This window comes from Syngnathus leptorhynchus, chromosome 19, assembly GCF_054491065.1.
Source record: "Syngnathus leptorhynchus isolate UIUO chromosome 19, UIUO_Slep, whole genome shotgun sequence".
NCBI lineage: Eukaryota > Metazoa > Chordata > Actinopteri > Syngnathiformes > Syngnathidae > Syngnathus > Syngnathus leptorhynchus.
In genome coordinates, this window is record NC_141213.1 from 4,325,212 (window position 1) to 4,383,091 (window position 57,880).

The 57,880-nt window shown below is 40.7% G+C and overlaps 1 protein-coding gene across 6 annotated transcripts; it reads left to right on the forward strand.

The window, feature by feature from the left end:
* Positions 1-5,943: 5,943 nt before the first annotated feature.
* On the forward strand, positions 5,944-38,012 carry mmp16a (matrix metallopeptidase 16a (membrane-inserted)). Of its 6 annotated transcripts, XM_085938859.1 has the most exons (14): positions 5,951-6,093; positions 6,426-6,554; positions 9,822-9,942; positions 17,001-17,187; positions 17,262-17,370; positions 22,541-22,689; positions 23,186-23,308; positions 25,306-25,610; positions 28,532-28,693; positions 30,625-30,842; positions 32,479-32,617; positions 34,115-34,265; positions 34,344-34,459; positions 36,059-38,012. In XM_085938859.1, exons 5-14 carry the CDS (start codon positions 17,293-17,295, stop codon positions 36,391-36,393), a joined length of 1,776 nt encoding a protein of 591 aa, XP_085794985.1. In that variant the 5' UTR covers positions 5,951-6,093; positions 6,426-6,554; positions 9,822-9,942; positions 17,001-17,187; positions 17,262-17,292; the 3' UTR covers positions 36,394-38,012. The 6 variants fall into 6 exon arrangements, with proteins under 6 accessions (XP_085794986.1, XP_085794988.1, XP_085794985.1 ...); XM_085938856.1 differs by having other exon boundaries at positions 17,001-17,370; XM_085938861.1 differs by lacking the exons at positions 17,001-17,187; positions 17,262-17,370.
* The last annotated feature ends 19,868 nt before the right edge of the window (positions 38,013-57,880 follow it).

Here is a 57,880-nt window from a genome sequence, read left to right on the forward strand (position 1 = left end):
TTGTAACAGACAATCAATACATTTCCCTTGTTAAGGTCAAATTTAAAGATTTCCTTTGGTCCAGAATTTTATTGATACCGATGGATGATGATCACAAAATATTTGTATTTTTAAAACTTTTTATGTCGCTTTTCTTTCGATTACACAATTTAACACATCTTCCCACGCACACCTTATAAAAGAAAGCCCCACCCACTCTATCATAAAATGCCAAACACCCTCCTGGCATTTTGCTTTTGTTTCCACGCGCCATCTGCCACAAAACGATCTCGAAACGGCATCATCTCGTAGATTAACAAAATGTCATCACCTGACTCCCGCTCTTTAGTTTTCCTCTATTGTCGACTGAGAGAGAAAATAGCACCGAATCCATATTTTCTGCTCAACTTTTTCAAAAACGAAATGTAAGCTCAATACAATAAATAACAAAATCGCTGACCCTTATATAAAAAAAGGCCTTTACTTAAATCGGATGTTTATCCTTTTTCCTCGTCGAGTTATGACTCCAATTTATGCGTCTCCAGCATGCGGCAAAAGAAAAAGATGTGGCGTGAAACCAAACACACTTCCAAATGGATTACGTGCGTGTTAGCCGATATAACGCAATAAGTGCTGAGTGAATACTTATATGTAAACACTCCCACAGTATGGAATGAAATACTGCTGTAAGTTCAGCGTGAGCGCCCACTATATATACACAGTTAGTCGGCTCACACATATAAGTGATACTACTTGTAAAAAAAACAATTTCATGTTTCTATATATATATATATGATTGACACTGCCATCACTCCAAGTTGAGCTCAGGCAAACAACTGACAGCTCCGTTGACGTGGAGCACAACCTCATCCATCCCTTGCCCTGGGATGAACTTCCTGTGAATTGCCGGTGTTGTTTCTCACACGGGAAAGTCACAGTTTTGGGTGCTGATATGTCACACTGCATTTAAACTGATGCAACTTCCTCAGAATGGCTTGTTTTTGTTGATTGATGAACTGATATTGACTCATTGTAATTTTTTATAAAAGTTCAAACAGCACTACTTTTTTTCATACTAAATATCCTCTTAATATCTTTTTTTTTTTTTTCCGATGAAATATTCAGTGCCTGTAGATGTAAACACCGTTTTCCGCCCTGCTTCTGACAAAGATTATTGCCCGTCACCCTCTGGCCTATTTTTTTTTTTTAAGCTTTATAGTGACTTTATAGCGACATTAAAAAAGTGAACCCATACCAGAGCTGTGATAGAAGCAGTCAACAGAACGTTACTAGACACAATAATGCTGAAAATTTCCAATAAAAAGCAAAAGATGGACATTTGAGGTTGGAAAGTAAGCACTTGCAAAGCCTCTGTGGGTGTTCTTATGTATTTGTGGATGACTGTTGTTTGCGTGGGTTTGAATTAAACTTCTGGAAGCTGCGTGGATGACATCTTGACAAAACTGACAGCCAGCACATGAAGCAAATCTGACAGCAATTTAATCATGCATCTCATCTTGATTATGGGCTAGGATGCAAACGGCTTGCCGGAATTCCATCTCGGGCTGCTACCATAGATATCAATTCCTCTTCTGTGCCTACTCAATGTGGGAGTGGCTTGTAAGGACATAGAGGGCAAAAGAGAAATCAAACTATTTCTGTTGTGTGTGGGAGTCGCTTGTGGGTTTTTATTTTCATCTTCTCTGACTTATGGCTACGACTCCTCCAAAATGTACAGTAAGCCTAGCAGCTGAGTTTGTTTTGAAAACGAGACGGTCGGTCTCCACGTCGATCGATGTGAGAGCTAACCATCATGACTGGAGTGTGAAATCAGAGGCGGTTTCGTTTTTGGTTCTTGGGTATGAGACTTTCCAGGTGAATTCGGGTCAAAAGCCTTGATTGCGTTTGTCCTAATCATTAAGACAAATTGGAGATTCACTGCAGGCACTTTGGAGATGGACCATCAACCCACCACAGCCTAAAGTGATCCTCTTAATCTTTCCCAGAGGACTTGATGTGATTGAAGTCCTCACTCTGCTAAATACCACAGCTCAGGGCAATTGGGACAAGAAAAAAAAAATGCATTGATTGAAAATTGACACCTGTGCTGTAAAGATCATTTCCAACAAGTAATTTAACTTTCTTAATGTTTAGCATCGCTGCAGTCAACAAAAAATTCAAATCAGGAATCTTAACTACTTCTGCGTTACATCATTTCATTCCATGTGGAGCAAACAGTCAGCCGTCAACTTCAATTATAAAGGTCGACTTCACTTAACAATGTTATAGTCCACTGAAGTATTTCTTTAACCGAGTTAAAGTGATTTTTTTTTTCTTGTTCCTGAACCTCAGCGTATAGCGACATGAAGATGTCACATCCACCTTCAAACACAATTGTGAGCTGTCACCTCTGAGGCGTGAGCGTCGTTTGCTTTTAATACAGTATATCAAGTAGCAATTATTTATTAGCAAAAGGATAAAAGCGCCACACGCTGCTCAATAACCGTGAGTTGTCGACCCCTGCTCTCGTTACAAAAATCCTACAATCTTTTTTTTTTTTCTTCCCCCCTGGCTTATTCCCCGTTGACTTTAACATCAGAGCACAACTCGGCTCTCATTACATCACTAAGATGGTAAATGTGATTGGTTGTGTGTTTCCAGGAATGCTACGCAGACGTGGCCATTAGTTGATGTGTCTTGAGGGAAGCTGGTGGATGGAGAGCATCGACATCATGCCAACAACTGCTGCTGAAAGGAATAAAGGTGAATTTAATTAGAACGTCACTTGCGGGTAGTAACTGACGTCGGCCCGTATCAGTGCTCAAAATTTGTCCGACTGAGTGCGGCTAATGAGAGGTTTGGTTTACAGAGAATCATTTGATTGGAATTAGCCCCGACACAGAAGGCAAGGAGGGGGTGGGGGGTGGGGGGGCTTGGTGTTGAAGTATTCAAAAGCCAAATTTTATTTTAAATAAGAACACTTCAGTTTCTGTATGACAATGGTGTTTGTTAGTCAACAGTGATGCTTCCGTTGCATCTTAAGCTGCAACCTCATTGATCTGCATGCTAACTGTCTGGGGATTGTCCGGCTAATGGAAGCTGGAACATTGGCGGGCTGGGCAGGACCGCAATGTGCATTATGGCGCAGCATTGCAACAATCAATATGCTACAAACAGTACAGGCATGAAATAATCATTTTAATATGCTCGGGTAGCCCTCTAGAAATGAGTTTGTCTGAGCCGGGGGTCAGACTTTTCATCATCGTTGCAGTCGGATGATTGCTCCTACTTCTGGAGCCACGGCTGAAAGTAAAAGTGAGCTTTTGTAAAAACATTTTAGGAGATAGGATTTTTTGAGACTTCAGAAGGTCGGCGAAAGAAAACAAAAAATGTAAAAAATCTTTACAAACCCCCAAAATTCTGCAGAAAACGCTGATAAGTATGAAGTATATGTTGGAAAAAAAAAAAACCTGGAAAAAAATATATATATCCAAAAGTGAATTATCTGGCCCTTAAAGGGGCCAAGCATATTTTTGAGGTGGCCAGTGCCCCCACTACCCCCCCTCTAGTTCCGCCAGTGGGAGTCAACAGTTCACTTTGTGTACTATATGGAAATATATACAAACCATGAACTTAATAGATTGCTTTCCCCAAAAACTCTACATCCCCTTTCACCGTATTAAAAGTTCAGGCGGTCGAGTTGGGGATTAACAGAGATTTAGTGAAAGCAAAGACTATTAAGAAAAAAAAAAAAAAAAAAACCATCAGCGATGTGATGCCGCTGATAAACACAACAGACAGACCGTATGGTAGCAAAGCAGCTTTAAGTGTCCGCGGGGATGTATTAAAAACATTATGTTCCTCAGATGTTGACAATATTTGTTGGAAACTATTGGACGGAAGTCAAGCGCTCCAAACAAATAACACCATTTGACAAGATAGCCAACAACATCTAATGGCGTTGCCCTGTTGCTCTTGACAAAAAAGCAAGCAAGTGTCGTGTTTAATTGTGCTTTTCTTCTCAATAACACTATCAGTATCCCGTGCTCATTATTAGGTTATTGCTTTTTTATTGCTATCCTAATTTGGCTGCGGGCTTGTTTATGCAAGCCACATTATCCCCCTACAGATACGCATGTATTATTACCAGCTACAGTAATCTAATCAATATTAATTACAGCTGAATTAACGATTCACAAAGCTCCTCATCATTAATCGAACCAAACGCCGTGCCTTACATCACCAATTCACAGTGTGCAAGCTATTTTCGCATGTTTAAATTAACCCTTGAGTGACATTTGCTTTTGTAGCTTTAAAGTCCATTTGGAGCTGACCTTTTAGATGACTCACGAGCGTCCTCCTCAGCTCTCCGAGTGGTGAGTCAGCTTGACAATTACTCCAAATGACATCCTGTCAATTGGGAGAGAGGCGGAGAATAAACCGCTTTTATTGAGGAGGGGAAGTATTCTGGGTGTACATTCACGCTCCTGTCTTGCTTTTACTTTACTTTGATGTCATTCGATATGTACCTAATACCATGGCTAGTACATCCCCAGGATATTAGTCATTTTTTCCTCAAATGTGAAATGACCTTTAAAATAATTACAAATTAGAATAGCAAGATGGAATAATAACAAGCATAGAACACAGATACTGTACCTTGACAACGTGTGAGGTCAGTGTGATTCTACGTGTGCCAGCTTTAATGCATCTTATTAAGGTAAATGAGCGGGTGGCGGAGTCCTTGCGTCATCCCGCTCAACGCAAGTGTTTTTGATATCTGAGCAAGGTTGATGTGCTGAAAGGTCAAACTTGTTGCGGTGTCGCTATGATATTTGCCAGCCAGATCACCTTCAACTCGATTCCATCTCACAAGGACTCACATATAATTGGGAGGTGTCGAAATGCTACAAAATGCCAAGAGGACAAATTATTTTGTTTTTCTGAACAAAAATATAGGATGATTTTGGTGCTACAAAGTGTTTATATTGTTTCTTAGTGGTATGTTATCGAATCAAACTGTTATCATCCTTCTTTGGCTGTATTTTATGCCTCGAATTTAATTTGTACATCACGGCGCAACAAAACTGGCCAATCAAAGAATGTCGAGACAGGAGGGGCATAGCTTTAATATGGTGGAAAAACACGTCAACAAGAGGTGTTTTGGAAATACTGTGACTCACTTGACCTTTAAGCTCCCCATTAGTCTCATGCACTACTTGTATGTGATGTACTGTAACCGGTGGCTGTGATATCATCTTTGCTGTAGCCAGACAGTGACGAGATGCACAAAGACATGCTGGGAGCAATATCAAGAAAGATTATATTGAAGAACTGACCTGATCATCAATTTCTTTGATCAGAAAATGTCTGCAACCTGAGATGGATTACTCACAATGCCCGTCACAGGCGGTGTTAGTCACCATAAGAAGACGACATCCCTCAAGCATAAATAAATAAATAAATAAATAAATAAATCATATTATTCAATATTATTAATAATATAAATATTAATTAAAATAAAAAAAAAATAATAAAAAAAAAAATATATATATATAAGTATATATTTTATTTTTATTGAAAACAATATTCAAAGATATTCAAATTCTCCACCAAACTATATTGCAAAAGAAGTCCTCAGCACTTGGACTCTTGTTTTAGCACATCGAACATCCCATGCCACATTCTCCACAGACATGCATATTTAATATGGAAGCATACGGTTGTCATCGGAGGAGGTCAACGCTTGAGGCGAAGCTGAGGCTCCTTCCTGTGGGCTATGCATCTGCCCTCCACTCTTTGGATGTTGGGATTGACATTAAGTACTCAAGGATAATATCAGAGGTGAGGTCGTTTTTGTTTAGTATGCCCTCTACTGTCCAGGTGTGGTTACTGCACTTAGAGGTGTTCATTCCTTCTTTGCATTCCTCATCAGATGCAAGACTCAAGTCAGGTGTGTGTAGTGTGTGTGTGTTTGTGGAGATACGAGGGGGAGCGTGGAAGCAACCCCCTCTGGATACAATTTTGAAAGCGACATTTCAAAGTATTATTTTTGCATTGTATAGTTTGTCAACAATCCATACCCAGCTCCTGAGCTTCTCTTCTGAACTCCTAGTAAGTATACATCAAGCAAACACCATCGTTGCACATGACGGAACTGAAACAAGGTCTTTGATGACGATTTACTTTGAAATCAGTACATACTTCACAATCGAAGAGCACCATCCTTTCACTTCAGCGGACCGTCCGTTATACAGTGTATTGTCATTAGTCGGACTTTTCTGCATTACTGAATAAAAAGCCCAAATAAAGAAAACAATTGTAAAGCTTTCCAAACTGCATCTTAAGCTGTGCCAGTTCAATCGAATTATGCCTTAACTGATTGTGCAAGCTCACAAACCATTCATCCTTGTTTATGGTGGTGCGCTTTTGCTTTTTTTGTTTAGTCATGGCAGATTGTTTGCAGTGTGGCAGTTGTGGATGAGGCTGATCTTCCTAATGCACCTTCCTCTGCAGAGGATATAAATTAGTCTGAACTATAGAGCTGATCTACCGGTGCCAACCTCATCTGCAAAGTGAGTGGTGTGAGGCGGTATGGGGAAGGAAGATGCAATGTCAGGCTGCTCTCTCTTAGTTTTCCCACAAGGACAGACTTATGGCATAACTTTAACCACTTTTACCACAAGCAGCTTACTGCATTTAGTACTCAAATGTGGTATCAACGAACCCGTGATATTTCTTGACTTTCGTTTCCAGCTGTATCAATTTTATCAAACTAATTTAATATATATGAACCACAGAATAAATAAATGGGGCTAAAGAAGGAGCCCTGGGGAACACCGCAAGAAGAAACCTTATTAAACTTGACAACCAGGGACTAAGTGACAGAGATAAACCTAGAAGTTCTTTCAGGGTTTATAATTTGATCTACCAACTCATTGCCAAACAAGTCTTTTATGTCTTATTACCAGAATCAGGAGTAGTCACTTCCCAACATTAGCTTTAGCTTTTTAATTCCCGTATCGATCTGCACGAACTCCAGTTGTAAATGATCTGTCTCATCAATTTAAAGGTGTTATTTCATCTAAAGTTAAAGGAAAATATATCACAACAAAAAGTATGGGACACCTTTGATTAAGTTCAATAACAGATAAGTGAATGTGAAGTGCTAATCAAAATGGTTTCTTTAGGAAAATAAGTCAAGTCGTGTGAGCCTGCTTAGACCGGCAGCGTGCATCCTCTCATGAATTAAAAAGTGTCCTTGGAGATCTCCCTCCTTTTGGAAAGCTTGTTTCAGCAATCTTTTCCTCCCGTGCGTTGCGCCACTGCCTGCTCACTTCTGCTGCAGACACACTTACGATAATGAATAGCTGCAACGGGCTGGGGTTCTTTACTGCAGCCCGGAAAATGGCCACGCTTCCACAAAGCAAAAAAATAAAATAAAAAATGCAGCAGCATCTGGTTAGGCACTTCAAATCACCACACTGAAGTTTCCCTAAAATTTGATTGATTGATTTTAATCCCTCACTTGTATACATTTCAGTAAAATAATCCCACTAATACAACAAGATCCTAAATGGGCTAAGCAACTTTTATGAACAATGTTGTGTTGTTCCTGGAGAGTGGGAGCAATCTGCTGCTTCATTATTTATTGAAATGCTATTATACATGGCCTGCATTGTTTTTGTTGTTATATTTAGCCGTGAAATGCATTGTGTGGTGAATTAGGCCAATAGGGCAAAGCACAATGAATTTTACATAATGGTTCAAGTGTAGGCATATATTGAGATTTTTTTTGTACATCTTTTGGCACTCTTGCATTTTTTTTTTTGGTGAGCATCACTGTTGTGTCCCCACTGACCTACTTGTCTCCACGGATACAGGTCAGGCAATGTCACACTCCCGCGTTGCCACACACCTTCACCCTCGCACCGCATAAACACATAAATCCGTATCGAGCGAGCTGGTTCTCCAGACACAAAACACGCAGACTGTAAGCATTCTGGTCATTACGTACGCTAACACGTATGGGGTCATGTCACACTTTGGCAACCTTTCACTGGCTCCAAATGCAAATACACTGTGCAAAAAAGGCCAGATGGAAACACAGCGTGGGCTGTTGGCCTTTCATGCACTCCCGAGACTTGATTTTTCACCATTCCTCCTCCTTCACCGAGCCGATTTTCCTCCTTTTTAAAAATTCTCCATCTTATGACCTTCTTATGAGCTGGTCTCGGGATATCGTTGTATATTTTGCCAACAATACGCAACAATCTTACACTATTTATGCTTAGAAATGCCTTTTTTTTTTTTTTTATGGCAAGGAAAAGTCTGATTCGGACCTCAAATGCGAGATTTTCAACCCTTATGTGTTGTCGGTGCTGTAAATATTGATTGGAGGTTAAAGTCAATTAGAATAATAGAGCTAATAAAAATGCAGCTCTGTCTGTTCCTGCCTTTGCTGTTCAGCTTCTTCCATAAAGACGGGTCGAGAGAAAGCTTCTAAGCAGCCCAGAGTGTGATTTAAAGAGATGCAGTCTCCGACGTAAATAAGCCCTAAATACATCTTACGGAGCAAAATGCGCATTGTACACTACCCATCAGCATCCGAGCGAGGGGGAATCGCTTGCCAATGCCCCGGAGGTGAACTTAAAGGGAAAATGTAGAAAACATTAGAGGAGGAAACTGGAGGAATTGACTGACTGGAAAACATCAGATTTTAATCAAGGAGATAAAGAAAGCTTGAATGCCCACAGCTTCTGTGGTGAGAAGTACTTTTTTAAAAAGAATTTAACCAGTTGGACTCTCCTTTAACCTTCGCGAGGGTGAATTGTCGATGCTTCTGCACTTGAGCTTGTGTGAAATTGTTAGTTGACTCATTAATTGTGCAATGTGAGTGCTCTTAAGAGGTTCCGTTGTCATTTTTCTTTAGCTAGTACAAGACTCCAATTCCAAATGTCATGAGAATATTTTAGAATGCAAAGCAAGAGCACTGTCAGAGAGACGGAGAACACGGAGGCTTTTAAATGTTACAGAAGGAATGCGAATTCCCATTTCATTCCGTCAACGCTACCCATTTTCTCATTCGACACGTTCCAAGAGATGGGAATATCTCGTGCAGCCGCTCAGGCAGGCTTGATCAATACGACCTTTCAATCAGCAGAGTGGGCTAAGTGCTACGTGGAATATGCTAACGTCTGGAAGCTGCATCTGGCACGGAATCTAAATTGACCACATATAAATCACTATGATTCTCTTGGCAATAACTGATTTTTTTTTTTTTTTATGTTTTCAAGAAAAACAGCTGGTTAAGTTGTTAGAGCCCATCTCAGCTAAGGTTGTAAAAATAAAATCATTCTGCTCTTCCATGCCAGTGGAGACCTCTATGCCCTCTTCACTTCTTTCCATACCGCCTCCTTCCCTCCATCGAGTTGGACTCTTAAGTACCTTTAAATACTTTGTGTGCATGCATGTGTGTGCTTAAATTGAAAAGATTTGACCTCTATGTGTTATCTCGGGTGGGGGTGTGTTGAGAATTGGATCAGGTATTTTGAGGAGAAAAAGGCTGAGCAATACTTTTGCAGAAATTGCTTCCAGCTTTGAAAAGAGGAAATACCATAGGAGGGGCAATCCTCAGCATCTATGTTCAACAACATTTTGACTGTTCGTGTCTGGACATTTTAAGTTGAAACACATGCTCAAAGAGGCCTTGTCATGATGTTTGGATTTCACGGTATCAGTTTAATTTAATTTAATTTTAGTTGTTTGTCTCCGAAAGATTTAGGCCTACTTTCCCAGCCACTTGACTTGCATTTGATTCATCCTTTGCTTTTGCTCTCCAGAGATTCATTCATCAGTGATCTCAAAACATGCTCACTTGGTTGCTGACTACCACAGCAGATGGATCAAAGAAGAATCTGGAAAGAACACATTCAAGCTGGTGGAGAGGCTAGATGTTTTTTGGTGAGTCATTTATTTTAGTTTCACCAAATGTTCAAGCTGAATAACACTCACCCGCATTCATTCCATACATATATGCCTTTTATTTCGGTCTAAAATAGAGAGGGCACTTAAATTCTTAATGATTGGCACTTGAAATGAATTGCCAATTCAACGTTGATCACAGTTTGAAACGACTTCTCAACCCCTGAAATGTATTTCAAAAAGCTTTATGCTCCACTTGATGTGCTTCAAGGTTGTCCCTGCCAAGGGTTGTTGCTAGGATGCAGTGTATAATGCTATCAAGTGACATTTAAATGGATCTATAGGTTAATATCACTGACATGTCCTCTTGTCCACATTCCCAAAGGAGCACAGAATAGATGATACTCTTCAGAGTCTCATTCAGCCAATCACTCACGTCATAGAAAAAGAAGGTAGCGATGCCCTTCCGTGTCACGATTAACCTCGTCCGTCCGCAAGTGACAAATGTTTTTGATTGGGCCGGTCGGATTTTGGCTTGATGAGTCTTGTCATTGATCGCTGAAGACTGTGGTGATGATGAAGCCTTATTACGATGTGGGCGGATGAACAAAGCATTCTCATTGTATTTATGACAACATGATCGATAGGAAGATATTGAAAGCCTAGATTTTGCTGACTAAGGACGATGGCTTAGTTTTATGATGTAAACAATTTGCTTTGTACTCATAGGAGATAAAAAATGCAAAAAAAAAAGGAGAAATTCAACAAATTGTCCAAACTGCAACAATTATTAATACTGATGAATATTGCATATGTTTTCCTTACATGGATGGATAAATATAATAATGATTCCTGGAAAAAAAAAAATCTGAAAAGTCAAAAACCTTTCTTGCCCATTGAAGAACTTTGTGCTGACTCATCAGTGTGAATCGATCTAAAAAAAGTCTCACCTGACCTCCCTCTGAGACACATCGTAGCATTTCCAGCCAGGACCACGCTTGGTGAACCAGAGTCTATACTCAATTACTTTCTCCAATAAGAGGACTGTGACCCTAGTGGAAAATATACAGTACTACAGGGCAAGGGTAGTAGAGCAAGATTTGATTTCTTAACCGCTGTTTATGTAATAAGACCATGCAGGGATGTAAGAAAGCCTAAAGGGAGAAGTTAAATTATTGAACTGCAACCAGTTGTTTTATGATCATATTTGTCGGAAGACTCTCTCAATATTTTGTATAATGTTGTTGCTGTGGGCGAGCTGTTTATTGGTTGATAAATTTTCATGTGGAGCTTGCATTTCTTTCTTTTTTTTTTTTTTTTTTTTTGCTCAAGCCTAACTATAACCACCCCCCGCCAATAGCACAGGGTTTACGGTTGAGTGGCTCAAAGACATTTCTTAAATCTTTTTGCTCTTTCAAAAACTTGCCGTCTCCCTCAGGTTATCTCGCTCTCTCTGGGGTGTGTAGTTCATCTGCTGAATTTAAGACAGACAAGATAAGCAATAAAGGTCGTTTCTTTGACACTTGTCCTCCAGGAGCTTCAAAAAGTACATCAAGTGGACTTTGCAGACAGCAAATCAAATACAGGCTGCTTCCCAAAAGTTTACTTTCAAGAGAATAAAAAAAAAAAAAAAGACTGGCTCTGGGCTGTGTACTTATCACAGTCAAATTCAAGGGGAAAATATGTGTACCCATCTGTAGGTTATTATTATTATTATTATTATTATTATTTTTATTATAACATGCAGTGAAGAGTTATTATTTCCCAGCATTGTTAGTCAACATAAATAACTTATTTCATGTTCCTGTTTTACATGATATAAATCCATTCCAAGTTTGACTTTTTTTTTTATTTTTTTTTTTACTTGAACATTGGAATCCAGTTATTTAAAGTTTTGGGGAATTCTAAACTAAGATGACTTCATTTTCATTGTCCTCCAAATGACCGCTGATTGCAGGCATTAAAATAGGACATAATTCACACTCAGTACTTTTGCGTGCGTGTGCGCCTGTTGAAATTTCAATGGGGACACGTCAAAAAGCCAGGTGCTTTGCCAGAGGCCAATAATGAATGGCTTCCCAAATTTCCTTCTTGGTGAGCATTTTACACGAGCTGCCGCTGCTGCTTGTCTGACACGACACGTTGTTACTTCTTGACAAAAGTATGCTATTAAAATACCCCCTTGAGCTATTATTTTATTTGGGGATGTTGAGGATTTTTTTTTTTTAATTATCATATGCAAAATTAAATGAGAAATGAGATTGTGCAGCCTCAACCAGGAGGAATATGTTTTGAGACTGATACGTAATTCAATTCAAGCATCTCTCTTTCTCCCCGCAGGATTCCTTTTCCTTCAAATCTCTTTTCGCATTTTAGCGATGATGAACTGTATTCAATCTTTGCACTGAGTGGCTTCTTTACACCTGAGAGTTTTTTTTTTATTGATTTCCTGAGTCAGGGATAAAAAAAAAAAAAGACAAAACAAAAACAAACTGGGATTCATAGCTGAAGCATCTTTCACTCCATTTGGATGCCAATTATGAGTCGAGAGGAGAAAAGAGGCCAGGTATGCCATATGACCACTGCCCCCCCCACCACCACCACCCCTCCCCAATTGTCAGCTGTGCAACAGATACAGATTGCGGTGGGAGAGCTTTGCGTGTGAGTAACACTGAAGGCAGAGGTCCAAATGAGCCCACTCAGAGAACACAACAGAGACAGAAAATGACACACAGCCAAGTAGGCCAATCATACCACAAAAACAAGAGGTCAACCTGAAAGTCTGTCCAGAAGCAGTTCACTAGATTCTTTCTTTCATTTCTCCACGTCTTCATTTCCCTAAAACTTGTTTTCTTCTTACAGCTATGCAGCAATGCTTTGATGGTAGACCACCAAATTGTGATTCGTCTCAGGCTAGGCCCATCTTCTAGAAGTTCCCGTATCATGATTGCGCCATTCACATCTGTCTTCAGCTCACAATAGCTATGCAGACTAGTCGTAAATGACCCAATCACCGCATCGCACCTGTCAGTCCAAACGGAGCAGATGATCTCCCTGGATGGTTATTAGCCTTTGATTACTCCTCGATGTGATTGCCCATCGCCGTCTTATCAAGTCCCATGGATAGCAATCTCATATTGGGCCGAATTGCCCATTGATGGCGGCCATTTAGCGCAGCACCTTTCCTAGATTCATTACCAATCAAAACGGGAGCAATTAAGAATTGCGTGCTTTCTAAAATGGATTCTCATTCCTTGCTGGTTCTATCAATAACAGTACGAACGTCGGGCATCCACTCGTGTTTATCTCATTTGTTTGTTTGTGCTCAGGCTTTGAATCTTTTCTGACACACCTCAGATGTTGATTTCTTCACTGTCTGGACAACCTCTAGCTTCCAAATATTCAATTTATAGATAATGACATTTTGCAAAAATATCTTGGGCTGTCTGCCGGAGACAGGACTGACCTTTCAAATGAATACATCTTCTTGGACGCTTGATAGATTTATTTGTCGTGCAGAATGCCAACGGCGGTGCTTCCGTGGCTTTTCTGATTGGCTGAGAGCTGTTCATCTGGGCCGGCTCGTCAACCTTCCAGGGATATTGCCTGACGTGCACTCGATAGAACCCAAAGAGACCGATGAAAGATTGCTTTCCCACCTGCTCTCAACAATCATCAGTGAATCCGCAAAGTGTTGTTGGTTATACTTTGAAAGTTTATTACGTACAGGAATGGGAAAAAAAACTGTCAGTAAAGTTGGATTTTTTTTATTTATTTTTTTATACAGCTGCAATATTTGGTGAATATGGTGCAAAACAGGGGAAAAAAATATGAGTACAGTATGACTGCCCTCCCATGTGTTATTTATAGCATAGTTAGTGTCAACTGTATCGAGGTATTGTAGTAAAAAAAAAAAAACGCATTCCATACACACACGGGGAAAGGGCTGTTTGCCAAGTGATTAATAATTTAGCAGTGAGGGTCAAACAATATCAGACCCCTCCTCTTAAATGTCAACGTATTAGGAGGGTGGTTTCGACCTCACCATTGCAGCAGAAAAGAAGCTGAATGCGATGGGAACGATGAGCAATTCACTTATCGGCTGACTCTGAGCAATTATGATTGATTATAACTCCCGCGAGCCATTCATGCAGCAGACCCCTCTGTGGACAAAATTGGTTCTTGGCTGTGGGCGGATGTTCCTGTCACACAGGAACACTTGAAAGCTTCCCCCCCCACCCCCCTGTGCTATAATGTCAGGTTACTCTACTTGAGTTTTAGTCTTTTTTTTTTCAAAGTGACTTGTGAAACTTGACTTGGAAAAAAATAAGAGTGAACATCTTTGAGATTTATAGACTGTAAAGCTGTGAAAGATTGGCTGTTTTTTTTTTTTTTTTTCTTCTACTCTTTTCATTCTTCAACAAAGACTACCCAAAATTGCCCCTGTGCTGTGTGTGCAAAGAAAAGGAGTGTGAAACAAACAGCAGGCTGTTATTTTCAGGCTGCTTTGTTCAATGCGACACGGGGTGTCTTGAACCCGTGCTGAGTGCAAAGACCTTTTAAGGCTTGGAAAGCATTGTGGAAAAAAAATTATAAAAATTGAGCTGCTCACTTGCAGGTTATTATTTTCTTTGATATCAACATTGCTTGCACAAATGGCCCATTTATTTCAAAATCTGCTTTGTAGAATGTTTTTTTTTTGTTTTAATGAGTGCCAGGCAATCCAGACATCAGCTGCTGCTTTGACCTCGACTCACATGACAAACCGTCTTGTCGTGAGTACAGTGTGTACGCTTCTTCATCCTTTTTTTTTTTTTTTTTTTTGCAGAGATTGCATTCGGTTGCATCATCGCTTATTTTTCTTTCTTGCTACATAAATAAATCCTCCAATTTGAGGATTAGAACATTCAGTCTGTCTGAGAAAGGCATCAAATTGGGTCATGGGACCCGAAATGAATGCTCTTTAGGTAATTCGGTGCTGATAGCCGAAATAGGGACTACTGAACGTCGTCGTTGGAATACAGTGAATACAATTATAGCAATATTGTTAGGGATGGAACGCCGTCATTGCCTTGGCGCTGAGCATCCCCGCCTCGTTTGTCCAATTGAGCTCATTAGCACTGTTATGGCATCAGTTCTACCCCCCCCTCCCCTCGCAAGTTTAACAAACAAACTGTTGGCCGACTGAGAAGTGTGAGTGTTCACCAACAGTGCCAAATGACCTAATTTGCAATTTTTGCCACTGTTTTCACTCGCAAAGCTTTTAGGGTGGTGACTCTGAAATACTTTTTTGCGGTTGTCTCTCGACCTCATTTGCCATCATCCCACATCACAAGGCTTCAACAGAAGAATTATTCCGTAATAAAAGATTAAAAATGGCTCAGCCATTATGTCACCTTCATAAATCATAAGATTTCTACACGGTAAGATTTTTACCTTATTTAGGATTCCGAAATGTCTTCAGAAAAAAAAAAGTCTTTGCAGAAGAGTGGAAACTGTTCTGGGCTCGGTGTGATGGGATAAATTAGACAAATGAAAATATAGTTTTCTTGGTAAATATATGGTGTCTGTTGGCAGTTCTGCTGCTCATGAAGTTATTTTTACACCAAAATTGCTCACTTCTTGAAACAAACGCAACCGCAGTCGAATGACAGGGACACTGGCGTCATGGCTACGTTTAAGAAAACATCATAAAAAAGTCTTGGCAGGAATTGCGATTGTCTTCCCGTACCATTCACGAGAGAGATTCTCTTTACTATTCAAAATGAAATAGATGTCGCTTGAATTAAACAGCAATTTCGTTCTTGTACTTATAACATGGCCTGATGGTTCCTAGCAAAACTTCAAGAAGCATTGGGAGCTAAACTCTGATTTAACATTATATTGACAAATAGAAGTGTTTATCAGCAGTTCCAAAATGAATCATTAGCATCTCTTCCGTCTCCTTCTGTCTTTTTTTTTATTTTTTATTTTTTTTTTTATAAATTGATTCCTCTATGTGAAGTACCAAACGGAAGACAGAGTTTGTTTTTAATACTGCCAGGAGATCCAGAAGGTCTGACTGGGAGCAGATGCAGCAGTTATGAGACAGAGTCGCGTTTGGAGAGGCTTTGAGAATCTTGGCAAAGCTCCGTGCTGGTGGGTGGACCAGTTGGAACGGGCCAGAACCTTTCCAAAAGGGTATTGAAAATTATTGAGTGTGAGAGGAAATCATTATAAGGAGTGGATGTGAGACAGTTTGGGAGTAGAATGAGAAAATACAAGTCAGCCAACTAATTCTGGAAGGAAAGGCCACATATGACCAAATAAAGGGAGTACTTGTAAAACATTAACACCATTGATTGTTTGGGCTCTGAACAAGGCCAAAGGTCATGTGTTCTACTTTTACTTTGGTCCAGAACCGCCACTACTAATCTTATTATTTTTTTAAATCATATGGGGTGGTTAGAATCTCTTGAGTTTGGAAGAGTTGCTGGAATTAAAAGGAGCGTTTAGTGCCCTCTCGTGGCCATCAAGGGGATCACAATAAAAATGACAAGAATCAAAACAGGACATAAGGCGCACAAATAAACACGCACTTTTCAATGAAAGCATAGTGAACATGCTTATTTTCAGATCGCTCCAAATACTATACAAACAAAGAAAATATGATTTCCTTTCCCACTAAAAGAGAACATGCACCCAAAAGCTGGAGTACTGAACAAAAGCTATTGTGTGCTTGTGGTAAAGTGCTGACAAAGTAAGATAAATTCCTCATGTCTCAGTGAACAGAGCACGTTACCCGTGACAAAACAACCTCATACGCACCAACTGACACGCTTGCTGTCAGGGATGTTTATTTTTATTTATTTATTATTATTATTTTTTGGGATGAGGGGGGGGGGGGGGGTGCTCCTGTCTGCTGGATGCGCGCATGCGCACCGAGTGGGAAGCTGCAATTGAAAACGAGCAGCTATGCCGCGCCAGGCAGAAAAGACTCTGGAGGTTTGCAACAACAACCGACGCACCGGAGGACAGATCCGGAGGGGGGGGGGACGGTGGCATCGGGGAGGCAAGGCTTGCAATCGTTAACATCTTCTCGCCCTACTGACCTCCAGGTTTAGGGAACCTCCTCCTCCTGCAGAGCGCAATTGTGGGGCTGTTGACAGAACTCGCTGGCTGAGTCTCTTCCGCCGCCGCCGCTGCTGCTGCTGCTTCTTTCCTCCCTCCCCCGATACATCAACAATGTTGCTGCTAGACGTCTGAGGATTTATGACGCCCGCCTCCGGGTTGTTTGTACCGACTGTGAGTCAAACTTGAACTGAGACAATAAGCGGACAAGCAGCGGCGCTCACTATGGTTTTATTGGCGGTGCGCAGCAGCAGCAAGAGATGTCTCCATCGCTGCTGTATGGGGACGATATGCCTTCAGTTGTTGCTGTGGATTTTATGTGCCGTGAACGGAGAGGAGCAGCCGTTCAGCGTGGAGGTAACAAGCGATGGATGTCCATCCATGCATCCATCCATCCATCATCTAAAAGCCGCTCACGATTCCGAATGACAACAGCACCGTCGTTATTCTACTCGTGGTCCAAAAAAAACCTGCAACTTTTCTTGCATTTTCAACACACGCTTCATTGTGTTTCTTGCAACAATGGGCTCTTTGTGCAATAGATCACCTCGTTTCACCCACTTGTAAGATGAGAAATTCACCACTGAACATGATCTTACTGTTTTGTACATAAAAGCTCTGTTAAATGCATTCATGATAGGTAAATAATGTGGAGAATATAATGATACAAATTGGTATTAAACTCACAAATCCGCGTCAATAGTAAAAAAAAATGCTTTAAATAAGAAATGCATAATATTTAATAGAACTGGACAAATAATACTCACTCGGGACTTTGAGCAGCATAGCGATGACATCAGAGGAACCTAATTGTATGCTTACTAAGTGCTATCATCTTCCACTGATCTCTCAAGAACTGTTGCCTTCCTGTCCGCTATTTCAAATAATAAAGGGGTGAAAAAAAAAAAAAAAACATTTTTAAATTCACAAGTGTTGGCTGCACGCGGTGTACTAATGATTTGTATGTCTGCCTTTTAAAATAATCTAATAGTTTTTTTGTTTTTTTTTCAAGTTCATTTCGAGCCAGTAGTTATTTCCTCCTTGGAGTAGTGAACATGTCCCCCTGCACACACATAGGAAAAAAAAAAAAAATCAATCTATGTACAAATCAGTCCTGACATGCATTCACACGGACGTTTTGGCATGTCCACTGACGCTCATTTAAGTAGTGCATCAACACGTCAGCATGATTTGCAAGTTTGGCATGCCACAGTCTTCTCGGCTGAGAGGCTGACGTTCGATTTAGTCCAGATGCTGCAGGTTATCAACTTAAGCACTCGTAATGCAAAATTAGCAGGACGTCAGTACCCTTTATGAACAAGTAAAAAATTTGAAACCAAGCTGCAATATATGATTCTGCTTTTCTCTCCCATAAGATTTAAACAACATCAAAAAAAATAACGTGACTATTGTTTATATCTGAGCAATTCTTTCATTTCTATTTGCAGTTGTGATCCTATTCATTGGTTGTTGATCATTTGATTGATTGAAACTATTACTTGGTTGTTTCGGCAATTTTCAACACATTGTAGTCTTAAAAAAAATCATGATGTCAGCCGTAAGAATCGGAATGACATCCGCATCCTGCAGGCAGCATTCTTCTGCTCAGCGTGACACCGGCATGAAGAAAGAAATGAAAAAGAACCCTTTGATCATTTTTTAATTTGATTTGTTGATTTTTTTATTTTTTTTCCGTTGCGGATCGAGATTGCTGCACTGTTGAGTGATTTTGCGTGCTCGGTAGTTCTGATCGTTGGAAATTTTGGGAGTGAATTTTGAGGTGAGATATGATCTACCTCCAGCAATGACAGGTATTAATTTATAGTGGGTAGGAGTGCAAATAACAAATCTGGGTTGATGTGGAAGCTATGAGCTGAACTTGCTCAATAATTGCTGCTCTATTCGAAAGACTTACTGTTCTGCTTGGCTGACTTCCTGGATTTGACTTCATGGTCAAATTGGCTGCCTTGCATTTGCCCTCCAGTAATATTCTTCCTTTCTTTCTCACTTTAATTTGGATTTTCTACAGAAGGTACAGCCTGTTACTGCTAAGTCATTCATTTTTGTTTCATCCTATCCTGAATAGTTATGAGGTGTCAGATTTAGGTCTTAACTGATTTGATTTTTGTCTTGTGTATGAGAGCAGATTTGATTGCCAGCTGTTTTGTCGGTCACGTATGGCTCACCTAGAGACATATATGACACGTGTTGACCTTAATGATTCATAGCATCAGTCTGACACACAGATAAGCCCCGCCCCCTCTCTCCAGCTGTTGTGTTTGTATTCTATATTTGACGCTCACCCTTTACTAAATATTTAGACACGCATGCAAAATGCGAGATGATGCCTTCAGGGTGTCTGGTATGTAAAGTAGCTGATTGTAACTGATTATTTCGAATGCCACAATGTTTGGGTGTTTGAAAAGTGCATACTCCACACTTGCCTATTGCAGAGATTAAAAAAAAAAAAAAAATCAGTCATGGCTGTAACTTGTTTGAGTTTAAAAAGAAGAATACACTCTCGCTCCCAAAAGGGACCAAGCCCTGATCGGTATGTTGGATCAGACTCTGACATTTGTGGATGAAATTTTTCTGACATTTTGTCCTAATGGGGCCACTGAGGTAAGCATGACATGCATTAAGTATTGCGTGTGTGTGTGTGTGTATTGGGTCAGTAGAAGGTGAATATGAACTGTTTTACATTTTTGCAAGTGTCCCATCACAAATTTTGAAGTCCCGTTGTCTCTTTAAGAAAGGATAGAGCAGTTTGATTGTGTGTTTACGTGTGGGTTTGCGGTCACTGGTGTGGGCAGGAAGGCTGTGGTTTCCTTGACAACCCTGGCACACTTTACCAGTGGTTGTTGGTGTGATGAATAATTTAGAGTGGTCCGATTTGGCACGCTTTGCTAGTGGGCCCGGGTTATGTTCCAACAGTTTACCTGTGCTAAGTTCCCGCTTACCTCCAAGTATTCGTACTTGCCAATAAATCCACAAAAAAACAGGTACGAACAGGACCTTCATAGTTCAAATGACAAAAAGATCAAATATGCAGGATTTTATTTTTAAAAGCACACATCACTCGCCGTCCCCGTGACCTGAGGGAGCAGACCGATGTCGGAAGCGGCAACATCAACAGTCACCACATGCTCGCAACGTGTTGCTATGCCAGCCGGGCTCCCTGACATACACCTCATCCATAATGGAGTAATTCCATCCCCTTACACGATGGCCTTTTGATGACACCCATCGTCGTAATTAGGCCACCTTCTGCTTGTCAGGTGCGGTCTGAGTTTGAGACGGAGAGTCGGTCCCGGGGTTCACATCGACTCAGCGTCTTTGTCAAACTCCTGAAAGGGACGTCGGATCCCAGCTTCTTGTCAGTACAGTACTTTGCCCTTCTTTTCAACTCTCATATTTCCCCCGCTGGTGTTGACGTTTTTGGCAGCAGATGAACATTTTGTTGGTTTTTTTTTTTTTACTCTGTTCAATCGGATACAGGTTGTTTTTTTTTGTTAGTGCTGAGATCGCAGTGTTTTCTGTCTGCCTGCGTTTTTTCTTCTTTATTGTGTAACAGTTGAGAAGAAACAAAAAAAATACAGAGAAGTGACTGGATTGTATTTCTCAGTGTAGTGGAGACAAGTCTCGAGAATCCAGAAATAGGCTTGGATGCAATTCAAACATTTTAGGTTTAGCCAGTAATCTTAATGAATGAGTAGAAGGGAAATTCTAACCTCATGACTGCAAAGAAGTATGAATCACGAGAAGGCTGATTAGCTGAGATTCAATTGTGGTTTTGGTCACTTTGATAGAAAGTTATTAAGAATTTTGCACAAAAACAGTTGGCAAACTATAATACAAAGTTCAAATAGTTGTCCGGAGTTTAAAACGACCTTTGATTGGCACGACACTTAGAATGAAGTTGTTTTCGAGTGGTGTGAAATAGAAGCACATTTTCTTGAAAGGTGTTACATAAATTGCTCATTAACGTCATTACACGAGCTAAACGCATTCCGACCTACTGCCAGAATTTCCATTGTCGAGCTGCAACCGACTTCTCCTCAAATCGCCACGGAGAGTCAATCGATGCAAGATAATAAATATAATAATAATAATAACAATAAATAATTAAAGAATGTACTCAACAAAGTAATGAAGGAGACGGATGGCAATGAAGGCTGAAAGAAACAGAGCAACCTTGGAGTTGACGTTTGATTATTATTGAAAGTGTGTCAAGTACTTTACAGTCCACGTAAAGCAATTTTAAAGGTCAACTTTTGGATTATTCCATGAGTACTTGCTAGACTTTGACCCAATGTGGGACAGATTTGAACAGATGAATGTTTTTATTAATTATTTAAAAACAGCCTTGTGTGGTTTGTTTCATTTTTTTTTTTTTGTTTGATCGGATGTGCCTAGCTTTCTTTTTTTTTTTCCCCCTCTTGAGATATCACTGTGGCAGTCAGGGGATAAAAGGGGAACGCCAAACATGGCTGTGATTTTCAAAGAGGAGATGCCAAGGAAGAACAGATAATTACAGGACAAGAAAGGAGAAAGTACGCATTAGAAGTCAAATGAATACCAGCAGAAAGTAGAGGAGTGATTTTTTTTTACAAAACGAGATGTGAGAGCACTGGAAACAATTTTGTTTATTCTTTCAAGACATGCTGTCTAGATGCTGACATCTCTTGAAACCCCCAAAAAATGATGAAGCTCCTTTTGATGTCACACTACTTCAGATTTGAACTTCTAATTTGGTGAATGGAATCAGTTGACGTGAGAGTAGGCTAATGTTACTGTTTCTCCAGTCATGAACTTCCATGTTTGACCTTCACTGGCTGCTACTCCAAACTATAAACAGTGTAACGATATTCTCCTGTCGAATCGTACTGGTGTTTTGCCAAAGAGCTTTAGCAGCGTGAAGGCTAATTGAGGGAATTTGCTGCCAGGCAGTTTATTAGACATTTGATTCCCAGTCTCAATTGGCGTGTTTATGTTTCTACACACTTCCAATGCGTTACAATCTATTGCTTTTTTTATTTTTTATGACCGGGGTTTTATTTGTGTCACAAAATGCAGACGTCGGACGTTGCGTTTATTGTTTTGCTGATGAGGAATACAGAACGTCTGGGACTAGCCAAATCCCTTAAAGGTCTTGCGTGGGAAAGCCCGACCGAGCGACCGACCCCCTTTTTCCTCCCTCCCGAGATTTGAGGTGATTCCCTTTGGCAGGATTTTATAGGGACACTGAGAGCTCTATTATGGCAATTTCTTTTCCTGACAAGCCAAACAACACGATAAAAGATTGCATTCTGCTCAGTAAACCCAACATAAATTCGATTTTTCTTTTTTTTTTTTTTTACCTCCTGCCACTTTCCATTTTATCATTTCTTTCAAAAGAGCCAACTTCTGTGCTTTTCTTTTCATTTATAACAATGGGATGAAGGATTTTTATTTGATTTCCAATGTCCATGATGTGTAATGTCTCCCATTTGGTCTCCTTCCCTAATTTGTGTTTCTTTGTTCTTAGACGTGGCTCCAAAGGTATGGCTACCTCCCTCCTGCAGACCCCAGAATGTCAGTGCTACGTTCGGCCCGAGTCATGCAGTCCGCTATCGCTGCCATGCAGCGTCGTTACGGCCTCAATGTTACAGGAACTCTGGACAGCAACACCATAGAGTGAGTAACACAACGGGCAATGTGGTCCAAACAAAACGAGTGAATCCAAGTGATGCTCGTTACGTGAAGAACTCTTCTTTTGTAAGTTGTCATCGATCCTCGACACTCTGCGAGGTGACTTTTTACCTGCGCGTAACTCAAACGCTGTTCGCTGACATTTGTCCCCGGCGACACCCAAATGCCATCCGTGCTACAAATGGCAATGAGCTGAATTTACCCACTGAACTGTAACGCCGTAATGTGTCCGCCGGCCGAGTGACTGCCATCTAACCACTGGACTGAAACAGGGTGAAATGTGATCAGCTAACAGTGTGCCTGTTTTTTCTATTTCCCTTCCTTTGCTTCTCGCTATGCAGCGGTAACACACTGAGGTGAGCTCCATCAGATCATGTGGACTGGAAAAGTGTGCCAGTTGAGAGACGTGCATGTTGCGTTCAGCCTTCAAAATATTTTTTTGCATGGTCTTAATAGGTTTTATTGTTGTGTCCTCCTGCAGGTGGATGAAGAAGCCCAGATGTGGCGTTCCTGACCAGATAGCGGGTGTATCAAAATTCAGCGTCAGGAAACGGCGGTACGCCCTAACGGGACAAAAGTGGCAACATAAACATATCACGTACAGGTGAGTGACATTCTTGCCTCTAGCAGAAAAAAATGAAAAATAATATCTGGTTTGTAGACGGTAATATGTCTGTAACAACAAAGACGCACGAAGGTCATCAGAAGTTCAATGTTGCTTTAAGCTGAGATTTACTTTGCTTTTACGAGCCCACAATTTGTAAAATCTCTTTTATCTGTCTTTGGCTTTATGTTTTATGGGACAAGCCTTAATGGTTGCTTTTTGTCTACTTTGAGGATAAACGCATGGCGAATATTGAATTAGACATGCAGCTGTTTTGGGATATCGTTCGGGGGCAGAACTGCGAGAAAAACAAAAAAATATGCAAATGGTGAACCCTTTGGATTTTTTGGGGGGCATTTCTACATAAATTGGTCATGAAAATGAGAAAAATATATGCTTTTAGATGTCTTTTTATTAAAAATAAATAAATAAATGAATAGAATATATAAATTGTCTGAAAATAAAAATATATAAATCGTGAGGCTCAGTCAAAGCATGTGATAAACCCAAGTAAAGAAAACCAGCAGCAGACAGCGACGAGCTACAAGAAGAAGAGGAAGCCCCCCGAGTGCAAAGTTGAGGGATAGATTATGTAATAGGATCGAAGGATTTCCAGAGTGTATTTGCTCTTGCGCGCATATTCGTAAGGGCTCTATATGGCGGTGTGCGAGGCTTAGGCAGCTTTGCCTCGGGCTGTCAAACTGCTGCAGCCAAAGTCGTGAATGCGGTAAAATTCCATTTCGTCTTCCACCTTCGGCAGTGACAAAACGCTTTGCCGCCACCGAGCAGTGCAGTCCGGAATGGCTCCGACGAGATATGAAGCTCGGAAGATCTCAAATGTTAAATATTCAGCACAAAAGTTCAGAACGAACTTAGACGGTTCAATAAAAACACACACAAAAAAAAAAAAACATACCCAACTGGGCTGCTTGGTACAAACAGTACTCTAATAGCTAAAATGCTAAAACATACACTTTACGAGGATCTAAAAATCGACAGCAATACTTTTTTAATTGTTTCATAGAAGCTGAAATAAAAAACCCAATTTCGATGGAAAAACACTGAATAAAAAGAGTTGATCAATCAATTTTTACTCTTCATTTAGTTAAATGGCACCCCAAAATGGAAAAACACATTTCTGCAAGTGGATTTTTAATGTCCTCCCCGCTGTCTCAATCTGCTACCGCTCGGTTTGATTCCAGCTACGGTCACACTCAACCCCCCCCCCCCTTTAAAATATCCATCTTTCGCTTTCAAACTCGTTAAATAATCATTAAAAAACAAAGCTGGGTTTTGAAAAGGCATAATTAATGCATGGCCGCCCCGTGTGTCTGTGCTGGTTTCCACGTCGGCGTATACAGTATGTGCTGTTGGGAGGCCCTAATTAGCTTTGGCATCCCCACTGTTTCCCCCACATGCAAGTACTATTATAGCTCACGAGATGCATCCAGAGTAATTATCACCTCGCAACATGGAGTTAAATATTTGATATAGCCTTAGAAGGGGTCAAATTCTTTCAATCGTCAATTAGCAAGACGCTTGTGCTTCGGACTCATTAAAAAAAAAAACAATCGCCATTCGAGGTCGTGTTCAGCTACAACAGCAGGCAGACGTCTTCTCATAAGCTGTTGGCAACCAAACCAGAGTGAAACCAAATTTTTAATACCGTGACGATTATTTTCAGAGCGTAGAAAGCCGTGAGAGCTTTTCCCCCCCCTCCGTGACTAACCAGACTTGGGCTTTCAGAAGGCAGTGGGCTGTTGATAAGCCTTAATTAGAAAGTAGATTTGTGAGCTAGAAAATTGTCCAATCCTCTCCATACCTGCAACAAATCAGAGCTGGCATTGTGGACCCGGCTCAAAAAATCGCTCCGTGTACTTCTGCCTAAGTAAAGCCTCAGTTGGCAGAATCGTATTTTTAACTTCTGGTACCTTGCGAACTTGGTTTATTTCACAACAGTAATAAAGTCTTCCATTTTGTGTGTCGTATCCGTACAGCATAAAGAACGTGACCCCCAAAGTCGGCGCCGAGGAGACCCACGATGCCATCCGGCGAGCTTTTGACGTTTGGCAAAACGTGACACCGCTACGCTTCGAAGCCGTGCCGTACAGTGAACTGGAGCGAACCAAAAAAGACGTGGACATCACAATTATCTTTGCCTCAGGTTTCCATGGTGATAGCTCACCATTTGACGGCGAGGGCGGCTTCCTAGCCCACGCCTATTTCCCAGGGCCAGGAATTGGCGGAGATACGCACTTTGACTCGGATGAGCCGTGGACGCTGGGCAACCCCAACCATGACGGTAAGCACGGCAAAAGTATTGCTCGGGTCAAAGGTCACCGTCTTAAACGAAACATGTACGATACAGTACCCTAAACTCGACCTTGGCGTATTTCAGTGGCGCTGATAAATATCTGTCCGGTAAGCCGCCAGTCTGTCATAGCTAATCCCTCGCACCGTTGAGGGGAAAGGACCATTTGGCGCTTTGGTTGTTGGCACCGGGGCGGACTGTGGATGTTATTGTTGTTATTGTTTTGGATGATGAGGCCACCAGTGAGCACTGGAGAATTAATCCTCGATCTGCTGGGAGATAAACGCACGCAAGCATGCGATTTAAGTACGCTCGTATTGTGGCTGTTCCATCTTGTAAATTTGCACGTGATGTTTTGTCTGAACCTTTTTTTTTTTTTACCCGGCAACACAGACACATGTGAGTGGTTGAGTGGATCACACTCTTGAGTATCGGGGTGTCATTTGTAAAGATGTATTTTTTTTTTTTTTTTTCTTTCAAATCTGTTGATTTTGATCAACTTGAAAAGATTTTCAATCATTTGATGACTGCTTAAGGGAGTAAAAAAAAGATATAAATATATAGTTCTGTTATTGTGTGCCAAGTGAGCTTATCCAAACGTATCATCGTAACGTATTAATATCCAAACGTATCTGATGACAAACATCACTTTGAAGGCGAGTTTTGCAATCAAACGCACGCTTGGGAGCGAAATAAAGTCACGGAAGGAAGCAGAGACGTCAGCACGTGTTTCTGCCCACCAGGCTGCCACTAGAAATAGACAGCCACCTACTGACAGCAGCAACATCAACTTCCACATGGGCGCTGGGGCTCGCTTCCGCCTACACACATGCACACACACACACACAAACACACACACGCATGCACACCTCGATAAAGGGTCCCTTCCCGCTGATATGCCCTTATAAGATTCTCCTCAGCATCTTAATTGAAAATGACGTGTATTAGCATCTGTCTTTTCATTTTCCCGGCCGGTGTAAGCCGAGTTTTCACGAGCAATATTCTAGTTTTGGGTTTTCCAAGGACACCTGTTTTTTGTGTGCCCGCGTGCGAACCCCCTCGCTTGGAAATGTATTATTAATGATGAATGATCACAATAAAAAATGTACACCAATCCCCCTGTCTTGCTCACAGGTGCTGCGCTGAGATAAACATGACAAGAATAAAGGATGTCCTTTCCTTGGCAGCATTAATTATATGCTCGCTGCTGGTTTATTTACCTCCAGTCCGCAGGAGCTGCTGATACTCGAATCCTTGGCAATATTCCAAAGTCTGAATTTCACTCCGTTGCAATTTCTGTAAATAAATAATTACGCCACAGCAGAGTACACGTTAGGTTGAGTTAGCTTCTCCAAAATACAGTATTGCGTAGTAAATTCAATGACAAAACATATATATTGTATTTTTGTGGTCCGATACAATATTGGAGAAAAAAAAAATGGCTTCAGCGTACTTGGAGACAGAAAACAACATCGAAATGCAATTACCTCCCTTTGGTGTGCAGTTTGTTGCGTGGCACACGTTTCCAAGAGCATTTCTACAAGCAAATTGTCAGTGGTGAAGTCTCTTAGGGGAATTGTTGAAGCGTAACACTGCAAAACAATTTAGGCCAACCCAGAAAAGTACCACCACCAAAAAAAAAAAAAAACGCAAGCGAGAGAACAACTTTAGTCTTTGCGTTCGTATAAACATTCCCTCAAACTATTTTAGTGACGTGATAACATCAAAGACAATTTTATTCGTATATTTCTACAAGATCTATCAGATCTTGTTCCAGGACAGTCGAAACTCCAGAATTTGGACGGACAGCATCGTCCCCCCCCCAACTGATTTGTGTGCCTGTGTCTGTTTATCTTGTTCATGTTTATGTCAGGGAGCTTGTATTCCCACGTCAGATAGGCCGCGACATGTATAGGGAGCTTGTAAATTACGGAGAAAGAGCAAGCAGACGACTCTGGCTCCTGTTTACCGTAACCACTGGGAGAGAAGATGATCAATGTAAATGTGAAATGTCTTTTTTTAACTTCAACCCTCTAAAACGTAGGTGTCAAACCCAAGGCCCGGGGGCCAGAAGACAAATTACAAATTGTCTTTACTTTTTTAACAATAGAGAAATCGCTAGCAACTTTTTACCCCTTTACAAAATGATGCTTGAGCTTTGAATATTTGTAAATAGTAAATAACTTCCCACATTTGCTATTTATTTTTTTTGTCCACCTTGTTTTATTCCTTGTCACCTTTTTTTCTTTCCACCTTGCACACAATTCTTGGTCCATTTCACATCTGTCTTGTATCCTCACCATTGGCGAGGCTGTAACCAAGTCGCCTTGGCTTTTTGTTTATGGACCCCCCAAGTACAGCATGACTTAGGTCGACAAGTGAAATAAAGTGGCAACCTCAAATGCTCCCGGGAGGCCAAAGAGTTGGACAATTACAGTTCATCTTCATTCATTCGTATCATGTGGAAATCATTTGACCTCTTCGCTTGCAAAATATATTTACAACAACGCGCTGTTCTCTCTTGTAGTTTAATACTACAATGTTTCAAAACGAAACCTGGCTACACTCAATTTAATAGTTACGCTTTTCTTGACAACAAAAACGATCACACGCTCACATCTGAGAAATTTTTAGTCCGTGTGACGTAAATGAAGGGGATTTAGCGGGAGTCCAGAAGGGGGGGGGGGGGGCTGGTAATTTCACAGAGTGAATTGAACTGCCGACCACAGAGTGTTCCAGAGTCAAAAGTTCACAACCGCTTTGGTTAACCGCAACTGCACGCTAATTACAACGTATGTCTCCCGTTTCTGTGTAGCGTGTGGACCTTATTGCGTAATCCCCTCAATTCCCAGCATATATTGTAAATTGGCCATGCCGGAGTGCCACAGCTAATTTCTCCATCCAACTTTCAGGTAATGATTTATTCCTGGTGGCGGTCCACGAACTGGGCCACGCACTCGGGCTGGAACACTCCAACGACCCAACGGCCATCATGGCTCCTTTTTACCAATACATGGACACTGAGAACTTCAAACTCCCGATGGACGATCTGCTGGGCATCCAGAAGATTTATGGTGAGCCATTTTTTCTGGGATTTTAAAACAGCTTTCTTAGATGACTGTTTTGATCATCTTGTCCTCAGTTTTACATGTGACGCAACTTGGTGGGAAGTTGTCCCTTATAGCTGTCGAGACTGTAAACCAGTTACACTCCACCGAGATGACAGCGGGCTGTCGCACGAATGGCTGCACACATTCCTTCACACACACGCTCGCACACACACACAAGAAGCGGCCATCTGTTTACATGACTAGGGTACGTACCTTTGGGAGTGACAGACCTGGGCAAGGGATCAAATCTCTCCTCATCCCTCTTGTGTTTTACTCCTCTCCCTCCACCTCTCGCTTGTACTCGGAGTTGAAGGGCAGGACAAGTGGCAGCAGTTCCTCTCACGGAAATCCTTCACTGTACCCCGTCCCCCCCCCCCCCCCCCCCTCCGGCTATTGCCCCTCCCTCTCTTATTGTTGAATCCAAATAAGGTCAGTGGTGCGACCTTCAGTGTTTATATCAATGGGAAGTTGAGGCTGAGAAGGAAAAATTGTCATGTTGGACCTACAGGATGAAGATGATGTCATTAGGCAGCAAACGTATCAAGACTTCCAGTGTAATTAAGACTTAAGCGTTTTTGTCACACAGCATTGAGATTACATATTGTGGCCTCTGGCTTGCTACTTTTTTTTCAACCTTCTACATACCAACTGAAAAAAAAAAACCTTGTTGAAGAAATGTCAGCGCTCTCAACTGCCAACCACCATATTTATGTTTTAGCCAACACAAATACGTTGTCCGTAACGTGTCTCGGAGTCACGTCTGATTTAATTTGTAAAAACGAGTCCTTCGGGCTTCTTGGACACTAATAGGCTTTCTGTTTATTTTTGTTTGACTTGCCATGAGCGACTTATATTCATTCATTTGTTACTCCGGCTAAACAGTTCCGTCTTATCTTGATGGCAACCAAATACACCTCGAGACTTTGCTTTTTTGGCGTACGCTGCTCGGACTGATAACGTTTCGGTGGAAACAAAACAGACTCGGTCGGCTTCAGTGTATACGTAACGGAATTAATCATCACACAAGTGGAAATGAAATTTTGGGGCGTGTTTGTCGTGATACAATTATACAGTTGCGCAAGAATTCTATATCGTGTTTATTTTCTCTTGTCATGGTACGGAGATGTTGCCAGTTTATGTCCCCCCCCCGAGTGTCCAGCTGACTGTGATCTCCCCGCATGCTTACATAACTGCTTTGCCTCGTCTAATCTGGGATGTATTTCACAGGATTTAATTCAGTCAGTGAAAGGAATCCCGCTCATGTAAAACCCCGAGCATCCGTTATGTGGACTGGAAGATGTCTAGCGCTCCCGTTAATCCACTGATCGGCCTGCCATTCGATTAGTTTGATGTATGCACGGTGTCGATGGTCTCCTTCCCTTAAACAATTGCTCTTTTGGTTCCTTCATCTGCAATCATCATTAGAATCATTGGGTCTGTTTTCAATTCACTGCAATGTCTTCCATATGAAAAATATAAAATATTCCTGCAGCTTGTGAAGCCAGCCATATCTTCTTTTTTCACATTCACAGGGAATGTTATCTCTGCACCATCATGTGTTCAATTATTTATACTTGCAACCCACTCACGGTCCTCCTTTCTACCTCTCTCTTTGTACTCGTTGGATTCATCTTCTTCAGTCTGCTTTCATGTTAGTCATGAATATTAAGCGTTGGTGAGAGAGATGTGTACACCGGTTGTTTTACTGTTACGTTCAGGTTCAACGGCATCTCTTTTTAAGATTGAAAAATACATTAAGGGAAGTGGTTAACTCATTCTCTGCCAGCTCAGTTCAAAAGAATCTTGGACGTCTTTTGCCGTCAATGGCAGTGAATGTTTTTTTTTTTCCTCGCGTGGCTCATTTTTTTTTGTGGTGACATTCTGATTTTATCTAGGGCCTCCTGACAAGCTCCCGCAGCCCACCAAGCCTTTGCCAACGGTGCCCCCTGCTCGCTCCCACCCGCCTTCAGATCCACGCAAACCAGACCGGCAGACCAGACCTCCGAGGTTGCCACCCGGTGACAGACCGTCGCATCCCAATTCTAAACCTAACATCTGTGATGGATGTTTCAACACCTTGGCCATACTAAGAAGAGAGATGTTTGTCTTTAAGGTAAACAAAAGACAATGTTTCGAGCCATTAGATGGAACATCCGACCATTTTTTTTTGTACCACAACTCAAGCTTGACTCTCACAAACGTGGCTTTTAAGAGAAAACTACACGCGTGCCTCAATGAATCTTTATACTTGGTGGAAGCTTGTGAGCACAAGACCACAGCACCATGCAGTGAGGAACATAAACCTTGGGGCAAGACACAAAGCAGCCTTGTGTTGTGCACACACAGGATAAAGAGTGCTACTCATGCTTTATATGTGACCTTTTTTTTTTTTTGGGAGGGGGGTTATAAATAGTATTAATTGGTTAAGTACTAAGAGTTTTGTGGAGTTAAGGGGAAGAGAAGACTTTGTTTGCCATTTCCCTTCTCACCCATTGCATTTTACGGCCAAAGATAATAAATCTGTTTTTAAACTTCGCAGTATATTATGGATGAAAGCAGCAGTTTTTTTATTTCAACACCTACACTATGTTCATGGTTCATTAAAGTATTTCAAAGTAAACAAGTAGTTCTAGTTATTCAGGCATATAGCACAAAATGATAACTTGAGGAATTCACATTTAAGTATTTATACTATTTAAAGAATTCAGTCAACATTTATTTTATCCACTCACAAAGCTCGATCGGCCTTGGGGGAAATGACTTCAACCGTATATTACATTTAAGTGAATTCCCTACATCTACTTACTGTGCATAGAAAATACCATTTAACATTTTTTTGGTCAATAATATGCTGCATTTTGTTCTCCGCCTGTTTTATAAACTAGCTAAACGACAAAGCGAGGAGAGATGTCGTGCTTGTTACAGTTGATCATTTTTTTCCCATATCTAGTGCACACACGTCAATAACGTTTATTTGCAAACGCTGTTCAATTAAATTTCAATTGTTCTCAATGTTCTTTTGATTTCAACTTTTATTTCTTCAAATTAGTTGATGAAATGGTTTTTGAGCTTTCATGACTAAGCCTCCTTTTCCTAGCGGGAGTATAAGATGTTAGGGTGGGGAAAATCACATTTTCTCTCATATTAAGTCCAGAGAATTCAAAAAGGTCCAATTTCAGACTTACATGTGTTTTCAATTACCTTTGCGTTCTTTATATGAAAGGAAATGTGAAGCAGTTGGCATCTAGGGCAGCTGTGGCTTTTAAGTGACCGAGGCAAAGGAATCAGAGAAGGAAGTGAGAAGTTTGGGCAGAGTGAACAAGGTTAAAAGCAAAGAAAGAGGAGAAGTGTCCAGCAGAGTCCCAGCAAAACAATTGGATTAGAAAGTGAGAAAAGTGAGAGTAGCGGAGAGACGCTTTGTTTAATCAGCTATTGATGTAGCCTTCATTTGCTGTGTGTGTGTGTGTATGTGTGTGTCTCCAAATCTTTTGTGTCCTGAATGTATAATGAGAAGACGTGCTGGACTTTTTTCTAGCATGGTGTGGGAGTCCAAATGGCTTTCCCAGCTGGGTCTCCCCTGGCTCAGATTTTGGCATCACATTTCATCCTTCATCAAATAGACACACCTTCCATTCCAATGGGAAAGCTGAGATTCTGAGAATACTCACCATATTGCACGTGACTAAATGAAAGAGCTTGAAAATACTTCATAATAAAAATAATTCGTGGCCATTTTTTTTGTCTTTTAGGATCATTGGTTTTGGCGAGTACGGGATAACACGGTCATGCCCGGGTACCCGATGCTCATCAGTGTTTTCTGGAGGGGTCTGCCACCCAAAATTGATGCGGTCTATGAGAATAGTGAGGGCAGATTTGTTTTCTTCAAAGGTAAGCCTGTTTTTTTTAATTTTATTTTTAACGACCGCCACTAGTTTTAGTGGGCTTGATGGTCTGATACAAAACAACAACGAGAGACTCGTGTCTTCTTTGCTCTTTGTTATCACTGAGGGAACTCCCTTGATCTTATTTCACTGTAAATCTGAAAACGATGAATGTTTTGCTCACTTGGTCGGGAAATCCAAGGTAATCCTCAAGCTTTGACTTTTAATAATGTTGATAGTGAGCTTAGTGCTAGGGGTATTAATGTTTCTCTTTAAATCTTCATCTTTAGTCCAAATAAATATAGTCTTGGAAATGACGGCAAATGTTTCTTTGTTTTTTTCTTCTTTTTTTTCTCACTATCAATATGCATGAAGCCTAGGTAGGGCAATGAAAGCAGGCTGGCAAACAAACTACAAATCTTCGTTCAACCTCATTTCTATTTTCAAAAGCCAACAATTCCTGGAAACGCACACTACTTGCGCCAAAAAGCTTCTGTGCCTTTTCTCCACCCTGCTATCTTCTCAGACTAGCTAACAACAGAATTGTTGCATTTATACTAGTGTATGCTTCTACCCTCAATCAGAAGAAAATGTTATAAAATTAATATTTTATATAGACTTTAAATGCAGATAGCTCATAATACTAAATAATTTTACTTTGTTGACAGAACATCTCTTGTGTGTTACTTTAGAAAAAAATAATCCAACTTTGAGGTAGGTAGTGAATTTAATCCCAGGGTGTGGTGTTTTCTTTTTTTTATTATTATTATTTGTGTCAGGGCCAGAGGAAGTGTGACATGGATTGAGTGGGTCTTTGTCAGGGAAAGAGGTTAAATGAATTTCCTCTCTAAAAAAGAAGCCATCGCTGGTCTGTGTGTGTGTGTGTAACAAATCCCATTTACTCTTTTGGGATTCTAATCATTGCGGCGATGATAATATTGCAATACAAATTCTTCCAACCACCCCCACTTCCTCCCCTTCCTCCTGGAATGACTTGAAACGCACTTCCTGGGGTCACACTGTCAGGAGTGTGCAGTTTCACCTAATTACTCCCCAGGAAGGAGAGTTCACTACACAGACAAATTTGGGGAGTGGACTTAGAAGAAGGACAATAAAACAAACCCAACAAAACACTTAATATATATTTTATTAAGGAACTTTTCAGATTATATTATGTTATGTTATGTTATGTTATGTTATGTTATGTTATCGCTATTGAAACTCTTGAACACATCTGGGCGTTTCATTTTTACCGCCTCCACTATTCCCACAGTATCTCAAAGCAAGGGCAGAACTTGTCACTTTGCGCCTTGTCCTATTTTAAATGAGGGAAACATCGAATACACAAGGCAACAGGTTTACCGCTTGGTATTTACGCCAAAGCTCGCGCTCGCCGTCCTTGTAAATTTGCCCTTCTCACTCGACGTGTATCGCACCCGCAGGGTCACCCGCGCTCTTGCTTGTCCTTCTTTCTCAATGTTTCTATTTTCTTTTTACTTTGCAGGGAAGCAATTCTGGGTGTTTAAGGACACGGTGTTGCAGGCCGGATACCCTAAGGACATCAGTCAGTACGGTCACGGCATGCCGGCTCAGAGCATCGAGACGGCCGTGTGGTGGCAAGATGTGGCCAAGACTTACTTCTTTAAAGGAGACAGGTAACAATGGATAAAGGAAATGGAATTGTGATTTTTTTTTTTTTTTTTTTTTAATCTTCATCTTTTGCTTGTGTTCAGGTACTGGCGCTACAATGAGGAAATGAGAACCATGGACCCCGGCTATCCTAAACCCATCACCGTGTGGAGAGGTGTGCCCGAATCGCCACAGGGAGCCTTTGTCGATAAAGTCAACGGTACGATTTGTCCTTGCTGATACTCTAATTTGGCAGCAGTTGGATGTAGTGTTCGTTTGCCAGCTTGTATTGATTTCATCTGGTTGGCTATACGGGGGGGGGGTAAATCAGGGTTGCATTCATTTGCCCCCATCTTTTTCATTTTGCGTCGGCATGTGAATTAAATGGTGATTATATTGGAATATGAATATAGGTCATCCTGCTCAAGAAATATTTTGGTGCAAATTCATTTGGAAGCCAAAACCACCACTGGGATTTTCCGGTTTCAGCCCGATGGCCCGAATCAAGAACTTTCAAAGTGTTCACCCGTCGAGCCGCTCGATTGTTTGCAGACGAGAAAATCTTTCCGCGTTGAGCATATCCTGCGAGTTGGACCCGGGCCCGGATTTGGCAGCACCTTGGTTGGAAAAAGCAGGGCAGGTGGTACCGAACGCTCGGGCCATCTGTCCCTGTGGGTCGGCAGCCAAATTCATAGCCTGATATTTATGCCGCTGAGGCCGGGAGGAACGTGAGCGGGAAGGGTGGGCGGCGTGGCTGATTGGCTCCCGCATTCGTCGCATGCGCGTTCACTTTTCAAGCAGATACAGGTCGGGGTGTGTCACGTGTCGCCGAGATCGACCCAGATAAATTGACATCATTGAGTACACACGTCTACGTGGGTGAGAGCAGGTTTCATTTTGGGTCAAATAATCCACAGTAGCACCTCTCATCCCACCCCCATTTTAATATTGATCTACCCATATTAGTTTGTTCTATAAAAAGCCGTTGTGACAATTATGAACTAGGAACACATTCGCATAGGAAAATACTTTTCTTTGGGAGGAACAATGTCCCCCGTCCACCATTTTTAAGAAAGTCCAATCTGGTTCACTCTATTTACATTTAGAGTATTTGTCCTCATTTTCCCTGAAAACAGCAGGCATGAATAATAAATAGCGAGCCAAGCTGTCACATGCAAGGTAAGCGGCCAGTTTTACATGACGTGGATATTTTTAGGGACGTCCTGGAGTCAACCTTAAAACTCCCTTCAAATGAATTCTAGGTGTCAAAAACAAGGTTTAGACCAACCTTGATATCATAAAATTGATTTAATTCATATATGGATGTGTATGTTTGCATTGTCAGCAGGACAGGCAGAACTTTCATTTTATCTTCACTCAACATTTGCATTGCTGTCTTCACAAATAATGGGGACACGTGGTTCAGAGTGAATTCTTCCTCCAGGGGGTTGGAATCAAAAATGAACACTGACTCGTTGTGACTTTCTAGTTTGCGTGACACCAGTACAATTGGCCACTCATTCTCATGGAAAAAAAAAATTGGGTTTGGAGAACAACTAGAGCAGCTTGTTTCTAGATGACGTGCGATATTAGCTTTGTGGTTTGACTCACGTGTGTGTTTTGAATGAGATTTGTGTTTTTAATTCATCTCCTGTGACAATAATACTTGAAATTGTTTTATTTATTTATTATTTGTGACACGGGCCACAAGCGACAGACAATTCTGAGCTTCAATTCAAGTTCAGCCTTGAATACTTTTACCATTCCCCCCCAAAAAAAGATGGCCACAACACGTTTATTGCTAATCCCGTCCCTTCAGGTTTCACATATTTCTACAAGGGGAAGGAGTACTGGAAGTTCAACAACCAGTTCCTCAGAGTGGAACCGGGCTACCCGCGTTCCATCCTCAAGGACTTCATGGGTTGCGATTTGATGTCGGCCGACCCGGGTCGCCCTCCCGCCGGCGACGGTAACACGGACGTGATCATCGAGCTGGACAACGAGGCCAACACGGTGAAGGCGGTCGCCATCGTCATCCCGTGCGTGCTGGCCCTGTGCCTGCTGGTGCTGGTCTACACCGTGGTGCAGTTCAAGAGGAAAGGTACGCCGCGCCACATACTTTACTGCAAACGCTCCATGCAGGAATGGGTTTGAAAGCCGATGAGGACAAAAAGCGGACCTGAAGGATGAACGTTTGAAGCCACATCCTCTTTTGTTGGCGATTAGAACCACAAAAGGCCCGACAATCGGCCTCCTAACACTCAAGGCATGACCTCGGGACAAGAGGATTGCTGAATCAGCCTTTTTTTTTTTTCCACTGACAAGGGGAGCAGAGGGACACTTTGCGAGGAACGTGTCCCCTAAAATGACAATTAGACAGTTAGAAGAAAAAAAAAAAACTTGAGGTCCGTTTTCTTTTGTATCTTTTGCCAGACTGCTCTTAATCCGAATCAGGGGAAGAACTTTGAACGGGACATACTCTTCCCACGGGCAAGTCATCGTCATCTGTCATATCAGGTGTTTGGACAAAAAAAAAACAAAAAAAAAATCTATGACCCCATCACCCTAAAAAATAATGACACTTTTTTTTTCCTCCACTTTTTTCATTTTAATTTTCCAACTTCGTTGAGCTTTTTAAGGAGGTTGTCCGTGTTCCCTTTAAAATATTCTTGCGGAAGAGACCAAATGAAACCAAATAGAATCTCTCCAAAGAGGAGCGCTTTTTTTTTTTTTTTCCTTCAAATGTCATCATTTGATCCGTCCTCTGGATCCATGCAGCGTGGGAGCTCTGACTGTTGTGGCAGTCTGTTTGAAGACACAGGGCCCAAAACATTCTGCAATATTTTAACTCGCCTTAATTATTCTTAACATTTCTTGTGCTTGCTTTTACATTTGTGTTGTTGGTTTTTTTCTATACTGCTATTTCTTTGTTTTATTTGTATGAGAAGCAGCTTTCAAAGCTTCTCGTCATTTGGTATTTCTGGATTTTATTACAGGAGCCAGAATGCTCAGCACTGGCTTGCAGAGCTCCTCTGGATAAAAGAGTCGGTTTATATTGGGAGTAATGTTATTATAATTTGGATGTTCCTGGAGTAAAGCCACTATTTTGTGTTTGTTGCTGTTAAAGTTTTATCATTTCCCTGTGGCGGATTTCTGGTAACTTGAACATCTTTGGAATTGTTGGTTAAGTATTTGTTTTTATTATTATAATTATTTTTTATTTAGACAAGAGTGCACATCCAAATGTCATTCAGTGTTTCTTGCAAATAGATTTTTTTTGGGGAAGTCCTGTCTACTGCCTTTTTTTTTTTTTTTTTGCAAGGTCTCACACATCCCAAAATGCTGTCTTCTTTCAATCTGAGGACCCAAAAAGTCAAGATCAGTGCCTGTGTCAGCATGCATGCAAGCTCTTACAACCACACATGTGCTCAACGTGGCTTTCTTTTCCTTAAAAGCTAGGAGGCCTTTTTTTTTTTTTAAACTGATGTTTGTATTGCCCAACTCCCACCTTAAAGGTACTGGTAAATCTAAAAACCAACATCCAAAAGGATCAAATAGGTACATTTGGGAAAATACTGGGCAATCTATCCAAGTTGGTCAACTTTTTAATGTCCTCTCTGAATGTCTATTTCCATGATCGCAGTCTTCTTTTCTGGTTGATGCAAATGGAACATCTCACTTTTTTTTCCTTTTTTTTGTGTGTTAGACTTCAGGACAGTAAAGAAAAAAAATATCCTGACAGAATGAATAAATTGCTCAATCCATGATTAAAAGCTGCCTTGAAACTCTTCATTCTTTTTTCACACTATGTATAAATTTATGTGGTCGTTGATTTTATTTTTATTTTTTTTATATTACAGGTTATATTCCATTGACAATAATTAAATATAATTTTCAATAGGTTTTTGAATCTAATCTTTATATGGCAGGAACTATCAAGTCAACATTTTTATTTTTTTATTTCAAGAATATTTTTTTCAGCAGTTGTCGGTTAGTCAATGTAAATGTGTGTGTTTTGCACGTAAGGCGCAATTCAAGAGCAGCTGCTTGCTCTGACTCACTCGTATTGGCTCGGCATGTTATTCTATGGTGCTATTTTGGTCAGACCTCCTCCTTCTCCTTTACTCTTCTTCCTGCCGCCGCCATTGGCTTAGAAAGTGAGCGATTCCAACAGGAACTGAAGGAATACATTTTCATTTAAGTCCGACGGACGCCCTCCTTAGGTTAAGGACCATTTATCCTCGCGGTGGTTATTATTAGCGCCGCTCAATGCGGCACCTCTGAGAGTCTGCTTGAAGGTTAGCTGAGGTCAAGCTGTTGCCGTGGCCTGGAAGAAAAAAAGAAAAAAAAAACATGGAGGGATGAATGATTGTGCACTCTTGTCAGTTGCTGGATCATCATTTTTCACCAATAACGCCATCAGGTCAACTGATGTGCTTTTTTTTTTTCCAGCAAGTGTGACTTGGGCAAATCCAATACCCAAATTTCCTAAAATAGTTTTCTCCGCTTTGAAAAATTGTCCCAACAGTCATTCTTAAGAATCCACAGGTCCGTTTAATATTCCTAACAGCATACTTGTGTGACACCCGACCATGTCACCTTTCGTGTCATTCCTCCATCATAGCTTGAAAAAGATTACGCTCTATTTTTTTTCCCCCCCCTTCCTTTGTGTAGAGAAATGAGCTAGTTATTGTCACTTTATGGAGTGTGACGGATGAAAGCCGTTTTCCTATCTGGCCAAGTTACATCCATTGGCTAAGAGACTTTCTCCTCATCGCACATAATAGAGCGCATTCAATCCGCCATAAAGTACCTTTGAAAAGACCGAAGAATGAAACACTGCATTTTCCGTGTAGAATAAAACGGAATGAACAAATAAATGAAGCCTCAACGCGCTACCACTGATCGTTTTGTACAATGAGCTGTGAGAATCGAACATGCGAGCGAACGTGTGTCCAATTCAGTTCCAAATTGTTTTTCAGCAGCACCTTCTTGCTTTAAAATCGATGTAAAAAAAATATAGCAAGGGCATCTGGTACATTCCAGACACATTTTGCTTGAGTTGAAAGTATTTCAGCGTTAATCGTTTTTTTTTTTCTCAACCCCCCCGATTCCTCCAATTGTTGACACTTTGTTTAGCCTTCCTGCCATGTTTTGACTGAAAGCTTTCTGGTTTCATTTCTGCGGCTGTCTCCAACAGAGCTTGTTCTATGTCTTTTGTTCACGCCATGCGAGGTCTGGAAGTGATGAATCCAGACAGAACGTAACAGCAGTTTAATGCAAAACAGACCCAAATGAATTCAATTAAAAAGTTCTTCAAAGCGTGCTAGCTGCTGGCAAACATGTTTTGACAATCTCCAATCAGGCTGATGGAGTTGAAGGTGGAAGGATTTATTATAGTTTGAGACTGAATGAAAATAAAAAGCTGAGCTCCAAAAGAATATCACGGCAATTCTTTTCACTATTTCTTGGAAACACTTTTATGAAATGTCAAATTAAACTCGTAACCTTCACATAAAGCATTTTTGTTTTAAGATAATGGATCTATTAGTTTCATTGTGGATTTTTTTTTCTTTCTTTCCGAAAAGCAGTGTTGATGAATCATTTAAAGCATTTATTTTCTTTCACAATTTAATGAAAGCAGGTTTTTCAAATTATTATTTTGCTCTCCAAACACAAACACCCATTAAACCACGTCGGCGACTTATCACATTATTATCAGAAACTCATTTATTTTCTCTCTCAGGTTGTGCGGCATAGAACAATATCATCTATTCTCCCGTGTGTGATATGTGAAAGTGCTTTTTGTGGCAATCTTTCGGTTGAAATACTGGGAGGCGCCCCACAAAGGTAAATAGCATACTCTTTTCAGAAGTGTAAAAATGTGGTGGCTCAGCGGTTAATGGTGAGAAAAGAACGCGGCTGACTGACTGCAGCCGCCGCAAAATTATCCTAAGCGCCCCGGTGGGCCTTTTTTTTTTTTCTTTTTTTCTTTAAATGGTCAAAAGTTCATTTTTTTGTCAGGGTTGGACTGAGACAAACATCCCTCTTGAGGCTTCTACTATGGTGTCATATTTTTCAGTTCAAGGTGAAGGAAAACTAAAGAAGTTGGATGGTAATTATGAACTTCTGCTGACTTCTGAACCATATGTTATGTTTTGAATCCATGTGAAACTTTGTTTTCCACCCTGTCTAGCTCGATATGTGTTCTAGGATTGACCGGTCTAGGGTCTATAAGCAAACCCAATGTGCACATTCCACGAGCTCATTTCCATCTAGACAAGATAAAGGAGAAGATGGAAGGAAGGAAGTAATGATCCACAGTGTGCAGGTAAAATTAGTTCCATTCATCATGTCATTGATTGGTACAATGGAGAAGAACCTTTCTTTGTTTCCGCACTAGATATGGCAAAAATATGCTTAATAAGTTTCTTGTTGTCCAAAAGTGCACCCCCTCCCCTTCCATTTTATTTAAACAAATTAAATGTACTCATTATTATTGAGCTATCAATATGATATGAGTCAATATAATGGAACAAATTGACTATGAATCAAGTGTAGGACTGTGTCTATTTTATATACGTCTAATCTTAGCGCTGAAGCTGTTGATCCTTCACAAAGGTAGATATGTATATCTCAGAGCGTGGGAACATCAGAAGACCCAGAATTTTTTCTTTTTTCTTCCCTGGTCTTTTTCACAGCTTCCTGTCCCAGTGATAACGCTTTATCAGCACAAGCCATAGGAGGCTATTTATTTTATTTTTTTATGTTGAGCCAGACTTTTTGTGTGTGTTGAAGGACCCCGGTAACAAATCTGCTATATCAACACAGCTCAGACCAAATACTTTCTTTTTTTTTTTTTTCTGTCAGTGATGATTTTCTCAAGAAGTGTGCAATTTAATCGGCGGCTCTCCGGCTGCTGTGCTGTCTCTAGTGGACTTTTTTTTTTTTGCTTTTATAGTCAACATGATAATTCTTATCCTGAGCTCTGGGGAATTGTACACAGCCACAATAACTGAGAATATTAGTGGAGAAGAGATGTCTTGCATCCTCAGAATAACAACTAGAAATTCACTTGGGTGATATTCTGGCTTGTTATCTGTACTATAGCAAGGACATATACACAAATCTACACAGTTCAGCATGTTAGCTTAGTTTTGCTTAAGGTCAAGTCTTAATAGTCAATTAAATATTTACCACCATTTTAATGACATCATTAAAAAGAGTTTCCATGATTTTCTTTGTCATTTGTGTCAAATTGTTTGTGTTTATTTCATGTTTCTTTGTTACTTTGAACTTTATTTTATGGACTTTCTGGGTTGATTATTTTGGGATTCATCCATGATGTTTTTATTATTTATTTTTTTTTAGACTCCTGCATTCCCAACTTGCCTCCCTGCATCTTTTTGAATTTGTGACATTTTCTCCAGATGTTGCACCTTCCCTAAAGTTCTCCGGACAGAGAGGTATATAACACATTTTCAAAAAGCACCATATTTGATAGAAATATGAATGATCTTTTTGATAGCTAGATAAATATACCAGGATGCAGTATTGCAGTTTTCCGCTCTTTTGAGACGATTTCAGCATTCACACGCAATTTCTACTCGTTCCTTATTGCTGCTATCCAACCAAAACATGTCACTGTCAGAAACAAACGTTGGCAGGTTTGAGTCACAGAATATGGAAATGACAGAAAGTGCAGGAGGGGCTGTTTTAACGCAGATGACAGCGGGCCCCGTGAGACCATCCACTCTGAGAGCGAGTGAAGGCTCCATGAAGTCGTCAACTTGATGTAAATGGCTTTTTACACGCCGTAGCCTTGTAAAGCAAAGAGCGCGTTCTGTGCAATCATAAAGACCACAACTATATGGGCAATGGAGTGTATATCCACAAGTCTTCTCGCAGGATGTGCATTCGGTGGCCTGAATCGCCTCAACTCGTCTCTCGTTGTTACGTATACATGCTTTAATGATATCTGAGACTATAAAACAGGTGAGCTATTAATAGGATGCCATATCCATTTATTGAAATTCAATGCAAACACGCAGCAGCCTTAACAGGCAGTCTATATTTATTGGATGTTGCGGTGTTAGCGGTGAGTCGCTGTGATTCTCTGACAGTTACTTAGCGAGGCCCCTGTGGGCTCGTGCCTTTTTTTTTTTTTTATCCTTAGAAAAGTCATTATAGAAGTGGATTATACACGACAGCAGAATCTCATTCCCAAATGGCTCAGAAAGTGAAGGTTGAAACATTGGGATTAAAAACACCCCCGGCTAAAGCCCAGTTTAAAAACCAAAGATACATTTGGACTTCTTTTGAAAATGCCCTGTTTTGTTTGTCTCTCAGACTCGCTGTTATCAATAAAGACGCATCTGCATTCATTTGCCTTGGATTTAAGCCAATCTCCAATACAGTTGTAATCGTCGTCATAATCATTCATTAATGCCGACGTTGACGGAATTATTAGCCTTCTAAATTCACTCCATGACTGTCTAGTGAATATATTACATTGTTCTCTCTTTGTTTTGGCCTCAGCTTTTTCTAATCGCAATTGTGTTGTCCTGTGTGGCAAGTAATGAAAGTGTCTGTGTCCAAAGCGGCCCATTCTTTCTCATGAAAACGCAAAAAAAAAAAAAAAAATTCCCTCACTCTCTCCATCAAACTCTCCTTCATATAAAAGAGGCTAATTAAAATTTCACCACTTCTAACACTTAGTACAGGTGTTATCGCTGACAAATCTATGCATTGCGTCAAAAGCAATTATAGGCTTTTGTTCCCCAGTCAGTTTAATTAGCAAAGTGACGACGGTGGAAGCGGGAAGACGGCGTCATTTTTTACATCAAACTCCAATTGTCTTTGCCAATGTTGTATTTATGTCCCAAATGCCTTTTTTTTCCCCTGATGTCAGCAACTTTCCAGTGCATTCCGAATAGATTTTAAAAAATAAATAATATTTGTCACTATTTTGCTGTGGGTCCCCGAAAGCTGTGTGTCCTATGTGGGTGGCAACATCTATTTTAGTCCCTGTGCTAATGTTCTTGGAGCACTCCTGTTAAATGATGCAACCTGTCTTGAAAAAATGAAAAGTGCATATTCAACGCTATGAAATTCATCTTGCGCTAAAACGCTTTCCTGAAATAGAAATGAATACTCAGCCAGCACATTATTGCAATCAAACCATTTGAATCAGATGCGCTATTCAATCTATTTATGATTTCAATCCAGGCTCCAATCATTCCTCCTACATTCCACCAACATGCTTCTGAAGTTATGCATATGTAAATAAACGGCAGATTTTTATTAGTCAGTTCAAGTTCATTGATTTAATTTAATTCAATTCATTGTTGATGCTGTTAGTGAATTGTTTTCCTTCTTGTTGTGTGGCGTACTGAATGTCGTCTGTGTATAAACAGAACTATGTTGACAAAACGTGTCACTCACAGCGACCTGCTTTGACCCCTTTCGTTCTAAATAATGCGTTTTCAACCCAGACCGATAGAATGAATGTCCTACTCGCATTCAATCGTGTGAACAATGCAGAGCAGACTATAAAGCTCAAGAAAGATAGATGATGCACATACAGTATGTGCGTTGACAGACAGCTGGCAGAATTCCCATGAGGTGACAGATTTCCTTTCCTGCTGTTCCAGAAAATCTCACCCATGAGGTCAACAACAATCTAAATTTCAATTAAATCGGAAACTGTGGCTGATGGAGACCGAATGAATCTTGATGGATCTTTGTCTGCGGGTTCGGGGCTCAGTGAGGAAAAAAAAAAAGCATTCGGGCAATTATTTCATTATCATAAATCCCTCCGACTGCCAGCCAGGGTCGTCGCTCTGGCCGAGATTAGTCGCAAACGCAATTATTATAACAATTAGAAAGCAGACAGCGAGCAGTGTGGCCTGCGGGAGGATGAAAAAAATGTGAATGTCAACTTAAAGAGGGTTATTAAAATGCTGAAGGTGAAGAGAAGATTGAGATTGTTCTTAGGTGCTTCCATTTTTTTTTTCCCACCCAATTTTTTTTTTTTCCCCATCTGGTCCTAATATGATCTACTATTAGTGATGATCATAAAAATGGAGTGATTTGATACCTCCATGGAGATAGACCTACTTATGAAAAATTAAAAGTGGAGTATCTACTTTGATCCAAACTATGTCATGCAAATCGCAGTACGGTTTTGTGCGTGATCTCACGGAAATCCCCGGCAATTAACTTGGGCAACATACGCACGCTTTGACGCGCCCCCATTAATGCTTTACTTCCCATTTAGTGACACAGTTAAGAAGCTATTAGAGGAAGAGCTGCGAGATCCACTAAAGGCTTTTCAGGGACGACATAATTGCACATGTGAAGAGGTCATTCCCGCTAATTGACGCTAGCATGCAAGTGGATCCCAGTCGACACTTTCTCTGCTGGTACCCTTTCTCTAGTTGCTATTATATCAGTGTGAGACGATGAAGACCATTTGTCTCTCAGCGAGGGAGGACATTGGATGACTTTCCCCCCCGATGTGTTTCCAGCATGTAGAATGATAACCGTTATCATAAACATCTAAGCATGGAAGATTTGGTACATCGGATGAGCTAATAGGATTCCTGGCATTCTTTCATTTGTATTTTTTTTTCTCCTGCATAATTTTTGAAGATACAAGATCTTTCAAGCCATATATAATAGAGACAGTGTAAATATTTGCCTGGATCTTTGATATTGTTAGTGATTCTAGAGGCTCCTCCTCTCAAGTTCTCCTGTTGCATTTTAATTAGCAGTCAAACTCTGAAGCAGCCAGCGTCAGGAAATAATCAGTCGAAGGCTGATGCGGCAGGTCGGCAAGCAATCAACTGCTGACTTCCTGGCTGTCTGACAGAATTGACCTTCAGCGGAAGATCTCATTAGTAGAGTTTAGACGTGTGTTGTTGATTGAATAGTGGAGAACAATTTGGAGTGTTGGAAAATAATCAACTGCTTACTTTGGGTTTTGCTTGGCAACTATTGCTTAGAATAACATTTTTTTTCTCGTCCTTTGTGTCTCATAATGAATTGCCAAAATAGTTTGCTTTCTTTATTGTAGTCCAAAATTGTCAAAAATGTAGACTCATTCCAGCATATAAACCATGCCTTCTCCTCCTTTTTTTTTTCTTTTTTCTTAATGTTGCCATCAACCCACATTGAGGCCATTGCCCGGTCTCATCACGCAAAGTGCCGGCGGCTGCAACTGAATGCATCTCTGAGTTTGCACTGCAAGCCAGGAGACGGGCCGGAGGACACATCTGCCATGACACTAATGCACTGACTCAGTGCTCAGAGCTTAACACTGCAGCCAGGACCAAACCCAGAGGGGTTCTGACACTTAGACTTCAGGGATCCATTTTCCCAGCAATCACCTCAACATCCTCGCTACATCGGTCTTCCCCTAAAATAACATTTCTTGATGTCATCGATAATGGCATTTTTTGTTATACATGCGACATATTATGGAAACATACTGTCACTTGAGGGATTATGGGGGGGGGGGGGGAAGCTATTAGAGACTACTGCGAATGTCATCCTAATAATGATGTATGACTAAGTGGCAGGTTGAAGATGTCCTTGTCTTTGTGTGAGGGTGTCAACTGCCCCCCTGAGTCGAATGGCGATAACACCTTTAATGGCTCAATCTCCATCATGTGCACAAGTGTGTGTGTGTGTGTGTGTGTGTGTGTGTGTGTGTGTGTGTGTGTGTGTGTGTGTGTGTGTGTGTGTGTGTGTGTGTGTGTGTGTGTGTGTGTTTGTGCCAAAATGTACCAGTGTAGTACTTGTCAATACGTATGCTTCAACTTGTTCATCTCATTATTTCCACATTTGATGTCAAGGCCAATTATAACACCTCTTCTGTTTTACCTCTTTCAGCTTTTATTGTCCAAAAGCTACATGGAAAGAATGATGTCATCAAATGATGTAGCAAGTTCAAAGGTAAGGAAATATCTGTATTATAGAAAGTGAAGCTTCATAATGTATTGAATTATGAATTGTATATATATACACAATATAATGTATACAATATAAACATACAATATAAATAGAATTCTTATTTTTTTGGTTCAGTGGCCTCAATGCCCATCTCGCCGTGTTGTAAAATGAAGCCATCAAGGTACACATCATTATCATCTAATTCTAGTTTAACAGGATTACCAGTAATTGCACACGTAGCATCTCTGAGTTTATATTACATGAAATGTCATTTCGATTCGATTAAGATGAGTTTATATTTGATGATGTGCAAATCAGAGCGGGCCCGTGCAAGGTTAAATTAAATAACGCACGATAGTTGTTGTGACTTGTTAAGTATATTAGCTCTAATACAATGCATATTAAAATTGTGTCGGATAAATTTTTTTTAAAAAAAACAGCGGTGGGGATTTACTCTGAAAGTTGACATATTGATATTCAAATGATGTTTGCCTCTTAAATCTCTGAATTATGATAAAGATTCTGGATTTGTGTGCGGGGCTGGAGTTAACATCTAATGGCCATTTCTGTAATACAGTATTAAACTATTTATGATAACTATTTTCTAAAACATTAATGCCCATAATGCATTAAGTTCCGAATCCAGGCCACCATTAACTCCAGCCCATAATGAATCATTGGTTGCAGACTGGTGGGGAACAAGGGAACTCTGTGAAATGTGAGCAAAAGTCAATGGAACAGAATGAGTCCTATCGATCTCTGTTGAAATACACGCTGGGAGTGCAAACATGGCCAGTCAAAGTGACCCCATTTAACTAGAATGTGTAGAGGCCTATTTATTGAATGTTCTCTTTCCACGCACAAGCTTAAAAGAGCTTGGTTATTTTTGATTTCAATGCCATCATCTGTAAATAGCATTGGAATGCGAGAAGGAAAGAAAACAAATGTTAACATTATGCGTTATTACATATCACACAATGACAAATTGAGTTTTGTCGTGCTTGGGTCGTTTTGTTTTCACTCTATATTGATGTCATTGCAATTCTAGTGTGTTTACCCAGACATTTATTTTCACTGGACATTTCATTAGCTTTTTTACCGAGGCGTGCTTTTGTCTCAGCCGACTAAATTACAAATAAAAATATCATGTCATCACTTCTTTCCAAATAGATCAAGACGGCTGTCAAGCAGATTTCCTAGAAGGAAAAAAAAAAAAATAGATTGGACTGTATGTCCGAGCATAACACAGGTGTCTGCGATATGATGGTTCCTTTGTTTCTCTGGTTCCTCGCCCTGCCTTTGAGTCACGCTCGGCTATCTTGGGTGACAAAGCCCGCTGTTGCAATCTGAAGCGGCAGATCTGGTTACCTGAGGGGCCTCCCCTGAGCACACACTTGAACAGAGGTGGGAAGGTGGTCACATCTCAGACGTCTGGGAAGAATTGTGGTTTTTACTTTACTTTGGATACAATCGCTATCGAGCTTGTTCAAATAAAGAATGTCTTTGCTTCAGTAAGTCATAAAAAATGGATTAGCAAAGAAAATCGGGTGAGCTGAGGTGAACGCTACAGTTGGTTGAAGCTGAAGGAACGGCCTTGCTGAAGACTATAATGGCCGGAAATCAGCAGGTGTCCTCACTGCTCTGTCATTAATAAACAATGATGAGGTGATTCATGGGTGCAATTGAACTCAGGCTGGAATCAAGGTTTATGGAAGGGAGGGGGAACTCTGACCAACATTTGTAGCCATAGTGACCATCTCAGCACACTTTGCTGTTATTTAAGTAGCATGTCGCTTATTCATCTTCCCGTAGGTCTGCATAGAAAGCTAAATGTGGTAACCATATGCTTGATCCGGCTTCTGCCAGCCATCTTGTTCCCACCTCATCTCCCGTTTCCTCTTTTGCATTTATTCTGATTAAACCCACATTGCGCTCTCTTAACGTCGTCGAGTATGCGCCATCTGTGCGAGACCGAGCCACCGGAGGGTCATCAGAAGATCCAGACAAGATCCATTAAAAAAAATATATGTTTCAGAAGAATTGGCCTTCAAGCAAGCATGTAAGGAAAGGATTGAGCTGAACATAGTTGAGTGCTTTGCCACCATAACACCAGCTGGTGTGCATTTCATAGCTCATTTGTTCTTGAGGTGGGTCTCCATTCCCGGAGCATCATTTGGAATACACGGGAACCAAGTCAAAATTGGTTTCGCTAAAAGAGACGTAAGAGAATTTTGCATGAAAAGGAAGATTGATGTAAGTATATCGAGAAAGGCCCCGTCTGGATCTCATTGCTCATGTCGTGGACAGAATGGGAGGCATCTCCTGGACATGTATGTAATGTTGTGGAACAAACTCCTTGGAGGTACGGAGTAGCAGCCCGTTTCATCTGCTCAATCTTGCAGTCAAATGCTGACAAGCAGATGGATGAGGCAGCCATGGGCTTCGAGTAAACAATGGAAGTTGATAAGTCCAAGTCAAAGATAAGGAATAAGCTAACACCTTTTGGAGAAGAAGAAAGAAAAAAAAAAAAAGAGCCTTCCATCTGTGTTCAAAAAGCCTCACAAAAAAAAAAATCTGAGCTGCCTTGGGGAATGTTGAGGGATTCAGCAAAAAGCAGGAAAGAATGGAGAACTATTAAATACGGTTTGAGGGCGAGGACAGTTTGATAGCACACCTTTCAGAATGTTAGAACAGCATATAAAAATGAACATTCATTTCTCCTGCAGGAGCAATCCCTCTCCATTTTATTCATTGGCCAGATGTGAAAGGATGCTCGCCGACATTGTACAAAAGAACCAGCCGGGATGTGCGTTACACTTAATGGAGAGCGGATATTATTCCAAATTCTAGAAAAGAACAAGGGCAAGTAACACAAATATGCTGTCTTGTTTAGAAACTGTATTCTTTTTTTGGGTAGAATAAAATTAAAAGGAAATAATGTAGTTATTAATGCAAAGATGTAATAAGCTGCTCTTTTCCGGATGAGAGGAGTAAATACTCCATTGTCAAGTTAACTCAAGTAATACAAAGCAAACATTTGCATTGGCTCGTTTTATTATTATTATTATTGTTTTTTTTTAACTTCCATTAAGTCATGAATGCATGTTGACACACTCTGATTCATTCATTTGCATTTAGATGCAGCCGAGCTAGTACAAGTGAGGAATCATTTTATTTTCCTACTCAGGGCTCTTTCGGCTTTGATCATTCATTCTTTCCGAGACAATGTTTTCCTTAACAAAAAATTCCAAGTTCAGACATAGTTCATGTCACTGGCTTTGTTCAAAGCAGCTGCATGATTTTTTTTTTTTCTCCAAACAATTTTCCTCTGCCATATTGTCAGATTAAATTGTGGTGCATATTGAGTTCAAAGGCCAGATGCATAAATTGTTTCGGTGAGAACTCAAATGAACAAAAGGTTCATATGGATTGATGGATTGATCAACAAAATGGCACATGTTTAAAATAACATCATGAAGTATGATTTGACGTCATTTGTGTTTGAATCTGGACCATCTTTTGGTGGATAAAGCCATCTGGGCCATCCATGAGTAGAAGTGGGTCAGGGATATTATTTGGACCCATTCTTTCCCTGAAGTTCTTAAAAGGTTCATGAGGTCCAAGTTAAGACAGCCTAATATGATTTCCCCGTTTGCTAATTATATCATGAATAATTTGACACACTGGCAACTACGCGCATGCACTAGGTGGAGAAGATAATGGAAGTGGGAAAAGAAGAAGTTGAGGAAAAAAAAAAAGACAGATGATTCTTTGAGACGGAGCTGACAAGGTTAGTGATGTTCCAGCAGGCTAAAAGGGGCCATAAAAAGATGGGCCATTTTCTCAACTGTAGATGGTAATAAGACAAGTTAATGCATAGCTTTCAAATGAAACCTTTATGACTTTCAAGTCGTCGGAGCCTTTGGCGACAACTTCTTTCTTCTCGTCAGTTCGATTGAAATTAGCCGGAAAGGCGTTTTTTTTTTTTTAGTCATCCAATTAGGATTTTTTTTTTTTTTTTTTAACTAAATGTCCCTCCATGCAAGTCTACAAAAGCATCAGTAGAGTCAATTTGTTTGCTTTCTGTTTTGCTCGCAAACAAGTCGGGCGACTAATTAGTCTAAAAGGAGCGCATCCAAGAAGACACAACGTTGTTGTCGTCCCCTTTGGGTGTTTTTGACATGGTTGCCGACACAGTGCAATTTGTTTGCCATTCAGTAAATTACGTCAGTGTTTTCTTCCTTGCCTCCCCCAACATGTGGCTTACATCCTTTCCCATCCCTTGGATGATTAATGGGAACTGTCTGCAAAAAAAAAAATCCCTTCTTAAACCGTTGCAGTGTGACATTCAATTGTTTTGAAGTTCAAAGAGACAACTAAGTCAAGTAGCTGACAGTTTGGAGTTTTACTTCCAAGTAACAACATTTTCAGCTGACTTAAAAAAAAAAAAAAAAGTCCAATATGTTTGTCTAAATAAATAACATGAAATAAATAATTTTTTAAAAACAATCTAGTTTATTTTAGTAGTAGTACAACAGATTGATTTTATTACCGAAACATATCCTGGTTTCTTTCTGGTTTTCTTTTCTGCATCCAATGTCTTTGTCCGTGAGATTTGGCAGCTAAGTGACAGATAAATGAAGCAAGCAAGAGGTAGATGACACAGAGGGGCTATGAAACTATGAAGTTAGAAATGGCGATGCGGCGCAGGAAGCTGACAGCCCCGCCGAAGGACAGGCCATTGTGGGAATGAGAAGCAATATCGGGCTGGCGATGAGACGAGCGGAGCCGAGCGCATCGGTGACACTCGGGTAAAGAGATATGTGGACAAAGGAATGCGTGCACCGAGAAGAGGCAGGCAGGGCTATTGGAGCGGATTAACGTAGACTGAGGAGATGTTGTTGTCATGTGTTTGAGGAACAGTGACTCAAAGGCTTTTTGAGGATGTTCACAGATTGCAGCCCACCCTTATTCCAGATGAAGAAAGTATTTCCATCAATCTCACACATACCTGGCGGGTGCTACTCCTTCACCTGACAAATGAATCATCGAGATGACTTTGGGATGGATGAGGAACAAGGCCCCGTCGGGAACTTGAGAAAGCGAGACTTATTTCCCTAAACCAAGAGAAGGCACGGTCGGACTAAATGGACTGGAGATTGGGGACATTTATCTGTGGGGACGAGAGATGACTTGGGAAACGAGCGTGTGCGTGAGTGCGCGTGCGTTCAGTTCATATCCTGATCACGACCTATTTCTCCTTATGTTACCTGGTATCATCAAAGCTTCTTATCTTCAGTGTGCGAGGCGGTGAGGAAGGCCAGGTCAGCTATACGGAGGGAGATTACCTTTAAGTTTGTACCAAAAGCAGCAGAACAAAAGGAGCAGACAATGTTCCCGCAGATGTTCCAGAAATGAAAAAAAAAAAAAAAAAAGAAATCTGTGAAATTGGATGACACACATATTTGAACTCTTATGCTTTGCCTTTAAAGTTATATTATATTTAGGTAAGGCGAAGATAATCATGATTCAAAATAATAATGAAAAAAAAAATCCTAATCATGAAGTCAAAATAAAATATTCATAAAAATAATAAAAATATTTAAAAAAAAAAAAAGAAAAATAAATAAATAAATAATAATAATAATAGAATTGGAACAGCAGTGAGAAGCTTCTCTTCCATTTGTATTTTTTTTTTTTGGACAGCTGTTGCCCAAAAACTTGTTCACAATGGGTCACAGCGGATTTTTAGAACAGCAGCTGTTGACAACAGCTGTATATTAAGTGTCCATCCCAAACAGTGACAATGGCTCGCCATGATAGAAATAACATGATTCTAGTCTTTTTGTGCGGGGTAAAGGCTGAGAGAAGGAAACACACCCAGGTTTGAAACAAATCTCAGCACTTCCTTCAGCACTTAATGGATGACGTTGCATTGGAAAACCCCTTCAATTCTCCAAACAATAAAACTTACCTAGTGTTCATGACATGAACTTTCCAACATCAACGTTCGGTTTTGGCGACGTTGCAGCCACGCTGGAAATGAAATCATCCGCATTAGGCCGCGACTCACGTCTGGTTATGCTCACAATCCTCCAGCCATATGGAAGGGATCACACATCTTCAGCTTGTCCATTTGTACTTTTTTTTCATTTAACTTTACACTCCCTCGGCAATTAATCTCCCATTGAAAATGTACTTCCTTGGCTCCGGCGATCTTTTCTTTTTTTTTTTATTTAGATGATGTTGCGATAACATTGACCCTTTACGCAAGAACACAAATGGGTGTGCGTACGTGTGGGAGTAAATGAGAGAGGAAACAAACCAGTTTTTCGATCATTTCGCAATGTGTGTGAAGTTGTAACAAAAGTGAGACATCAGATATAATTATGAAATTTCTATCTATTTAAGAAGTTAGGAAACAAGGACATCGGCAACATGAGCGCAGACCTTCACCAAGGTTGAACTCTTATCTATCGCGCTTATCCCGATTAGAGTCACCCAAAGCTCCGACCAATTCCATCTGACTTTGAGAGCGCCGTTTGCGACGAAGGTTGAATTTTAACAAAAGCATATTTGTGTTAAAAGATGACAAGACTGTAGTCATTTGTAATTCTGGGTCAAAGCCGGAGCATGATGAATGGACGTCGGTGCTCGGGAGGTTGCGCTTCATTAGCGTGGATGACAAACACGGGCTAAGATCTGTTCTATTTATCCTTTCCAGTCTCAAGTATAGACGATAGGAAACAACGTGGAAACATCCTTTATCCGGCCCGACAATCACTACTATATGTTGTGTTGACTCGTCAGGGCCCCGAACGTTGGCCGGTCAGCATCCAGATGATGGATTACCTTAAAGGCCGGGAAATTGAGACGCTCTCGTATTTCCTTCTATACGCTATGTTTATTATTGCACACTGTGCGCACTCATCTGTCAGCGGACGGGCCTCGGGCTGGGTTACAGAATGGCAAGGTTCAACTCATTTGCCTTGATATGATGTTATTTTCACGTTTGCTTTAAAATGGGAATCAAAGATTAGGATTATTTTTGTTTTCTTGACCAAAGTCAAAAACAATACATTCAGCACACATTGGCTGCTGAAAGAAAAGATTTTCACGTGACGAGTCGCAGATACAATGTTTCGTTCATATCTGCCTTTCATCTACCATCTATGCTGATAGGGCCATTTTCCACCTCTGCATCAAAATGATGACTAGAGTCGTAATTACTGGATCTTATCTGGAGGCAAAGCACTGCGAAAAGTGAACCCAGCTCCCTCGCGCCGGACCTGGTCTCGTATAAAGATAAGGGAGACACGCTTTCTTATTACATTTGGAGTTTATTAAAGAGTGGTGCTGGGGGCGGGGCTAATCATTGCAACAGGTCGTCTTTTCTCCAATTTTAAAGAACGTGCGCGACACGCTCATCTTTCCGTGCAGACGTCGACAGTCGACAACCGGCTCATAAATCGATGACGGCGACGTTACCTTGGGCACGTAGTTTGGAATGAAAACAATAGGGAACAAATAAGCAATCATGGAGCCAATTGAAGACAACCCACGGAGCCGCAACGATCGTCTGTGGAAATAAACCCAAGGATCAATGCGGATTATGTTTATGAATACAAACGGCCGCGCCGTTGCAGCCGCTTCATATTGAGAAAGTTTCATGCATGCTGCGTGCTCATTACATGCACAAATAAGTATAAACACACAATAATGACTGACAGGGGGGGGGCAGTTGAATAGAGAATTCTATAGGAATGGAACAGGATTGTTTTTTTTGGGTTGTTACCACCACTGAGTCATTTAATGCCCTCAGGCAGGGCTGCCCCGTACACCAAAGCTCAAGACGATTTAGTGGACTTATTTTGTATTCTATTTTATCCACTCGGCAATCCGTCCACTCCCATGGCCATGTGGGCCTCACAAGCTGTTCCGTGACAGCGGCGCTGCGCCCACAACTGAAAACAAAAAAAAACAAAAACGAGCAATTTGAGGAGTAGGTGAGTGATGATGTAAGCGCCGGCGGGGGCGAAATTATTTGAAGAGAGCGTTTACTTAAGTTTTCTCCACCAAAACCTTTATTATCATAATATTATTAGTGGTGCTACTTGAAAGGTCAGCGATTTAGCACTAATAGGAAGTAAGACTCCTTGTGTAACCCAATTCTGAGGGCACTGAAAGGACAAAACGCTGGGATTCTAAATTACACCATTTGTTAATCACTACTTAATAATGATCAGTTATTGCAGATTTTATTTTAAATGTAGTTTGCATGTTTTTTTGTGTTTGCAGACTAAGACTAAACTAAAACCGCTCCTGATAATTCCTGTTTAAATACAGGTCAAAGGTCGTAGTGGTAGCCTATATATTTTTTGAGAACACACAAAAAGTTTTCTGCGTTTCATCACACTTAATCAGCGATGTTTCCGTGGGGGCGCCACACCGTCATCTCGTTAATTACCATGACATTTTCCGAGTGTAACAAGACCTCACAGACTATTTACACCTGCTTCTTTAGCACTTACGCATTTCCCGTCCTTTTCGTCATCAGTGTTATCCTGATGAAAAAAAAAAAAAATCTGGCTAACATCAAGTTTCCGGAATGGCCTCCCAGCCTATATTTAAATTATTCCCTCTTAATATTTAATTTTAGATTAATGACATTTTTAGAGAAATGGTTTCTTCAGACAGCTATAATAATTGAATATGATTAATAATAATAAGGTCGACTACACTCTGACCTCATCGTCCGTCAATCGCAGGACATTTAAAGACTATCATGTACACCACGGAAGTCAGCTGAGGTCACCACTAAACCTGCCAATGGCGAATAACTAATAATTATTTTCCCCAAGAACTAAAAACTGTCCAATAAGACTAAATCAGCCAACTTTGACTCATGATTGCGCATAACAAGCCCAATAGAGCTTTAGTGTGTCCATCTCATAAAGCGACCTGTTGCATGTGAGTAGAAGAAAGGAAAACGACAGCTGAGTATCCTCAGGCGATGCCAAATGCCAACAACACACAGGCTTGTGGAGGAAATTAATTCAGTCCCGGAGAGGATGTATCACATTACATCAATGTATCCACGGCAGACGGCTGTTGATAGCTGACTGGGAACGACGCTACTGCAGCCACCACACAATACCGCGTTCCCCTGAAGGCATCGGCCTGCTGCCGAGGAACCGAGAGAAATGATGGAGATTGGCAAATTACGTCCGGCGTCACGGGATTAAGGCGGCTCGGAGACATGGTGAATTGATCGGCTCTGTGATTATATAATATGAATTGATCGGACCCTCAGGGGGTGGCACGTGGCTCACACGGTGTTGTAGCTTGCAATGGGTATTTCAAAGAAGAGTTATTATGAGAAAAAATATAAATGTATTTCGATAATACAGCCAACGTTACGTTTTCCATAGCGTAGGCTGGATCCTTCTAAGGTAGTTTATTTTGTGCCGGTAGGGGACACCCTGAGGTGAAACGTGCCATTAAACACACACAACACACACACACACAGAGTACGTTTTCCCTTCATGGGTGAAGAACCTGGATTGCTGCAAACAAATTAGAAAGCACCATTAAAATAGAGTTAGGGCCATCATTCACTCTGTGTGTGTGTGTGTGGGTGTGTGTTGTGTGTGTTTGCGGCAATGGTGTCAGTCACCCGTCAGCCTTGGGTGCAGATAAGAGCCAAAATCGACCTTCCCCTTGTCTGTTTGTTATCACACCTTCTATTGGTCCATCGCTGGATCTTTGCAATTTCATTTTTTTTTTCAATCCCCTTCTCTGTTTCCTCGCACAAAAGAAGTGAGTTACAATAAATTTCAAGTGTGAAGGTTACACAAACGTGTCGTGACCTTTCGGCACACTTGTACACATTTCTACTTCACCACACCCAAGTCCAATATAATTCTTTTTTGTTTATTGAACAGCTCATTTAAAATGATCAGTCAAACTATTATACAATATTTGAAATGAAATATCTCATTTCGATGTCATTTTGGCTTTAAGACTGGGCTGCCCCCCTCCAGTCACATCCAGAGTGGAGACGAGCAAGGAGTGAGTCATAATGCAGCTACTTTGTGACTAAACATCATCACCGGGGGATTTAATAACACGACCTTCATCAAATACATAAAACTATTACTTTAAATGGATTTTCTTTTCATCCGTCACGCAAATCAGATATTTTTCTTGTCAGAAAAATAACCTATTGTTTGTATGCCACTCTTCTCATTTCAAGTAAGCAGTTGTAAGCAAACTAGTCATACCGTGACTACCTAACTGGATCAAATCCAAATATGAAAAAGCTTCAATCTGCATACATGCGCAACCCAAATCCCAACATAAGCACGCAAAACACTTTTCTGTTAGCTTTGCATCCCTGGAGCTAAAACTGCTGGACACACAGAAACAACCGCCCACTTGCTCTATGCATTCAAATGGCTTTGGTAAATAAAATGAATAATAGATGGCAAGTGTATGAATTTGGAGCCGCAAAAATTCTATTTCTCCGGCGTGGTGAAGTTCTTCCATTTCTATATCCGGTATGTAGAAATGCATGTGAGCTGTAATGATAATGATTAGTTTGCCTATGTGGCGTGCTTGCTTGCTGAATAGGTCAGACACATCAGTCATGGAAAAGCTCCACCATGCAACCCACTGGGAGACTCTTGCTGATATATTTATTTTTTTATTTTTAGGGTGGGGGTAAAAGTCAAAGAGTCGGAATGTTACTGTGTATTTACTGACCCTGTAAACATCACAAAGAATAGCAAGTAAAAAGCTTGTGGAGGTATACTCAACCTTGTCTGACTTGGTTGATTCATGCACGTTTGGTTTTGTTTCTTCTCAGATTTGTTTGGTGCTCTGTAAATTTGTAGTCTGTAAAGCTGCAGCCACAGCTGAGCCTTCGTGGTGCATTCACAAAATCGGATTTTAACTGCAATTTTTCATACAAACACTTGGAAAGCATACAATCTTTGTCATTTGCTTCCCACCCCGCGATAATACTCATAATGAATTCCACTAATCCGAGCGTATATTTGTTATTATTATCTGGTGGAAAAGTTTATCTCTGTGTGAAAAGAAAGGAGTTAAATTATTCTGCAGTGTCAAGGATTTTTGTTTGGCGGACGGGTGCTTGGGCTCAAACACACACATGCACACTGAGGAGCTGAGCTAACAGAAAAGAGAATGTTGGAAGCAGTGGGGCAGATTAATTTTGGAGGAGGGGGGGTGCAGGGAGTGCATGTGTGTGTGTGTTTATAAGCAAGGAGGAGCAAGTGTAATGGAAGGACATGGAGATAGTAAGTTCTGCCTAATGGGGTCAATTCAAGCTCAGTAGTGAACAGTCCAAAGTCTATGGATGATAAAACAAAAAATGTGTCCAAAAAAATATGGATGTCCCAAATGGTTGTGTAGGTGTGGCTAATGTTTTGCCAAATGCTGATCAGTCGTGATGCTGCTTCCACCTCCACACATCCTGCTCTTCGAGCATGTTCACGTTTAAAAAAAAAAAAGGGACTCTCTGGTCGTTGAGTTTCTGCATCTGATTCATTTGAAGCATAACAGAGGCTATGATGTCTAAAAACAACAATCTTGTTCTTGATGAATGAACCCCCCCTCCCTCGGCCCCTCCCTCCCACACACCGCTGGCCCCTAAATCTATTCT

Coding starts and splice junctions, on each gene's coding strand:
- mmp16a (XM_085938856.1), top strand. CDS start 17,239: ATGGTTTTATTGGCGGTGCGCAGCAGCAGCAAGAGATGTCTCCATCGC. Junction 23,309..25,305: donor CATAAACATATCACGTACAG/GTGAGTGACATT, acceptor GTATCCGTACAG/CATAAAGAACGTGACCCCCA. Junction 34,266..34,343: donor TACTTCTTTAAAGGAGACAG/GTAACAATGGAT, acceptor GCTTGTGTTCAG/GTACTGGCGCTACAATGAGG.